Source organism: Mytilus californianus, unplaced genomic scaffold (genome assembly GCF_021869535.1).
Source record: "Mytilus californianus isolate M0D057914Y unplaced genomic scaffold, xbMytCali1.0.p SCAF_6, whole genome shotgun sequence".
NCBI classification, from domain to species: domain Eukaryota; kingdom Metazoa; phylum Mollusca; class Bivalvia; order Mytilida; family Mytilidae; genus Mytilus; species Mytilus californianus.
In genome coordinates this window covers 47055680-47127768 of record NW_026262712.1, presented here as the reverse complement: position 1 = coordinate 47127768, position 72089 = coordinate 47055680, and the positions used below count along the sequence as shown (strand labels likewise).

Genomic DNA, 72089 nt, shown 5'->3' with positions numbered 1-72089 from the left:
CATATGTTTGCATTGACCTTTATCTGGGTAGCTGGATTATGACTTTTATAATAATATGTTATCATAAACACATTATCCGGGTATCTGGATTATGATTTATATGAACATATGTTGGCATTGACCTTTTTCTGTGTAGCTGGATTATGATTTTTATAATCATTTGTTCTCATAAACCCATTATCTTAGTAGCTGGATTATGACTTTCATAAGAATATGTAATCATATACACATTATCCGGGAAGTTGGATTATGATTTCTATGATCATTTGTTGGCATTGGCCTTTATCCAGGTAACTGGATTATGATTTATGTGATCATGTTTTTTATAATCAATTGTTATCATAAACCCTTATCTTTATCTGGGTAGCAGGATTATGACTTTTAAAATACTATGTTATCATATAAACAGTATCCGGGTAGCTGGATTATGATTTATATGATCATATGTTGACATTGACCTTTATCTGGGTAGCTGGATTATGATTTTTTAATCATTTGTTTTCATAAACCCATTATCCGGGTAGCTGGATTATGATTTCTATGATCATATGTTGGCATTGACCTTTATCTGGGTAGCCTGATTATGACTTTTATAATAATATAATATAATATGCACATTATCCAGGTAGCTGGATTATCATTATATGATAATTTGTTGGCATTGACCTTTATCCAGGTAGCTGGATTATGATTTATGTGATCATATGTTGGCATTGACCTTTATCTGGGTACCTGGATTATGTTTTTTATAATTAATTGTTATCATAAACCCATTATCTTGGTAGCTGGATTATGATTTTTATAATCATTTGTTCTCATAAACCAATTATCTGGGTAGCTGGATTATGACTTTTATAATAATATGTTATCATATACACATTATCCGGGTAGCTGGATTATGATTTATATGATCATATGTTGGCTTTGACCTTTATCTGGGTAGCTGGATTATGACCTTTATAATCATTTGTTATCATATACACATTATCCGAGTAGATGGATTATGATTTCTATGATCATATGTAGGCATTGACCTTTATCCGGGTAGCTTAATAATGATTTCTATGACCATATGTTGGCATTGACCTTTATCTGGGTAGCTGGATTATGACTTTTATAATCATTTGTAATCATATACACATTATCCGGGTAGCTGGATTATGATTTTTTTTATCATATGTTGCCATTGACCTTTAACTGGGTAGCTAGATTATGATTTATATGACCATATGTTGGCATTGAATTTGATCTGGGTAGCTGGATTATGACTTTTATGATAATATGTTATCATATACACATTAACCGGGTAGCTGGATTATGATTTATATGTTCATATGTTGGCATTGACCTTTAACTGGTTAGGTGAATTATGATTTTAATAATCATTTGTTCTCATAAACCCATTATCTTGGTAGCTGCATTATGATTTCTATGATCATTTGTTGGCATTGACCATTATTTGGGTAGCTGGATTATGACTTTTATAAGAATATGTTATCATATACACATTATCCGGGTAGCTGGATTATTACTTCTATGATCATTTGTTGGCATTGACCTTTATCCAGATAGCTTGATTATGATTTATGTGATCATATGTTGCCATTGACCTATATCTGGGTACCTGGATTATGATTTTTATAATAATATGTTATCATATACACATTATCCGGGTAGCTGGATTATGATTTCTATGATCATATGTTGGCATTGACCTTTAACTGGGTAGCTGGATTATAAATTTAATAATCATTTGTAATCATATACACATTATCCGGGTAGCTGGTCTATGATTTCTTTGTTCATATGTTGGCATTAACCTTTAACTGGGTAGCTGGATTATGAATTTTATAATCATTTGTAATCATATACACATTATCCGGGTAGCTGGATTATGATTTCTATGATCATATGTTCAGTTGGCATTGACTTTTATTCGGATAGCTGAATTATGACTTCAATAATCATTTGTTATCATATACACATTATCCGGCTAGCTGGATTATGAATTCTATAATTATTTGTTATCATAAACCCATTATCTGGGTAGCTGGATTATGATTTATATGATAATATGTTGGCATTGACCTTTATCCGGGTAGCTTGATTATGATTTTTATGACCATAACTTTGCATTGACCTTTATCTGGGTAGCTGGATTATGACTTTTATAATAATATGTTATCATATACACATTATTCGGGTAGCTGGATTATGATTATATGATCATATATTGACATTGACCTTTAACTGTGTAGCTGGATTATGATTTTTAAAATCATTGTTTTCATAAACCCATTATCTAGGTAGCTGAATTATGATTTCTATAATCATATGCTGGCATTGACCTTTATCTGGGTAGCTGGATTATGAATTTTATAATAATATGTTATCATATACACATTATCCGGGTAGCTGGATTATGATTTCTATGATCATATGTTGGCATTGACCTTTATCTAGGTAGCTGGATTATGATTTTTTAATCATTTGTTTTCATAAACCCATTATCCGGGTAGCTGCATTATGATTTCTACGATCATATGATGGCATTGACCTTTATCTGGGTAGCTGGATTTTGATTTTTATAATCATTGTTTTCATAAACCTTTTTTCCGGGTAGCTGGATTATGATTTATATGATCATTTGTTGGCATTGACCATTATCTGGGTAGCTGGATTATGAATTTTATGATAATATGTTATCATATACACATTAACCGGGTAGCTGGATTATGATTTATATGTTCATATGTTGGCATTGACCTTTAACTGGTTAGGTGAATTATGATTTTAATAATCATTTGTTCTCATAAACCCATTATCTGGGTAGCTGCATTATGATTTCTATGATCATTTGTTGGCATTGACCATTATCTGGGTAGCTGGATTATGAATTTTATAAGAATATGTTATCATATACACATTATCCGGGTAGCTGGATTATTACTTCTATGATCATTTGTTGGCATTGACCTTTATCTGGGAAGCTGGATTATGACTTTTATAATTATTTGTTATCATAAACCCATTATCTGGGTAGCTGGATTATGATTTATATGATAATATGTTGGCATTGACCTTTATCCGGGTAGCTTGATTATGATTTCTATGACCATATGTTTGCATTGACCTTTATCTGGGTAGCTGGATTATGACTTTTATAATAATATGTTATCATAAACACATTATCCGGGTAGCTGAATTATGATTTATATGATCTTTTGTTGGCATTGACCTTTGACTGGGTAGCTGAGTTATGACTTTTATAATCATTTGTTATCATATACATATTATCCGGGTAGCTGGATAATGATTTCAGTGATCATATATTGGCATTGACCTTTAACTTGGTTGCTGGATTATGACTTTTATAATCATTTGTAATCATATACACATTATTCGGGTAGCTTGATAATGATTTATATGATCATATATTGACATTGACCTTTAACTTGGTTGCTGGATTATGACTTTTATAATCATTTGTAATCATATACACATTATTCGGGTAGCTGGATTATGATTTATAAGATCATATATTGACATTGACCTTTAACTGGGTAGCTGGATTATGATTTTTAAAATCATTGTTTTCATAAACCCATTATCTAGGTAGCTGGATTATAATTTCTATAATCATATGCTGGCATTGAACTTTTTCTGTGTAGCTGGATTATGATTTTTATAATCATTTGTTCTCATAAACCCGTTATCTTAGTAGCTGCATTATGACTTTCATAAGAATATGTAATCATATACACATTATCCGGGTAGTTGGATTATGATTTCTATGATCATTTGTTGGCATTGGCCTTTATCCAGGTAACTGGATTATGATTTATGTGATCATATGTTGGCATTGACCTTTATCTGGATACCTTGATTATGATTTTTATAATTATTTGTTATCATAAACCGATTATCTGGGTAACTGGATTATGATTTATATGATGATATGTTGGCATTGACCTTTATTCGGGTAGCTGGATTACTATATCCATTACCATAAGTTTGCATTGACCTTTATTTGGGTAGCAGGATTATGACTTTTAAAATACTATGTTATCATATAAACAGTGTCCGGGTAGCTGGATTCTGATTTATATGATCATATGTTGACATTGACCTTTATCTGGGTAGCTGGACTATGATTTCTATGATCATATGTTGGCATTGACCTTTATCTGGGTAGCCTGATTATGACTTTTATAATAATATGTTATGATATGCACATTATCCAGGTAGCTGGATTATCATTATATGATAATTTGTTGGCATTGACCTTTATCCAGGTAGCTGGATTATGATTTATGTGATTATATGTTGGCATTGACCTTCATATGGGTACATGGATTATGTTTTTTTATAATTAATTGTTATCATAAACCCATTATCTTGGTAGCTGGATTATGACTTTTATAATAATATGTTATCATATATACATTATCCGGGTAGCTGGATTATGATTTATATGATCATATGTTGGCTTTGACCTTTATCTTGGTAGCTAGATTATGACCTTTATAATCATTTGTTATCATATACACATTATCCGGGTAGATGGATTATGATTTCTATGATCATATGTTGGCATTGACCTTTATCCGGGGAGCTTAATAATGATTTATATGACCATATGTTGGCATTGACCTTCATCTGGGTAGCTGGATTATGACTTTTATAATAATATGTTATCATATACACATTTTCCGGGTAGCTGGATTATGATTTCTATGATCATATGTTGGCATTCACCTTTAACTGGGTAGCTGGAATATGAATTTTATAATCATCTGTAATCATATACACATTATCCGGGTAGCTGGATTATGATTTCTATGATCATATGTTGGCTTTGACCTTTATCTGGGTAGCTGGATTATGACCTTTATAATCATTTGTTATCATATACACATTATCCGGGTAGCTGGATTATGATTTATATGGTCATATGTTGGCATTGACCTTTATCTGGGTAGCTGGATTATGACTTTAATAATCATTTGTTATCATATACCCATTATCCAGGTAGCTGGATTATGATTTATATGATCATATGTTGACATTGACCTTCATCCGTGTAGCTTGATTATGATTTCTATGATCATTTGTTGGCATTGACCTTTAACTGGGTAGCTGGATTATGACTTTTATAATAATTTGTTATCATATCACATTATCCGGAAAGCTGGATTATGGTTTATATGATCATATGTTGGCATTAACCTTTATCCGGGTAGCTGGATTATGACTTTTATAATAATATGTTATCATATACACATTATCCGGTTAGCTGGATTATGATTTATATGATCATTTGTTGGCATTGACCTTTAACATGGTAGCTGGATTATGACTTTTATAATCATTTATTATCATATACACATTATCCGGGTAGCTGGACTATGATTTCTATGATTAATGTTGGCATTGACCTTAAACTAGGTATCTGGATTATGACTTTTATAATCATTTGTTATCATATACACATTATCCGGGGCGCCTCGTTGGCCGAGTTGTCTAAGTAGTTACTACTGTAATCACTAGCCAGTCAACACTGAGGTTGTTTGTTCGAATCCCGCTCGTGCAGGTGCACTCGACTCCAATCTTAATTGACTAGGATTGTCAGTTTTCCTATCGAAGGTTGGTGGTTTTCTCCAGGCACTCCGGCTTCTTCCACCAACATGGCAAAAACCAAAAGACGACGAAAACACAAACTACAGTGTACACAACACAAAATAGAAAAAAAAGACGGAGCAACACGAACTTGAAGTGAACTCATGCGCCGGAAACAGAGGGTGATCTCAGGTACTCCGAAATTAAATGGTAAGCAGAAGAATGTGGCACCCGTCGTGTTGCTCGTGCAAGTACAAATTCGGTGATTAATCTCATTCGGGGATGTCGACAATTAGAACATATTTTCCATAAATGAAAATGTGTTAGATTTACCCGAGACGGGCTGACAGACGGGAAGTGAGCGTAATAGCCCTAATTGCCCTTTTGGACAGATAAGCTTAAACAATTCGGAAGGGTAGCATGGAACCCTTAGGCTTGGCATGCGACGACAGAAAAATCTAAATACAACAGCCACATTACGATATTATATATATAATGGTACACAAAAGTTAGGTCCATTTGTTTGTAGAAATATGTATTCCACTGCGGTCAACGCGCTTTTACACCCAATCAAATTTTCAAAAAAATCATTTAATTCATATAATCACTTTTGTATGTTACAACCATGAAATTACAAGTTATATCATTTTTGGTGGATTATTTTCACATGCATTGTTGTAACGTTGCATAAAAGGGAATTAAGTCATTTCAAACTCGATTGATTTACCGTAGTTTACAACACTGGAGTGAAATATTGAATGATCTTCTAAGAATTCAACTGAACGAGTGAAAATCTTAAAGTTAATTCAATCGTGGTGCATTTCTGTGTATCGATGTTTCTGACTTACTATGCTAAAAATTCAAACGATTCCGTAGAAGTATGAAACCTCAAAGAGGTAAGATCATTTCCCTTGCACTTGTTTCACTCACAGAGTCATAATCTAAAAGTTGTCAAAAACTACTGGAAATTGAATATTCAAAAGTCTATATTATAAATGTAAGATACTATTTCACAGAGTTAAATGTTTCCATATAATAAAAATGCAAATTTTACGTTTTTTTATGTTTTGGTCAAATTGTCAAAAGGACGTCGCTTACCAAAATTAATTAAGTTGTATCCGAAAGACAATACATAGCATTATTTCCAACAGAAAGTTGGTTTCGGTTAGCGATGTCTTTCTTGTACATTTTGGGGCGGGGTCCCCTGGGGTAGATAATTACTCAATTTATTTCTAATTTGCCAAAATCTGTCAAAATTGCGGTTTTTGACTATCTTCGGTCAGAGTGCTTCAGTTAATGATACGTTATAATATATTCGCCGTAGTGTGATTATCTATCTTATATTACGTTTTGAACATTTAAAGTTATATAGTTCTATATATTAGATAATTTCTACTCATTCTGTCATCTGTAATCATAATGTATTAGTGATGCTCCTGTAAAGCACTTACTACGCCTGAGTTTATCTAATAAAGTGAAATATAGACATTTTTATACATTGTGACTTGGATGGAGAGTTGTCTCACTGGCACTCATACCACATCTTCTTATTTATATACTGACTGTAACTTGTGAGGCTTATCTGATGTCGGTTGTTTATAATTTGGTGATCTGTTTAGAAATTAGTCACAAAATTGGTAAAAACTTAAAGTACACATATTGAACTGTGATACTATGAATTTAAGTCCGTGGAGATTGATTGAAAGACTTTTTGAAAATGGCCCTGGTGCAATCTGTTTGAAATATACAGGTCATGTCTGAAATAAATTTAGGCGAAATTTGCCCAACCCGGCTCTTTAGTTATCTTATAGATTATAAAAGGTCATAACTTTTGTTACTACAAAAGTAAAATGTGTCAAATTCAAACTCGTCTGGTGTAAAGTAGATCCTAAAGTTTTTTTTATAATGGAACCATATACTCGAGTGAATAAACGAAAACCTAAAATATTGTCATTTTCAAAAACTATGTTGGGACATATAGCTCTGTCACCACTGATGATAGAGTAGAACTAATTCGCCGTTCCAGAATCTAATGCATTCTGGGAAATATTTTTGCAAAAGTGTACACCAAAACGTCGTGATTAGTTAAAAACGTCCTACAACGACGTGACGTTATTTTAATTTTTGGGTACGAACAATGAGATTACCCATAGTCCTTTAGTTTCTGAAACGGCCAATTGAAAATTGAATATTCAGCTATCTAAAGCAAATGATTAGAACTCGACCTGAAAAACGGACAAAAAAATCTAGCAAAGAATTCCTCTCAATCCGGTGCAAGGGGCTGTCTTGAGCTTGCATTGAGGTGAGATTTTTTCTGTGTTTTGAAGGACTCTCTGCCTTTGAATAGAAGAACAACGATAAAATATGTGAAATCGGTGCAATTTCTTAACTTTAAATTTCTAAAGAATTTGCCTAAAACTTCGGACACCTTGATAACAGCTTCATTTTGAAATCATAGATTCGAAATGAAAATTATCCCATGCCATCCTACTATCATTAATCTTCAATGGCAGTTCAATTTTAAGTATACAACAAACACCTAAAAATAATGAAAAGACCACTTATAAATTTCGTGCGTCTGTGTCGCTTTTCTGGATTTACCTTCATCCGAAAATTTAAAACCTAAACAGGGATGTATAAACAGAGACATATATACACGTATATATGTCTATGGTATAAACACGCAGAAACGTTCAGAGCTTTATCATCGGGTACAAAAAGGGACATAGAAGGAATAGCCAACTTCATTAAAGGTCTATTTTCCCTAAGGGATCGAGTGAAACTTTTGTTTCTTACTAATATTCAAAAAAAAATTTTAATAAACAGGGAATTTTAAAAGTAGTCATCGTCTGTCCAGATTATATGAATTACAGATTCAAAATCTAGTCCTATTATAGTACGGACTGTTAATAAGGTGTGTGTATTGACCTTGACTTTCAATGAGGGTCTTGCACGGTCGGCAAGTATTACGTACATGGTGGTGTCTTCCGCCGTCGTTGATTGTAAAATAGCAAACACAATAGGTCTAGATTTTTAATCAAGTCAACAAATTTCGATGCAGAAATGCAATTTGGTAATACGAACTTTCACGAGATTGCTCAGAAATTGGAATTGTAAAATTTATTTATAAAGGAAACTACCGGAATTTCTTTATTTTATGTTGTAGCAGGGACAGGCGTATAGTGGTCCCATTTTTTTATTCGGAAAACTAAGCATTATATAAGCGTTATATCATCCGATATTCTATCATTTAGATTACCTTCTATTTACATAATGATGTTTTTACCTATATATACAATCCATACAAAATGTGTACTTTTTTCACAACCAGTAACTTGAAAATAAGCTCAGTGGCAATCATTTTTATTATGTTTTCGAACATATCACAATATATACTATATTTTGGCAAAGTATGACAAAGATCTTTCATTTTTTTTTTTGTACTACCATATACATTTTGTGCTACAACAACTATATTTGTTTGATCAATGATTTATAGTATTATATAGAGTATAATAATTACTATATAAATCCTTGTTTTTTAAAGTTATTTCTTCCTTCATTCATCCATCAGATTAACGAGGCCACCCATTTAGAGGAGGGGTCCTAGTTATCACATAATCACCATTTGTTTGCCAATATGATCACATAATCATTAAATATTTGCTTTGGTAATTGATTTTCTTTAGTAATCAAACAATCATAAACTAAAAGTTTGGTAATCATTTAATAACAATTACAAAAAAAAGCTTCAACAGTTGATAATAAAATCTGAGTCTTTTCTGGCATGTCTTGCTCGTTTACTTCTTCTATGAAATTTTTGAGGAAGCTCTTTTTCTTCCTCATCCATCTCCTCGGTGAAACAATATCGTTTGCACCTTTCGCTGGTGGAAAATTGTTGTGTACAATTACGATACAGAATAATTGTATCTGATCTTCCTCCGCAACATTTTCGAGCTCTATTGTTCCTAATGGAGCAACCATTTGATTCTCTGGGGTGGGGCAGGGATATGCACCCCAAGTCAATCATTTTGTTTACCCAGACCAGATAACATGTTTTTTTCATGGCCAATCACAAACACATTTATTTTTTCAACATATATTAAAAACATTTTTTTTTTACATTTTTATATTTTTTTGTTGTTTTAAAATTAATATTAATTTAACTTGAATTTATACGGGTTTACTTTATTTAATACAAGTACATGTGTGGTTCTTAAGTGTTTCTCGTTTCTCGTTTTATATAGATTAGACCTTTGGTTTTCCTGTTTGAATTGTTTTACACTAGTCATTTTTGGGCCCTTTATAGCTTGCTGTTCAGTGTGAGCCAAGGCTCCGTGTTGAAGGCCGTACTTTGACCTATAATGGTTTACTTTTTTCACATTGTGACTTGGATGGAGAGTTGTCTCATTGGCACTCATACCACATCTTCTTATTTCTATATATCAAGCCAAGTCAGTTTATATCTTGTTTCTAGCCTGACTATTCAAAAGGCCAGGGGAGCTTTGGCCATCATTTGTCGTCTTTGATAGATCATGTTGAGGAAGGAAAAATATTCAAGACTCCCTTCCAAAGACATAAAAATTTAAACCCAACCCCTCAACATTTTTCAATACTTTTATTCTTTATAACAAAAATAAGGATATGTGGTATGATTGCCAATGAGACAACTATCCATCAAAGTTCAAATGAAGTGGATGAAAGCAATTATATGTAACCGTACGACCTTCCACAATGAGAAAAACCCATACCGTATAGTCGGCTATAAAAGGCCCCGACATGAAAAATATAACACAATTCAATTAAGAAAAATAACGGCCTAATTTCTAACAAAACAATTTACGAAAAACAAATGTGACAGGCATGAACCAACGACAACCACTGAACTACTGGCTCCTGACTTGGGACAGGCACATAAAGTACGTGGCGGGGTTAAACATGTTTGTGAGCGCTCAACCCTCGTCCTTACCTGGAACAGTTGTGTTACAGCACAACATAAGAACAAACTATAAAAATCAGTATAAAAAGGCTTAACTCCTCAAATCGATACAAAGCAGAAAAACTTCTAACAAAAACACAGATCGGACGTGGCAAGGTATTTATACATCCCTAACAACAAAAAAGACACAAAGTACAGATCTAAGAGAAATCACAGTTACTAACAGCTAGTTCAAATTTTTATTTACTGTCATTGACTGTCCCTCTGGTATCTTTCGTCCCACTTTTTCAAAGCCAATAACAACTAATTAATAAAATCATGTATCTAAGACTAAAATATCAATCAGTACACATCCAACATCCAATGGATGATTGTAGTACCGTTAATTGCATGCCTTTTAAAGCGTTTAAACCCGCTGCATTTTTATGCACCTGTCCTAAGTCAGGAGCCTATTGTTCAGTTGTTGTCGTTTGTTGGTGTGGTTCATAGGTGTTTCTTGTTTCTCGTTTTTTGTATAGATTAGACCGTTGGTTTTCCTGTTTGAATTGTTTTACACTATTATTTTGGGGCCCTTTATAGCTTGCTGTTCGGTGTGAGCTAAGGATCCGTGTTGAAGACATATAATTGTTAACGTTTTATACATTGTGACTTGGATGGAGAGTTGTCTCATTGGCAATCATACCAGATCTTCTTATTTATATAACAATAATTTTCAGTATGGTTTTAATATACTGATAACAAAATCAATATGTATACCAATAAAAACAATATTCAAAGATCTAATTACAGTGCTGAATTGGTGACATTTAGAAAAGGTTTATTTAAAGGATTGATAAGTTTAACCGGATCGTTTCTAAATTACATGGATTGCACACAATTAATACAATATGAATAGGTAATGGAAAAAATCTTCAAGTAAGTGAAGTTGTTTGTGACTTCAGAGAACTTTATTTTTGTATGCCTGTTATGGTCTCATTGAGATTTACCACATCTTCATTCAATTTCAGCGCTTTGTTCAAATCCTTTATTAAAGAAGCTAGTAAATAAACTTCAGATAAAAAGACGAACCAATCATGCTAATTAAAATATATATCTCTGATTTAATTATACTTATATGTACGAGCACTCGAGTTAATATAGATATGAATTTTAGTTAGGTTGATGAACGAACGCGTTCAAACTTAGGATATAAATCTTAACAATTTAGCCCAGCGGAGCGAGGCGAGAAAAAAATGACTTATTCAAGCCAAAATTAATTTTTTTGCTATTTACATTTTTTATTTTTTTTAACTCGGTAATCAATTAATCAAAAATACAGTCCTAGATAATCAAATAATCATGAAATAATTGGTCTAGTAATCAAATAATCACTACAAAAACGATAATCACATAATAAAAAACAACATGAGGAGGCTCATTAACGCATCGCCGGCAACAGAGATGTATAATATAATTTTCTTTGAAGTCGGTCGCGTCTCCACTCCTTTTAAATATACAATTCCTTGATATATATTAACGAATAAATTATGACTATTTAGGAATAGATGAATAAATTAGAAATTGATGATAGGTTAATTTAAACTATAAACATGTGTTTTTGAAAAATCATAGAAATTTTATTTTCATTACCATTTTCATAAAATCAACAGGATGTTAGAACAAAGGTTAAGTTTTTGAATTGTATTTCATTTACATGTCTAGTTCAAGTAGTTTCTTATAACCTTTACCAGAATATAGCGTGAGGGTATACAAATAAGAAGATGTGGTATGATTGCCAATGAGACAACTCTCCACAGGAGACCAAATGACACAGAAATTAACAACTATAGGTCAACGTACGGCCTTCAAGAATGAGCAAAGCCCATACCGCTTAGTCAGCTATAAAAGGTCCCGAAATGACAAATGTAAAACAATTCAAACGAGAAAACTAACGGCCTGGTGTATTTTTTATGCACTACTTAAAATTTTCAGCATGTTTCGAAAGAAAATCATTTACAATATACCAATAAGATTTACACCAAACTGTAACAAAATATTCCTTATTTAAAATGATATCTCATTTTGACATTTTGTTCTTGTCTACTTTTCAACATTTTGAAAATTCGTACTACACTGCCAGATTGAAAGACGCGTTTTGACAGAATAATGAAATGCCAAACTAAAATTTTGGAAAATCGTAGAAAATTCTGAAATTATACCAGATTCATGATCTAGAATAAGTTATCCGCTTCTTAATGATATCAACTATTTTATTTTGCCTTTCGTGGTTGTCGAGCCTTTAGAAAAAAATCAAAACACTGCATTTTTTGTAATCCGGGTGAAACTCTCGGAAATTTGACGAACGAGGTCTATCTTAATATGACTTTTTATTGAAAATTTATAGCAAACGTAGGTCGAAAAGTGGGTTCAAAATGGTTTCTAGTGTATGACCTAACAAAAGACAATATAAAAATAAGGAGATGTGGTATGATTGCCAATGAGACAACTTTTCACCAAAGTTCAAATGCAGTGGATGTAAGCAATTAAAGGCAACCGTACGGCCTTCAACAATGAGAAAAAAACCCATACCGTAAGGTCGGCTATAAAAGGCCCCGACATCAAAAATATGAAACATTTAAATTGAGAATTTTGGTAGCAAGACGATAACCTTTCTCTGGCTTTCCATGGACAATTGCCATTATATTTCTTGGGTCACCCTTTCCACGACCAACAACTGGTATATAAATAACAACATAATATACAATGTCTACTTCTTCTATAATTCTGTTAGACCGACTTAACATGCGATTGGCGTGTTTTACCATTGATTGAGACGCGCTTGAACGTTCATTTTCAATTACCGTTTCCGTATCACACAGAAAGCAAATTACTTTTTACGGAAACTCTTCTGTTATGAACTATTTTCCACATCAAGCAGGTACAGTTTTTTTCACAAGAAGACCACGAAGTTGCATTCAGTGCAGTTGCTTGACATAAAACACACATATCAGTTTTAGGTTCAGTAGGTCGGGGCTCAGAAATGTCCATTTGTTCACATCAGTTGTATATGTGTTTTCGTCATCAGTATTTATATTGAGCTCCAGGTTTGCTTAATCTGAAAAATGCTCTTCGCTGTCAATTTTAGCTATAAGTCCTTCGGGGAGTGAGGATGATGTTAGCCCAACTTTTACATCTACCCCAAACATAGCTTTGTATGGACCTCTGTTTATGCCTGAATTGTGACTTCTGTTCTTCTCAAATTGTACAAATTTGACACCAACAGGCCAGTCTTTAAATTGTTGTCTCGCATCCATGTGATAACCACATCCTTGACATCAGCATTAGCTCGTTCAACGCTGCCTTAAATCTGGGGGTGTCAAGGTTTACCATGAACAATTTTACATCATCCGGTCATAGATTTTTAAGCTCACTAATGATGTCTGCAGTGAATCCGGCACCATTATCACTTGAAAAATTTTGGAGCACCAAAAAGAAGGAAAATGTCAAGTATTTGTATTGCTATTTCATATGCACGCTTTAATGAATTTATGTAAGTCGGCGTAAAATTACAAATTTTGTTAAATGATCCTGGTATACCATTAAAAACTTATAGTCATTATATTTGTATGATTGCATGTCTATCAAATAAAACTGCCCTCGGGAATTGAAATATTTAAAATTGAGAATGGAAATGGGGAATGTGTCAAAGAGACAACAACCCGACCATAGAGCAGACAACAGCCGAAGGCCACCAATGGGTCTTCAATGCAGCGAGAAACTCCCGCACCCGGAGGCGTCCTTCAGCTGGCCCCTAAACAAATAAGTTTACTAGTTCAGTGATAATGGACGTCATACTAAACTCCAAATTATACACAGGAAACTAAGATTAAAATTGATACAAGACTAATAAAGGACAGAGGCTCCTGACTTGGGACAGGCGCAAAAATGCGGCGGGGTTAAACATGTTTTTTGAGATCTCAACCATTCCCCTATACCTCTAGCCAATGTAGAAAAACAAACGCACAACAGTACGCACAGTAAAACTCAGTATATAAGAGAAGTCCGAGTCCGATGTCAGAATAGGAAACAAAAGAAAATAAACAAAATGACAATAATACATAAATAACAACAGACTACTAGCAGTTACTGACATGCCAGCTCCAGACCTCAATTAAACTGATTGAAAGATTATGTCTTCATTATATGAATATCCGGCACAATCCCTCCTGTTAGGGGTTTAGTATTATACCGTAATAAAATATATGAGAAGAACATAACCCGTGTCATGCCAACAACTGGTTTTAGAATAAATGTGTTAATTCCGATGCAAAGACCCTATAAGTGAATCAATATTAAAGCCAAAATATGCAATCTTTAATGACCTGGCAACAGTATCGTAACTATATCCCTTCTTAATAAGTCTGTTTAAAGGTTTTGTTAGCTTTTGAGGTGAGTACTGACATGTTTGTGCTTTGTAAAGAATATTACCATAAAAGATTGGATGTGAAATACCCGAACGTATAAGATGTCTGCATGTTGAGTTATATTTACGAATGATGTCCTTATACCAATGATAAAATTTAGTAAATGTTTTGACTAGTTTATGATATCGAAAACCCTGGTGTAATAATTTTTAAGTAATGCATAAATTTCTCTCGCTAAAATCTAATACGTTGTTACATACACGAGCGAATCGTACAAGTTGAGATATATAAACACCATAAGATGGTGACAAGGGAACGTCACCATCTAAAAATGGATAATTAACGATAGGAAATGAAAAATCATCTCTTTTATCATAATTTTTTGTATTAAGCTTCCCGTTAATGATTTAGATATCAAGATCGAGGAAAGGACAGTGGTCATTGTTAGTATTAGCTTTATTTAAAGTAAGTTCAACAGGATAAATTTCTTTAGTATACATACTGAAGTCGTCATTATTGAGAGCCAATATATGATCCAAATATCTAAAAGTGTTGTTAAATTTTTGTATAAGATGTTGTTTCGATGGGTCTTTGCTGATTTTAGTCATAAATTGTAACTCATAACAATACAAAATTAGGTCCGCAATAAGTGGTGCACAGTTAGTCCCCATTGGAATTCCGATAACTTGACGATATACGGAATCTCCAAAGCGAACAAAAATGTTATCAAGTAAAAATTCAAGGGCAGATATAGTTTTAAAGCATGTCCAATTGACATAGTTCTTTTGTTTGTTACTACTAAAAAAATTACCTAAAAGAGTTTGAACATATGTATTCGCATTCCGACTTTTTAAATGCCCATTTAATTAGGTGTGTGAATTTTTTCTTAATAAGAATATGAGGCAAAGTGGTATATAGGGTAGAAAAATCAAAACTTTGAACAGATTCAAAATCACCAATATATGCATGCAATTTATCAAGTACTTCCAACGAGTTTTTGACACTCCAAAAGTAATTAATTCCACTATTTTCAAAGGCCTTATTTGAACAATTTATTATCGGGTTTTTGATTGTACCAATTGTACTAGTAAGTAGAATATACAATTTAGTAGTGGAACAATGACTTGGAGACGAAATAAATCTATATTTGTAAGGTGATTTGTGTAGCTTCGGAAGCCAGTACATATATATAGTTGGGACTTTCATTGTATTTGGTTCTGCTTATTATAGGCTTTACGAAAATGCCTTTACCAACAGTTCTACATTTTTTTAGTTGGCATTCCTTTCAAAGTTTCTTGTAAAGTTCTAAAACTTCGTATGAAACATTTGCATTCTTTCTTTTTGCCTCCTTGACCATTTTGTCCCTACCACCATGACCTATTGATATATGAATTTTTTGCACTATGTTGTACATGTCTTCAAGACATACATATATAATATCTGATGAATACCGTTTTATTACGATTTTTTCACATCTCCACGTTGAAGAACTTCATACCTACATTAAACAAATATTTACATTTAATTTTATTTGGATTTAAAGAAAGTGTAGAAATTTATTCAAAGTTTAATCATTTTGTGATAGAATACATGTATCTGAGAAATGACCAAAGTAAGTGAAGCGTATAAAAAAGGTCAAGGTGGCCTATTTTGCTTGGTTGGTTATATACCTATTCATAGAAATGCAAATCAAAACAAAGAAGTATTTTGTCTGTGGTCTTTTTTTATTATTATTATTATTTTGTGGATAAATGTGCTGTTTTATAGGCTGCAAATTAATAATACAACACTTAATAGCTTTTTATGTATCAATTTTCATGTCACAATAAGATAATTTCGTTCTGATATGCGTGTAATAATTGCCACTGGATCACATAGCCTAAAACAATCAAATACTAATTCTTTGCATAATTATGTGTTTTTTTTCTCCTCTTATGACGGCAATCACTCCAATGTACTGTCTTTATATTTTAGTTATATTTAAATTTTATATAATTCGTTTTCATGATACTTTTCAGTAATTACAGAAACACTATAATAAACATTAACTTAAATCCTGATTTAATCACTGTAACATATATCATGGACCTTTGAGGGTTTAAATTTCATATATTGATAACAATGAGTTTTTATGACAATAGAATAATTATGACATTATAGAACAATATGCAAATAGTGTTTTTACACCTGTGATTCAGTAACCATGACACTATCAAAATGTCATAAATAATCTGTGTTTCCGGAAATTTTTTGAGTCATGTCCGTCATTATAACTTCCGTATGATTGATCACGTGACTTTGTCCCACCCTGAACACACAAACTTTGTATCTTGATTTTCTTGTGTTTTTATAAATTTTCAAGATGAGTCGGACAACAGTGGACCTTTCTCATGAACAAATCGATGAATTAGTGGCAGCTTTTCAAACGGTAAGTTGTATAAAACATTTTATTTATATATAGCCCAAGTTCCCAAACCGGTAAACGAGGAAGCCATTTTCCAATGCGTCACTTGAAAAAGGGGGCTTGTAAAAAGTCGCATTCAAATTCGTGTGGAATCAGTTTCCAAAAAAAAAAATCTATTGCTGTATAAACAATTTCTTGGTTTATTTCTTTTCTAAGAAACAAAATCCTAAGTACACTGGTTGCATGTAGTTTGAGTTAAGTTCTTTAACATTTATAAATATTTTCCTTAAGATCAATATATTAAAATAACACATGGTAAATGAGAAAAACTTATATATGGTGATTTGAAGATACACTAAGTCCGTCTACGAGGGGTGCGCTGTAAAAAAACTCTTCTTCAGGAGAAAATGATGAATTTTATAAACATACATGTACATGTATAGATAACTTTATTTATACCATACAAGATACAGGAATTCTAGTTGTCTGCCATTGCTGGGACCAAAAATAAAATTTAAATTGTTTGATTTTACATACCTACCCATCTAAATTAATAAAAAGCAGCATTCCCGAAAAAATGTAATGACACTAATCGTCTCAAATTGTTTTTAAAAAGATTTTTTCCTGCTCTAACGTTGTTTTCTTGTCTAAAGCCTGTAACTTGTGCTGTAGGCCAAAAAAAAAAAAAAAATATAAAATCCCTACCTACCTACCCAAACCTAGAAGGCATGGGTATGCAACACCAAACAGAATTTCTTAAGGATGGCCTGGTACAAATGTATTCTTTCTCCACATATTTTATTAGCACAAAACAAATGATCACCCACATTTTTAAGGCAGTCAAGTCAAAATAAGAAGATCAGTCAAAGTAAAATCCTGGAACATTGAAGAAGTTTTTACTGTATCATCATGTGTATTGTTCAGAGACGTTGTCCCATAATAGCTGTTGAATGTTCCAAATTTACCAGACCAAACAAAATTTTACAGGACAAAAGATAAGATGTTTTTTTTTTATACAATGAGATTGTATAATAGGTTGTCTCTTCAGTGTTGAGGTACCTATATCATGAATACATGTATACAATTGCCAAAAATGGCCAAAATATACTATAAGCTACAAGTACAGCTGTTCTAAGCCTTATTAAAGGAAGAATTTTACATTAGGAAACTATAAATTTGGGGTTTTCTGAATGTTTCAATGACAAACACTGATTGTTGTTTTTCCCTTTTAACATGTAAATGGCTGAATTGTGTATAATTATGCTATTTCAGTATTGAAGTACATAGACATGATAGATATCTGGTAACCATGGTAATAGTTTCGTCTTACAAAAACCTAATTCATGTACATGTATGTTAGTTATATATCTTCATTTTTCAAGTCATTGACCAGTCATCCTAGTCTTCATCAAAACTTGTTGGCCTGAAATGACTTTTGCACAGTGGAGCATAATTATAGTCCTAAAGACTATATCCACACCCATTCCTCCTAGAATTTACTCATTGTCAAAAGCATTTTTAACTACAAGACCTAAAGTTACAAATCTTTACACAGTTGTTTACTATCAGGGGCAATGTCATTCACAACATTTCACCTTGTCAAAAATGAAACATGTTTAACTGAAAGAAACATGTGCCTTGTAGTTATACAAATTGATTGCCACCCGTGGAATTGATGCCATGTAATTTTACCTGTCATCGAGACCAATACCTGTGAAAATTGGACATTACTTAATGTTGATGAATTGGGTCATACATTTTATACATATTGACATAATTACAGGTGATTAAACAAATATGTAAACATTTATATGGCCTAAGTATGGGTCATTTGATGTCTACCTGTGTAAATCTACCTGGCCTCAGGTAAAAGTCATAAAAGTCATCAGGATAATATTATCACCTCATAAAAAACATCAGATAGCTTCAGTTTAAGAGACAGATTTAGATTCACAATGATTTTAGATCAACCCTTGATATATTGGCCAATTTCACACTTGTGAATATTTATTGTTGTTCAATTTTCTTGTTTAAATATATTTAAAGAACTTTAGAATTAATTTGTGTGAAAAGTTCACAAAAGTCTGTCTAAATGAACCTGTATACAATATTACAGAACATTTACAAGAAAGCAATGTATAGATATACACATGTAGCTGTAATTTATTTTTTAAAATGATTAATGATATATATATGTTCATTGTACATACATGTACATCCACTACTGTAACGAGTTGGACTACAAATTTTGCACACCAAATAAGTCGAAATAACCTGAAATTTTTAATTGAGAAAGCTCATTGTGATTTAAATTGAGCATGGTGTACATTTTTGACAAACATATTTTCATAAGTCTTTTTCTACATTTTTCATAAACATATTTTCATAAGTCTTTTTCTACTTTTTCATCTTAAGACTTTATACTCATATATAGACACAGTCACTGAGACAGTACATTTGTATAAGTGCTATCCCCTTTTAACTATTGTAAAAGTGTTTAGTCTCTTCAAAATACATGATCTGAGATATTGTTTCAACTTGAAACACTTGAACCATCTGTTGTTTATTCTTCCTTTAAAGTTTCCTGTTCTCCTTAGTGATGATTTCCTTCTTTATATCCTATTTTAGTATTAACTTTAAATCATTTTTCCTTGTCATTTCATAAGAGCTTTATTAGTGTAATTGTAGGAGTCATACATGTATCTTTCATATTTGGTTCACATTGTTATTTTTATGTAAAATGTTGTTTTATTTATACCAAAACAAAAGAAACACTTATGTTTAGGATTTACCCACTTGCCCTACTTCTTAAGGGTCTAATTGAAACTTTTAATCGAAGCGAATCATGAAAAAATATTAGGTTTCACTGTATACATGCTCATGTATGTAAATGTACAAAATAATTATTTTACTCATTTTGTTTCTGCAACTCCTCCTAAATCTCTTATTACATTTTTTTTTTAAATTTCTCACAGTCTTACATATACCTACTTTTTTTCATCAAAATCATTTTTTGGGGTAAGCACACCATGGTCTACAAGGGGCAGGGGTATCAATGTGTGAGCTTTGTTTCAAGTATTAGTAGAACTTAACATAACATATAGACACCAGTGACCTGTCTTATAGACACCAGTGACCTGTCTTATGTTGGAAGACTGCATATTGCCCTTTAGGTGTCTTTTGGTTATCTGTCTTGCTGTCCCATTGACAAAATGATTGACATGATTGAAATATATTCCACATCTCCTTTTATTGTTTTTTATTATGTCACTTTTTTGCATTATTACATTTATACTTTATAGCACAACAGTACAGTGTACTCTTACAGAACATCATAACAATCTTGGACAAAACTATGTCGTTTCTGGATTGTACATTGTCTAGCCATGAGCCATTTTATGACTTGAGTACAGTTGTGAAGGTCAACAATAACATTGTAGTCAATTTTAGTTTTTCAATATTTTGAGTGTTAACACATTTAAAGAAAATTTCAGTTGAACTTAATTGTTACTGTTAGCATGGTTAGTGGTGGCTGTTATTAATGAATTTAATAAAGTTTGGCCATATTAAAATTTGACAGTTTATGTCAGCTCTCACCTCTGATAGTTTCCGAGATAGATATAAATTGTTTTATAGGATAATAGACAAGTATATTGTCATTTGTCAAAGTTATAATTCGAATATTTAAAAAAGTATTTTATACAAAATGGTTGATTAGTTACATGGTTTAAAACAGATATATACATGTGATATACCTATATATATATAATATACCCTATGGAAATAGTTGATAACGCCAAAGTTAATTTCCTGTTTAGTATACATTTGTATAATTTAAGCAAATTATTTTTATCTACACCAAATGCCAGTATCAGTTATATTATAGTAAATGCTTAAGGGAGCATTTTACCGACATGACAATTATTCGGTTCAACTTTGCTATCATGAGTGACCCATCCTCTTTTCGGATTGAATTGAACTTTTCACATTGTTACAAACACACAATACATAACATTCTTCCAAGAATTTTTCTCAAAACATGACTTTTGAAATCTTTGCAAGAGGGTTGTCTCTCTTAAACTGGTTTCATGATTTCACTGTTGTTACAGGTACTGTCTAACGAAAGCTTCATATTGCATATATATGTACCTGCAGCCTCGGTTCTGTAATAACTTTCCACTGCTGTAGAAATTCAGATCTATTGTTCTTCTCAAAATTTTAGACAACTATATGACCTCGGTAGTATATTTGTATGTATAATATACAATGTATGTACATTTAAATAAGATAAAGCCATGAGTTAGAAAAATCAGGTGGCAAAAGGTTAAAATTTATTTTGGATGAAAATAACTTCTTTATGGATATTATATTGAATGACGACAAAGTCGACAATCGGTTGATGGGTGACCTAGCCATTTTATTCTTCTTTTATGAAAATGTAATGGGCTGTTTTGAACAACTCCTGCATTTGACAATTCATCAACCATGCCTCTTCTATTTAAATGTATACATTATGTTGTATTTATTTCCCCATTTCAAGTCAAAAGAATTTAAACTGCTATAACAATCTTCCTGGTATTTTAAAATATGTTTATTCAGCTAAATTTAACATCAATTGAATGAATCTTTGTCAAATTTAATTTTGTTTATACCTTGATCGTTGATACATCTCTGTTTATATATAATATATACAAAGTTTTTAGGTGTAGCAAATTGAATAATCAGAAGGTGATTGGGGCTACTAAGGAGAGGGATTGAAATATTCAAGTTGTTTAAAAGGATATTTCTGTTTTGGTCTATTTCCAATGTAACAAACATTAACCTGCAACATTTGAAAGAAAAATTGTCCACGGTCAAGAACCTTGTCAGTGGATATCTTATAATTAGATAATGATTCATGTTGATCTTAATGGGTTGTCTTGTCATGCTTGTGACAGTCTTCATGAAAAACTTTTGAATCCACAGACTCAAAGCTGAATATTATGAAAATTTTAGTTAGATTCTATTGGTGTGTAGAGTGATAATTGAAAGCATGGTCAGCTGGGTCTGTGGTTGAGCGTGAAGAGTGAAGACTGTTTTTGGGGAATTTTGTGTTGACCATTGATAGTTCCTGTTAGATTTTTTGCAATTTTTCTGGACCCTGAGCAGTTTAAAGAGCTTAACATAAATTCTAAAGACACTGGTCTATAGTGCTAAAACTGTCTGTTGACCTCTAGACGTTTTTTTAATGTGCTTTTAAGTGTCTGTCTCATTGAACTATACCATGTACATGTATACTGTACACTAAGTGTCTGCCTCATTGAACTATACCATGTACATGTATACTGTACACTAAGTGTCTGTCTCATTGAACTATACCATGTACATGTATACTGTACACTAAGTGTCTGTCTCATTGAACTATACCATGTACATGTACATGTATACTGTACACTAAGTGTCTGTCTCATTGAACTATACCATGTACATGTATACTGTACACTAAGTGTCTGTCTCATTGAACTATACCATGTACATGTATACTGTACACTAAGTGTCTGTCTCATTGAACTTTACCATGTACATTGTACATGTATACTGTACACTAAGTGTCTGTCTCATTGAACTTTACCATGTACATTGTACATGTATACTGTACACTAAGTGTCTGTCTCATTGAACTTTACCATGTACATTGTACATGTATACTGTACACCCCTTTATATTGGTATCATACAACACCATCACATGATAATATCATGTTTAATATTAAATACCCAACTCCAACTTTGTTACTTGCATATATTGTGGATTTAACCTTCAAACAATACCATACATGACCATATAACACTTCAAATTTTAATTATCAGTCATAATTTTATAAAGCATAAAGAAAGTAAAATTTATGACAATAGAATGGTCTGATACTTTTTAGGTATACATAAACAATTGTGCATATATCTTTTAACATTATAAACAAGTGTCCATTCTTTTAGTAGAATTGATCAATTTAAATAAGGTGTGGTCTTTGAACACCTTTGTAACTAAAACTAACATAGACAAGTATATATTAAAACCGAATCAGTTTTAAAAATCTGTCTATTGAATCCCACATGCAGCATTTTTTACATGGTTTTGTTACCTTCCACGATTTAAACGGTTATCTATGGATGTCGATCGGTGAAGTTTAAAGCTTACCACATATGTTACCCAATCAAGTGTTGAATGTTTACATATTTAACCATTTCTTTGTGGACTATTTACTCGGTAGATTGAAAGAGAATTGATTGATCACACTCATTATTTAGCATGTCTAGGTTGAAAATAGTATTTTTCAATTGAATGGTTGTAATATATTACTATTAATTGGGAAGCGATTGAAAGTTTACTTGGCCAAAACAAAAAGTAAAGAGCACTTAGTTGCCTAGTCCTAGTAGGAAAAAAGGTGGAGGTTTAAGATCTAAACAACTAGTTTAATACCACCATGTTCATGTGACAGCCCTAAGTCAGGAACTGAATGTTTGTTGGACCAACAGATGAATGGACAGACACCATTGATCTGTTGGTTCAACAAATATTTTGTGACACTTTTCTCAGGTACTATTGAACAGAATAACTTCATATTGGTTAGCAGCTTGACAGTGATCAGTTGTATGGTGTAAGAGCTTTTCAAATCTGTCAGACACCAACTTTTTAGCCTAAATTTTTATGCCCCCTCCTTAGGTGGCGGGGTATTAAGTGTTACCCTTGACCGTTCGTCCCATTTCATTGCAAAGCTAATTCTTGTCCTTAGACATATTCTTCCTTTTATGCCCCCGCCTTGGCGACAGGGCATTAAGTGTTACCCTTGACCTTCCGTCCATCCATCCCATTTTCATTGCAAAGCAGTCGTGACCTCAGACACATTCTTCTTTTATTTCATCATGTACATTTGTTTTAAATTATTCTAAATAAATACCTTTTCATACAAATTTTATTAAAAAATCAAACAACAATTGAAAAAACATCCTGCTTTTTAACGTCCTTATGAAATATTTCCTCTATTTTACATCAAAGCACAATTGTCAATTGTCTTAAGATCATGAGAATTAAGTGTATAGTCTTAATGTTCTCGGAACAGGATATTTAAAAACAATTACATGCGTTTTCACAAAAGTACAAAAATCCTACACATATATATATATATATACAAGAAAAAGAGTAATTATGAAGAGTTATATAACTAAGAGGCATTCCTTCCTTCAAAACTATTTGAAAAAATAATTTAAATGTGAAGTTGATTTATGTACAAGGCTTTACAATACAATGAGAGTGTTGTATTTACTTTTGGTTACATGTACTTGTAGTTTAAGGGTGAAATGCATGTATTCATGTTGGGATATATTTGTAAGTTTGAATTTGTAGATACTTTGTCCTTCTTAATGGCTTATTATATATACGAAAACATTTTGGAGGCATCTCCTTATATTGTCACCACAAAGTCCATAGGTTCTTAATTTGTTTATATATATATAAATCTCATAGTGTTAAACATCTTTTTTAAGGAGTTAAATGATGTATTATGAATGATGCTTGACACAATTTTGATATTTTGAAAGTTCAAATTGCTCATGAAGCAACTTTTACCAGATCTTCTTGATAATGAGATACAATTGGAAAAGATAACTTTTTTTGAAAGAATACATGATAAGTGTGTGAACTGCAGTTTTGAGCCTCCTCATTTTAAATAGGCCTTAGTGGCCAGTAGTCTCAACAGTTCATCTACTGTATCACTAGCCTGTTAACACTGAGGTTGTGAGTTTGAACCCCACACATAGCAGGTGCTTTCAACTCAAATCTTAATTGACTAGGATTATCAGTTTTCCTGTATAGGTCAGTGGTTCTCTCTGGGCATTCTGGCTTCCCCCACCAGTATAAACTGACCGCCATTATATAGCCAGTTGTGTCATTTACATTTGTTGTAACACCAACAATTAATCAATCCTCAATTAAGATTCACTAATTTGTTGTGTGGCACACAGCATCTTTACAAATTGTAAGATTAAATGGCAACTTCTTAAGAAATGAATAATTACTTCAGTCTTAAGTATTCATGATAAGACGTTTTCATGTCGTTAAATGGGAAAAGAAAACATGTCAGGTCTGATGATTCAACATGTTAGAGTTGACAATGGAAGGGAAATTTCATTTGACTGCTAAAAATTCAAATTAAGCTTTTAATAGCATTAGGATTTTACTGAAAATAAATGATTTTAAAAGATTAGTTAAAAGTAGACAGTTACAAATTTGAGGATAAGTCCTTGTTATCTTATTATATAGTCATTATTATTGATATTATATTGTTACAATGACATTAAGCTTAATCCAGTTTGTATGATACACGTACATGCATATACTGTAAATAATGAAACTAATGTGTGCATTTATTACTGTGATAGTTTAACATTGGACCGAAATGAGAGAATTATCATTGCAATTTCAGAAAATGCTGCTATCAAAATTTAAATTGCCGGTTCTTATTTTTGCAAAACGTATATATTTGGTCTGAATTTTTTTCATTATAAAACATCACCATAATTTCTGAATATACAGTATGTTGTTTACATTTTGTACATCACAATACATGATAGCTTTTTTTAGGCTTTAGATTGTATATCTCATGCTAACCATTTTTCTCTTTTAAAATTTCTGATCATGTCTTCATAAAGAAGATTTACAGATATAATTTTTTGATGAATTTACGGTATATTATCTGGCTTTGGCTAACTATGAAAATCAGATTTTATAATAAAATAAAAATGATAAAAATGTCTGGTAGGACCCAGGTAAGCATTTTAGTATTAGGATATCCTTATGCTAATGTTCAAAGGAAAACACTTGTTCAGGCACTCTGAATTTCAAAAATAAAATCACAAAGAGTGTACTAGAAGAACTCTGAATTTTATAAAAATTGCACCTCATGACATGGAAATTTAAAAATGGTAATGATAAATCTTTCAAACTCTAGTCTATAGAAGAGTTTGATTTATCAGTCAAATGTAAATAAACTAAAGTGAGAAATATTTCTATGCCTTACAGTAGCTGCATGATCAATTTTTGTCAAGGTCATTTATTAACTACAATTTCAATATAATTTTGTAGTTTTATTTAGTTGTACATGTATGTATTCTTTTGATTTTATAGTACTGTAAAACGATGAGGGACCAATTTGATAATTTGTGTTTATCAGAATAGGCCAATTTTTTTTTTTTTTTTTTTTGCTACTAGATCTGCTTGCTCTGTACTTAGTTCTGCAGGTTTTCGATGATCTAAGAACAAACAGAGAAATAAGGATTCTTAATTGAATATTTGAACTTGAGATAAATAAGTATTTCCTAAATTTGTATTTTATATGTATCTCCTAAATTTGTATTTGGTTCAAAATAATAACATTCTGTTTATATATCATTATGTATTTATTGAAAAGGAATGATTATGTTGTTAAATGGGGTTAAATTGATTAGTGTGTATATTTGGCTTTCTTCCTGTCTGCCTGGTAATCTTTTTTGAAAAGTTGACTCAAAACATTTAGAAAAACAAACATGACCTTAATATCCGTTATTTGCAATAAAACCCAAGTTATTTGCAATGACTACTATTGTTGAAAACTGCATTTCCAGAAATATTTATCAGGAAGGTTTTGTGATAATTATCTAATAGTTTCAGATTAGTAACTTTCCTTGTAAATAAAACTACCTTCCTGGTAATTTTGTGAAATTTAAAAAAAAATAAATTTATACATGCATCATGATAATAGTAGGCAGTTTCAAACGGTTTTGTATTTACATTTGAGTTTCCTGTAGATTTACACCATAAGTAATTTAACAAGTACATGTAAATTATAAATCAGATGTTTATATTAAACGTCCCTTTGACTTTATAAGGAGTTTTTACTGGTTAATGAAATGAATTGAAAGTAATGCCTTGTGACAATTACAAAAGGTGATAATTCGTACATAGAAAGAACAAAACTATTACCTAATTTTAATGATTAATGTTAGATTATTTTGATATAATCACATGATTGTATGATTTAATCACTATGAATGACAGTTAACGAAGTATTTATGACTGTGTATTACCGATTGTCATTAAATTGTGAGATTTATCTAGTGTGAAATCACCCACCTTGTAAGTTAACAACAAACACTGGCTGATTTTTACCTTATTTGGTAATGAATACCTGTATTTTGGGTGTAGGAGTGTGTTGGGACCTTATAAGCTACCTAAATACACCAGTAGACAGAAGATAAAAATCAACTGGGTAGTAATCCACAAATCATAGAACTAGGTCATCAGTGCTATTGATTTTTAGTCCAATGGAATCCAAGGGCTGTAACTAATTAATGCTTTTAATTTTTTTTAAACTGCAGATTTAACTGGATTGTGAAGTTTATGCCTGTTTGAAGTCAAAATATATTTAAGGGTTTCAGTTTTCAAATATCAGAGAGTGATTTAATAGTAATAAATAAACACTTGAAAAATGATTGTACTTTAAAAAAAATAAATACTTTATTGGAAATGGGGTTGCAATGGGATTGACTTACATGTACAAGAAAATTCTTCGACTTACAGTTACTCAATTGATATATCAAATACCATGGAAAATATTGTTTTAACAATTATCTACTGGAATCATCAAAGAATTCAATTCGCATTGGGACTCTGACTGTCTTTATCTTTTTTTATGTTGAAGGTCATGTTGTGAATAAAAGATGTAGAACACCAAAAATTACACTGTTTCATGACTTTGTTTTTGTCGAGCCTTCGACTTTAGTCGAAAAAGCGAGACATAGCGATCCTACATTCCGTCGGCGTCGTCGTCGTTGTCGTCGGCGGCGTCCACAAATATTCACTCTGTGGTTAAAGTTTTTGAAATTTTAATAACTTTCTTAAACTATCCTGGATTTCTACCAAACTTGGACAGAAGCTTGTTTATGATCATAAGATAGTATCCAGAAGTAAATTTTGTAAAAATAAAATTCAATTTTTTCCGTATTTTACTTCTAAATGGACTTAGTTTTTCTGCCGGGAAATATTACATTCACTCTGTGGTTAAAGTTTTTAAAATTTTAATAACTTTCTTAAACTATCCTGGGTTTCTACCAAACTTGGACAGAAGCTTGTTTATGATCATAAGATAGTATCCAGAAGTAAATTTTGTAAAAAAAAAAATTTATTTTTTTCCTTATTTTACTTTTAAATGGACTTAGATTTTCTGCCAGGAAACAACACATTCACTATGTGGTTAAAGTTTTTAAAATTTTAATAACTTTCTTATACTATTTTGGATTTGTACCAAACTTGGACAGAAGCTTGTTTATGATCAAAAGCTAGTATCTAGAAGGAAATTTTGTAAAAAAATAAATCCATTTTCTCAGTATTTTACTTTTAAATGGACTTAGATTTTCTGCCAGGAACAACACATTCACTCTGTGGTTAAAGTTTTTAAAATTTTAATAACTTTCTTATACTATTTTGGATTTGTACCAAACTTGGACAGAAGCTTGTTTATGATCAAATGCTAGTATCTAGAAGGAAATTTTGTTTTCTTCCAGTTAACATTACATTCAGTCTGCAGTTAAAGTTTTTAAACATTTATTAGATTCATAAACTATCCTGGATTTTTACCAAACTTGGACAGAAGCTTCTTACAATCAAAAGATAGTATCAAGAGGAATATTTTTATTGATTTACTTCCTCATTTTTGTTGAGCCTGCGATTAACAGAAAAAGTAGGCGAGACACTGGGTTTCGCGGAACCCTTACGAATTTTTTTTCTTAAATTTCAAATTTGAGGAAAATTTGTTATGGAAAACTACACCACAGAAGTTTTAGTAAATGGACTTCTGATCGTATTTATCCTTTCCCATTTTTATAACAAAAAAAAGATGATTTAAGTTAACCTCATTTTATTTTTAACTCACCTTTCCAAAGGAAATGTGAGCTTTTGCCATCACTTGGTGTCCGTCGTCGTCCGTCCGGTGTAAACTATTTCAAACATCTCCTCCTCTGAAACTACTGAACCAAATCCAACCAAACTTAAGCTGAATGATCCTTAGGGTATCCAGAATAAAGTTTGTGTTTTATTTTCTGTTTCTTCAAAAAACATGGCCACCATGGCTAAAAATAGAACATAGGAGTAAAATTAAGTTTTTTGGCTTATATCTCAAAACTAAAGCATTAAGAGCAAATCTGACATGGGATATAAATGTTCATTATGTCAAGTTCTATCAGCCCTGAAATTTTCAGATTAATCTAACAACCCATTGTTGGGTTGCTGCCACTAAATTTGTAATTTTAAGGAAATTTTGCAGTTTTTATACGACCGCAAAAAAAAATTTGTGGTCGTATATTGGTATAATGTTGGAGTCGTCGTCGTCCATAGACACATTAGTTTTTGCACTCTAACTTTAGTTGGATCTCAATGAAATTTTACCATAAGGTTCAATACCACAAAAGGAAGGTGGGGATTGATTTTGGGGGTTATGGTACCCACAGTTAAGGAATTGGGAACCAAAAAGGGGCCAAAAATAAGCATTTTTGTAACTTCCAGACATAACTTGTGTGTAAGTGTATGGATCTCTCTGACATTGTACCACAAGGTTCCATATCACAAAGGGAATGCTGGGATTGATTTTGGGGGTAATTGCCTCCAAATTTTAGGAATTAGGGGCCAAAAAGGGGCAAAAAACAAGCATTTTTCTAGTTTCATGACAATAACTTGTGTGTAAGTGTATGGATCTTTATGAAATTGTACTTCAAGGTTCCATATCACAAAGGGAAAGCTGGAATTGAGTTTGGGGGTAATTGCCCAAAAAGTTTAGTAATAAGGGGCCAAAAAGAGGCCAAAAATAAGCATTTTTCTAGTTTCCAGACAATAACTTGTGTTCAAATGTATGGATCTCTCTGAAATTGTACTGCAAGGTACCATACCACAAAGGGAAGGCTGGGATTGATTTTGGGGGTAATTCCCTCAAAATTTTAGTAATTAGGGGCCATAAAAGGGCAAAAAATCAAGCATTTTTCTAGATTCAGGACAATAACTTGTGTGTAAGTGTATGGATCTTTATGAAATTGTACTACAAGGTTCCATATCACAAAGGGAAAGCTGGGTTTGAGTTTGGGGGTAATTGCCCTAAACATTTAGGAATTTGGGGCCAAAAAACAAGCCTTTTTCTAGTTTCCTGACAATAACTTGTGTTCAAGTGTATGGATCCACCGAAATTGTACTGCAAGGTACCATACCACAAAGGGAAAGCTGGGATTGAGTTTGGGGGTGATGAATCATAAGGGGGTTCAAAAAATTGGGGGGGGGGGATTTTTTTTTCCTTTTTTTTCTTTAAAATTTTACATTTAAATTGGTTATTTCTGATTTATATATAAAAGGAAATAATAATGATATGGTTTGAATAGGTAAATTAAAAAATTTTAAGTTCTTAGACCACTTTCATTCTGTGTGAGAAACCTATGCTGTGTCAAATATTTGATTACAATCCAAATTCAGTGCTGTATCAAGCTTGAATGTTGTGTCCATACTTGCCCCGACTGTTCAGGGTTCAACCTCTGTGGTCGTATCAAGCTGCGCCCCAGCGGAGCATTTTATTGGTTATTATCTTGAATATTATTAAAGATGAAGATAAACTGTTAACAGTAAAAATGTTCAGCAAAGTAAGATCTACAAATAAGTTTATATGACCAAAATTATCAATTGACCCCTTAATGAGTTATTGCCCTCTAAGGACAATTTTACACAATTTGTTTATCATGTTTTCTAACTTTAAAAAAATCTTCTCCTCTGAAACTATTAAACCAAACTTAATCTGAATTATTCTTAGGTTATCTAGAATAAAGTTTGTGTTTTATTTTCTGATGCCTCAGAAAACATGGCCGTGCTAAAAATAGAACATAGGGTAAAAAGCAGTTTTTGACTCATATCTCAAAAACTAAAGCATTTAGAGCAAATCAGACAAGAAGTTAAAGTATTCATTAGGTCAAGGTCTACCTGCCCTGAAATTATCAGCCAAATCGGGTATCTGATTTTTAGTTTATTACCCCTGAATTGATGATTTTAAGGAAATTTTGCAGTTTTCGTTATTATCTTGAATATAATTATAGATAAAGATAAACTGTAAACAACAAAAATGTTCAGCAAAGTAAGATCTACAAATAAGTTTCTTATGACAAAAATTGTCAATTGACCCCGTAAGGAGTTATTGTCCTTTAAAGACAATTTTTCACAATTTGTTCATCTACATGTAGTTTGCTTACTTTAAAAAATATTCTCCTTTGAAACTGCTGAATCAATTTCAGCCAAACTTGGGCTAAATGAGTTTCAGAGTACCTAGTATAAATTTTGTATTTTATTTCCTTGTGGGTTAAGAAACATAGCCACTATGGCTAAAATGGAACATAGGGGTAAAATGCATTTTTTTGCTTTTGAAGAAAATATGACAGATGCAAAGAACATTTAAATGGCATTTTTAGGCCACTCATTAATATATATTGAAAAGCAAAAATAATCATTGATGAAAGATTTAAGCAAAAAATTGATGAAAGATTTAAGCAAAAAATTACAGGTGAGCGATTCAGGCTCTTCAGAGAGCCTCTTGTTTATATAAATGCTAATCTTCAACAATGACATAATTCCTATGCATGTTACACTGTTACAAGTAATTGCATTTTAAACATTTAATTAGTCTGTCAGATTTTAAGAGTAACAATGCAGGTCATGTCAGATTGGATCTTCAGACTTTGGTGTCTGTACTTGTACATGTAATATACAATTGTATTCCCCTTTATGTAAACGGTCCTTTAGGAATTTTGATATTTTACCCCCGCTTCTGAAAACTGTCTCTCCCTGGTCAAATATATCATTTATCAATTTATAAGGGATGACCGTTTCAGACTGACAAAGTCATAGAGAATTTTATCTATCCTAAAAGTTTTTATTATGTTTACATTTGACCCCAATGTCAATATTTATTGCATACATATATTTGGGGAAGATAAAACTATCTGCTCAAATAAATCCACAAGTCTATTTAATAAACTAAACATTTTGATGGTCTGATTTAAAGGGAGGGTTTGTGATAGGGAAATATTTACCTATGAAAAAAATGCAAATATACAGGTTTTAGAAAGAATGCTGACCTCATCATTTTATCAGAATATTTATTTCAATTCTGGATTTAAATTTTCTTTAAAAGTTGAAAAACTTATTTAAAGTTTTGAATGAACATGCAATGTATGCATGGTATGTAGAAGTATAACATATACTTGATATAAACAAAGATAAATATGTGTTTGCTTATGTTTCATTATATTGGAGACATAGTAGAAACAATTTTTGTGAATTTATTTTATGGGTAATAGAAATCTTTTAAGGACACAAAATTATTGAAATGTCTTACAAAGACATTATTTCAACTCTTATATATCAGTCAAGGATATAACTCTATAGGGTTATTAGAGAAAAATAACATACATTTGTTATTGTGAACTAAAAAATGAAAGAACTGTGATAACATATTTATATTACATGTTTCAAAGGGACAATATACATCATTAGTTTTGTTAAAATGTATACAAGTTCTATTGATATTACTATTGTCTTTATGTATATTTAACTATAGAAAGATATAACAGTTCATAGTTTGCCAATCATGCATAGTACACCTATGTTATTACAGAAAAAATATGCCTATAATAACTTAAAAGGGTGTTATTACAGCTTCTCTACATCACTCCTAAGCATTTGCTAAGACATTCATCATGCTTAATTACAATGAATTTTAATTTATTGTAAGAAATAATGATCAGAGCAATGTAATGAGGTTCTGTGGCAAGCTTCCCAGTAATTCCCAAGTGTCTCATATAGATTGAAAATAAGACTTTAGTCTTTATCAAACTCTAGATTATGATCTCACCAGTTAAACAAATCCAGAGAAAACCAGCTCTATATATATATATCTCTCTTCTCTGTACCAGGATGTAATTTAAAGTTTATATGGATAACCTAGTTTCCTACCTTATTATCTTTGTGACCAACTTATTATAAATACATATTCATATTGACAGTACTTTTATACAAGGTTTTATTTGATAAGATGACTGAAGATAAATTGAAATGAAAATATCTTGTAAATTTATTCAATAACATACATGTACATGCACAAAAAAATCCATCATTGCCCCACAAAAGTATGTGCAGTTGCATATATATGCAAACAGGAACTATTGGAATTTATGATATTTTGCAGCAACAAAGATGCAGAGCCAGTTAAAAGGCTGAAAATTAGTTTGAAACTTCAACCACCCCTTTCTCCTTATAAATTATCTAAATGAAGTTATTATCTGTCATGTTGTTTAAATTGTCCTTAGAGTCAATCTTTTTGAATAACATACCAGGACATGTATGTTTTTGTTTAAAAAACCAACATTGTTATTAAACCAGTTACATAATTGGAACAATAAAATCTTCATTGTGGTTTACCATAAGACACTGAAAGTATGATAATTACAAGATGTCAGACATTTGCATTGTCCTAGCCTAATAGATTAAGAATTGCTTTGTCAACAGTGCAGGTGTCGTAGGTTTGATCCTCAGTGGATTAAGTAAAATGATCTTGATCTTGGTATTGGTATAGATCTGCTTTCAATGTACTTTTGCTTGAAAGTTTCAGCTAACAAGTCTTTGGTCCAATCCTAGATAATGTTAATTACTGGTTTCAAAAAATCAAGTTGACAAAGAATTCCAAAGAAACACTTTTTATTTATACACCACAATTCAAATGAAAGCCCTGCATGATCATGATGAATAAACATAATAACATAAATTATTTTGTGTTTTGCAGATGGACAATGACCAGAGTGGTTACATCGAAGCATCAGAATTACAGTCTGCCTTAGAACTGGTTGGAATGAAACTGCCTGGGTATGAAGTACGAGACCTTATCAATCAGTACGACTCAAAAATTAAAGATGGCAAACTTGATATTGATGAATTCCAGAACGTAAGTATCAGGAATAACAAATGTCCTTAATTCCCAACGAGGCCCCTCATGGGGGTGTCCAAGTAATCACATAATCACAAATATTTTGCCAATATAATCACATAATCATTAATTATTTTTTTAAACAAGATTATCAAATAATCAAAAATACAGATCTAGATTATCAAATAATCAAATGGTCATGAAATATTTTATTCAGGTCTGGTAATCAAATAATCACTATAAAAACGGCCAAGTAATCACATAATCAAAAACCCCATGAGGAGGCTCATTTACTGGTGTGTCCATGATGTTTGTCCTGAACATCCATGTAATATTTGCGACTGCATATTAAACAAACAATAATAAATCAACCTGCATAATGTAAACTGCCAATTAATGAAAATACTTTGCCTAGATAGTAACCCAATGGTACATGTGGTACCGGTAGTTGTATGCCTCACATGTTGAACAAAAATAATAAAACTGAGATTAACGTTCATAACAGCAAATACAAAAACAAAAATGAGTGAAATCTTTTGTTGCATTAGATCAATTGACAAATGTAGTTCCTATATATATATAATTTCCATATCAGAACTACTAGACTCTTGCTACGAAAACACTGATCCAGTGTGAAATCTTGAAATAGCCTACAAAGCTTAAGGATTTTGCAAATTGATTTTGGCAATTGCTGCTTTTATAGCATAAAGTATCCTTGCAACCATGGCAACACACCACTTTAAAATACAAATTAACAATCATCTTCTGGAACAAAACTTTATTGAACCTTTCTAACCGTGAAAATTTGTATTACACAATAGTTCTTCTGGTGTCAGACATTGAGTTTGAGACATTTCCCTGCTTCAACATAATGAAAACAGGCTGATTTACTTATTTGACTAGCCCAGTTTGAACATTTGGTGCAAGCAAGCCTGATAAATGATCCTTACTAGATCATAGTGATGAATTATAAAAGGCTATGAAAATTGTTTTGAATACTGTAAATTCAGAAATTATTGCAAGGTTTTTTTAATTGTGAATAATGCAACTGGGTGAGTATTGCAATATTAAGAACTTGCATTCTGATATCTAATACATATATCTGTATGCATATGCTCCCGGAATCGCAATAATTAAATTCACATTTATGTCCATTCTTCTAAAATTACTATAATGAATGTTTGCAATAATTTCTGAATTTACAGTACTATTTTTATACGACCGCAAAAAAATTTTTGTGGTCGTATATTGGTATGACGTTGGCGTCGTCGTCGTCGTCGTCGTCGTCGTCGTCGTCCGGCGTCGTCGTCGTCGTCCTGCGTCGTCGTCCGAATACACATTGGTTTTCGCACTCTAACTTTAGTTTAAGTGAATGGATCTTTTTGAAATTTTACCATAAGGTTAAATACCACAAAAGGAAGGTTGGGATTGATTTTGGGGGTTATGTTACCAACAGTTAAGGGATTAGGGGCCAAAAAGGGGCCAAAAATAAGCATTTTCTAGTTTCCAGACAATAACTGTGGAACAGTGTATGGATCTCTCTGAAATTATACTACAAGTTTCCATACCACAAAGGGATGGTTAGGATTTGCTTTGGGGGGTTATGGCTCAAACCGTTTAGGAATTAGGGGCAAAAAAGGGGGAAAAACAAGGTTGTCCTGGTTAATGAACAAATACTTTAGTACAAAACATAATTTAAAGCAGTGTAAGGGAGATAAATCAAATACATCATTGAAATTATCTCCCTTACACTGCTTTTAAATTATGTATAAAGTAATGGTTAATGAACAATAAAGATAATTTAAAACAGTGTAAGGGAGGTAATCCAAATACAACGTTTTGGTTACTTCCCTTACACTGCTTTTAAATTATGTTTAAAGAAATGCATATTTATAAAGGAAGACCAGTAAAAATATCTGCAAATGTTGCATCATTTTATTTTACAAAAAAATCCATATGAAAGATTTGACACTATATTTTTAATTCTATTATAAAATAGATTAAGATAGCACTATGGTAAAATTAAATGGGTAATTATGGTTGCCAACTCCATTGGAAATTTGAATTGAGATTATGACCATATCTTGAGGGAAAGAATTTTTTTGGGGAAAAAAGGGGGGGGGATAAAAAGAAATTGTGGGGGGTCAATTTTTTCTCATTTCGGATTTCAGAAATTAAAAAGAATTATTCTTCAAATATTATTTTTTTTTCAAATTTCAAATATTGAAAAATTTCAAGAAGTAATCTTTTATTGCACAGTATGGCGCATTAGATTTGTAAAATCTTTGATCACATTTATTTATTAGTTATGCCGAATCTAACAGTGTATTTAGATTTTTAATTTTGGGTCCAGTTTTCAAAATAGTCTACATTAAAGTCCAAAGTCCAAAAAATCCTTTGTTTGATTTTAGCAAAAATTGAATATATGAGGTTCATTTATATGCTGAATCTAAACATGTATTAAGATTTTTGATTTTTGGCCCAGTTTTCAAGTTGGTCCAAATTGGGGTCCAAAATTAAACTTTGTTTGATTTCAACAAAAATTGAATATATGGGGTTCTTTGATATGCTGAATCTAACCATGTATTTAGATTTTTTATTTGTGGACCCCGTTATCAAATTGGTTCATATTGAGGTCAAAAGGGTCCAAAATTAAACTTTGTTTGATTTCATCTAAAATTGAATTATTGGGGCTCTTTGATATTCCAAATCTAACCGTGTATTTAGATTTTTAATTTTGGGTCCTGTTTTTTAAATTGGTCTACATTCAGGTCCAAAGGGTCCAAAATTAAACTTAGTTTGATTTTAACAAAAATTGAATTCTTGGAGTTCTTTGATATGCTGAATCTAAACATGTGTTTAGATTTTTGATTATGGGCCCAGTTTTCAAGTTGGTCCAAGATAGGGTCCAGTATTTAAACTTTGTTTGATTTCAACAAAAATTGAATATATGGGGTTCTTTGATATGCTGAATCTAAACATGTATTTAGATTTTTGATTATGGGCCCAGTTTTCAAGTTGGGGTCCAAAATTAAACTTTTTTTGATTTCAACAAGAATTGAATATATGGGGTTCTTTGATATGCTGAATCTAACCATGAATTTAGATTTTTTATTTGTGGGCCCCGCTATCAAATTGGTTCATATTGAGGTCAAAAGGGTCCAAATTAAACTTTGTTTGATTTCATCAAAAATTGAATTATTGGGGTTCTTTGATATTCCAAATCTAACCGTGTATTTAGATTTTTAATTTTAAGTCCCGTTTTTTAAATTGGTCTACATTAAGGTCCAATGGGTCCAAAATTAAACTTAGTTTGATTTTAGCAAAAATTGATTTCTTGGGGTTCTTTGATATGCTGAATCTAAACATGTGTTTAGATTTTTGATTATGGGCCCAGTTTTCAAGTTTGTCCAAGTTGGGGTCCAAAATTAAACTTTTTTTGATTTTAACAAAAATTGAATATATGGGGTTCTTTGATATGCTGAATCTAACCATGTATTTTGATTTTGGACATTGGACCATAATAGGTAAATTACAAAAATTCAAGTTCTTAGCCCACATTCTTTCTGTGTCAGAAACCTATGCTGTGTCAAATATTTAATAACAATCCAAATTCAGAGCTGTATCAAGCTTGAATGTTGTGTCCATACTTGCCCCAACTGTTCAGGGTTCGACCTCTGCGGTCGTATCAAGCTGCGCCCCAGCGAAGCATTTTATTCTTGTGTGTAGGGGTCAGTAAAATGAGTGTGTACATTGGCCAACAATATGACAGCAAAGGGAAATAACTCCTAATTCAAATAAAATTGAAGTCCATAGAAGTCTTAGTATACTAGGGATTCAATTATTTAGTTTTAAAAAAGTACACAATATATTCATGTATTTATGCAGCACAGTTCATCATGTTCATTGTACCTTTTCAGTTATATGCCAAGTTACGAAGAGAAAAAGATTTTGGAATTAAATACAAGAAACAAGTAGTTACAAGAAAAGACATTGAAACACATGGTGGGACTTCCCATGCTTCTGTGGAAGGCACAACACATACTGTGAAGAAAGCAGAAACAACAGCTTTTGCAGAATGGATTAATAGGTAACCAGTTTAAATTTATGGATATATGCATTGTAATTATATAGAGGTATAGCTGAGGAATTTTGTAAAAAATTGTGAAATATCGGAATATTTTTATCAGGGGACAAATAATGGTTGTCAACTTGTCCAAAGGTGTTAATTTTAACTATTATGGCAAGTAATACCTGCAGGTTACAACCTATGTGGCCAGTGGAAAATAATTTTGAACTAAATTGAAGTTAAGCATGTTAAGGTATAAGCAGTAGATGCATGAAACAACATTCCATGAAATTAATTTTTTACTAGATATAGATTTATAAGAGTTGAGAGCATAATTTACATCCCCCAAATTACACACACACACAAATAAATAGGGCAATTTATATAAACCTAAAAGATCTTGTATGGTTGCCATTGATACAACTCTCCACCGAAGTCAAAATTATGTAGAAATTCACAACTATAGGTCACTGTACAGCCTTCAGCAATGAGCAAAAATCATATGGCATAACAAGATATAGAAGGCCCCTAAATGACAAAAGTAAAACAATTTAAACAAGAAAACAAAGGCTTGATTTATGTACAAAACTGTAAACAAAAAACAAATATGATATACAGCAACAAACATCAATCACTGAATTACAGGTTCCTGATCTGGGACAGGCACATACAGAATGTGGCGGGATTCAACCTGTTTGCAGGCGCTCATCTTTTCCCTAACCAAGCACAGTGGTGTTTCAAAATGAAATGCAAAACTGTGTTGATTTGTGCAGTAAATCTAAAATATGGAGTGTTTTCTATTCTATTCAATTATAAAAAGGATATCCATGAATGAATATTTTCCATTATGAAAAGTGTTGTAGAGTATTAAATTGAAGAATGTTATATTTGCTCCTCTTGTATTAAAGGTTAAAATGGTGAGACTTAGATACAAATACTACTGACTGAAATATGAGTTAGTGTTTGTATTTATATCCTGTTGATCATGTTTATCTTGTCATATTAAGCCAAGCAGGAAGACAACATTATTATTGAATTAAACGAGGTTCTTCCATGAATTTGTCAACTTTTATTGCATATCAGAAAGTCATTTTAATTATGTAATGATTACATACCATAAACAATCGTACTCTTTCATTTTAACATGAGGGACAGATTTTTTTCTCTGTTCTTTGTACTATATAAATATTGAAAGTATATTTGATTTTTTCGACAATTTATACATTTTCCCTTTGGTCCTACTGCCATATATTTTTAAGATCCTCTCAATTATGTTGGACAATTACGTCACATATCAGTGCAGCAACCTCACATTTTTCATGTCCATCAGCATCAATAAATCAATAAAATGCAACAACAACAACAACAAATTCTTTATTAGAGTGTCCCCTCTTTGATACATTTGTTATAAAACGTGATATAATAATAATAGATCTATTTATAAAAGAGCCACTCTAAAAAGAGTTATGAGAGACTGTAAAACACACATTAAAAATACATTTATATTATATAACATATATCAATATATCTTAGCATAAAACACCATTTCCTTTTGTAATCATAATCAGAAGATAGAAAAATAAAAACAAAACAACATATACAGTTATTACGAGTATAAAACACACTTTCTCTTAAAAAGTGCTTCATGGCAGATTTTGACTGTGAAATAGCAAACTCTGTTGTCATGAAACATAAATAAAAACTTTTCCTTATTACTCAAATTATTAAAACTACTGCATGTGACTTAGTTTGTACAACAGAACAACTATTACAATGTTTTGTACAAAAACAAAAATATGATTTTTATATATATGTTAGAATGTATATATGTGTAATGTGTCCACATATCTGTTCGAATGAAACTTTTTTCTCCAAACAAAAACAAGCTTTAAACACAATATTTTATATGGTAATTATAATATATGTGCATATGAACTTTACTAAATTATATAAAAATGTACACAATGTGAACTTAGCCACACACAAAAAAATAATTAAAAACTGCCCAAAAACTGGATGAAAAAATCAATTTCTATGTACACTTTGAATAAATGTTATAAGATTTTTTAATTTTGAAATTGTACATTGTAAAGTTATATATAATTTGCATTTCTGAAAAATTTGTAAGTCATATAAATGCATGGAAGCATTTCTTGCTTAAAATGTGCCATGTCACACTTGCTTTCTTATCACTGGAACTTAAAAGTAATACATTAAAAGGATAAGGAATTAACATAAAATATCTGACAGTATAATATACTGCAAAAACACCAGAATCCTGCAAAAAAAATATACAAAAATAATAAACAATAATAAACAACATTTTTCCAATGCCTGAGTTTGTGCATCCACAAGACATGTATATGGTGAGGTTTTACATTAATTAATGTTCATTGTACTTATTTAACTGTGACATATTTTCCTTTTACTAACTTATATTGATGGCATCACATATTTCAAACCCGTAACCTGTTTTCATGTTAGTTTCATCACAACTTGGTTACTGTTTTAGTCAATGATAAAACTGGTTGTGCAAAACACCTGTAAGATTGAAAGTAACTGATTTTAAACTGATTTCTATTATATTTCAGAAATTTGAAAGAGGATCCTGACTGTAAAAATCTCTTACCAATAGACCCAGAGACAGATGATTTATATAAATGTGTCAGAAATGGTATTTTAATATGGTATGATATCTTTTTGATTAATATATGATCAGACACAAATGGTCGACTATTGTAGAATGCTTGCCCTGAGTGCAGGATGTCATGTGTTCATTCCCTGGGTTGGTCAAACCAAAAACTTTTAAATTGATATTTGCCACCTCTATGCCAGTCGTGCAGCATTTAGGATTTGGAGTAATGGTTGGTCATCTACATGTAAAAGACATTATAACGTGTACTGGTTGTACAAAATATGTTCTTGCATACTGTGACATTGTGAGCTATTGCCTTAAAAATATGACTTTGTGGGTAAGGCCTTTATAAAGCAGTGTTTATCCATATAGCATAAACATTTTATCTTGAATATCAATGTAATATTTGCTGCACCTATCAATCAATCAATCAAGGCATTGATTTCTGTAATCAAAAAAGTAAAATAACAAAAACACAGAACTTCAATGGAAATTTAAAATGCAAAGTCCCTTATCAAATGGCAAAACATATTTACGATCTGAGCATTCACACAAAACATTGCCTTGAACTCATAATGTAAGTGTATTCTATCATAATACTTTATTTCATAAAGAACTCGAAGATTCTGCAAAAAGTTGTAACAGGACTTTGTGAAAACAAGATATTTTCCAGATTGTGACTTGAAAAAATCCTACAGACCATAGAATTTTATACCACAGATAGATACAGTTACAAAAACTGTAATGATAAAATTGCATCACATTTTATTTACATTCTCAGAGTATCTATTTGTGTAAAATGCCTGCATCAAGTTTCTTTAAGTACTTTATAGCTTTTGAAAAGCATTTATTTTGCTGAGCAGGGGTTCAAATTAACATTTGGTACTGGAAGGTCCAGGACCTTTGACACTCCAAACTGAAAGGTCCACAACCTAAATTCCAGGTCCTACTTTTACTTGAAATATTTCCTAACATAGTAAGATACAAGTAACAAAATTAATGTGCTGTTGGTGTTAGGTCAACTTGTTTCATTGTCAAAGTCACTGTTGTATAAAATATTTAATAACAATTGTAATTGTCTTGTATATTATAATTCAGATAATCTATTTTTTTTTGTTATTGAGGAGGGTGTCACCATGGGTGGGTGTGTTGTCTCAACTGTTGGTAATTTATTACTACTTATACCATTTTATAAAACAGTTCAAATTCAAAGCTGTTTAAGCAGAGATGTATATACATGTGTATATATGTCTATGGTTTAAGTGTATCATATCTAGTTGCACTATTATAATGCATTAGTTCCTCTGTGAAAATAAGATAAGAAACTTCCAGATTTGTACTGGTCCTTTAAAATTGAGAAGACATTACCTCTTGGAATTGTAGTAATACGTTTACACTATACAAAAATCTACATGTAATATCAATATTTATTAATGATAAAGAAAATTACTGTCACATTTTATGGATTTTGAGATGAAAATTTATGAACTAAAAGTAATTTTGAGTTTCTGTAAAAAAATATTTCCTACTTTTTCTTTCTTTTCAATATATCTTTTGGTTTTCAATTCTAGTGTTTATATTTTATCATCATAGATGTATTTTGTCAACTGCCTGGAATTATTATTTTTTCATTGTATTTGATCGGCAAACCCGGAATTACCCTTATCCGCTCCGGAATTGGATCCGTTTTTTGATATTTTCTTCATTTCCGGTTTATGGCATCCAATGTTGATTTCCCCTGGTTTTTCAATGTTGTTTTGTCAGTCAGATACGATTTTACTCGGATTACATTACTAGTTGGCAATTTTCGGTATAAAGCTAGCGGTTGAACAAAATGAACATCGCTGTCATGAATAATAATGATGAAAATAAATTTTGAGATTGTTTGGAAATTTTTGTTTAAACAGGTCGGCAAAGTTTATTTGTATTTTCTTTCAAACCAAAGGTCCGTCGGGCGTAGCTTGTAACCAAAACGAGAGTCCGACTGCAAAAATGGAAGGTCGCGGACCTCGGACCACCGCTAATTTGAACCCCTGCTGAGTTGAGGGAGTATAATTTTTTCATCTCATCTGTTAAAGTTTGCACAAGGAAATTAGACAATAAGCATGGTTAAGAAGTTATACAATTATGATATTGTTGAAAACTAAATAAAATATTTGTCTTTACAGTAAATTGATCAACTGCTCAGTCCCAGACACCATAGACGAAAGAACAATCAACAAAGATGAAAAAATAAGTGTATACAAAATGCACGAGAACCATGTGTTAGCTTTAAACTCTGCTAGTTCTATAGGATGTAATATTGTCAATATTGGTGCCCAAGATTTGATGGATGGCAAACAACATTTGGTTCTTGGTCTCTTGTGGCAAGTCATCAAGGTAAAGTATTTTTGGACCTTACATGGTTTGAATTACAAATTATTGATTTCAAAATTTGCTAATTTTCTCTGTTTAGATTGTATAGATATAAAGCATTAAAAATGATATGAATAAAAGGAGTTGTGAGGTATATTTAAGTGAGATAGCAACCCAACTACACAAGTTATGATGTTGATCAGTAAAAATTTATAACCGACAATTGATTACAATTGGTTTAGCCAAACCAACTGCCTATCGATTATGTGATCAGGTTTGTTCTTAAAGTGCAAACAGGCACATGAATAACATCCTGAAAATGCTGAAGAAAAAAAATGGTTATCTATTGGTAGTTTGATTACCATAACTGACTGATTTTCAAATAGAACTGATCATCAGAACATCACTAATCACAAGTTAACAAAAAAGGTTTTAAAATATGATGGGATCACCATGTGATCTCCGACTATGTCTTTTTCAATGCTCTTCAACTTTTTACTATATTTGGCATTTTTAACTTCTTTGATTCGAGCGTCACTGATGAGTCATGTGTAGACGAAATGTGCATCTGGCGTACAAAATTTCAATCCTGGTATCTATGATAAATTTATTTACAAGGAGTAATATATCATTTATCATCTTGTCATACAAAAAGTTTACCAGAAAAAAATGAAAGCAATTGTGCTGTATGAAACACACTTTAAATTTTCTAAAACAATGATTATGATTACAGAAATTGTTCCGTTATTTATCAGGGTACATAACAAAATACATGAGGAATAATATAAATATATGTATTTGAAAAAAAAAACAATTTCATCTCATTTTAGTAAAGTAACATCAGAGTTGATTTTGTTAAGAATAGATTTTGTACATCTGCAGCCGGTTGTACAAACGTGGCATTAGCCTAATGGGTCATTAAGTCTTCATTAAGCCTTTATGATGCATTAGGCTAATGAAGACTTAATGGCTCATTAGACTAATGACATGTTCATACAACTGGCTGCTGTTACTGTATGCACAGAGTTATAATATGTTACTGACTTCTGTTGGGAATTTAATTTAAGTATATACTTGATTAAGGAAAAAAACCTTAAGACAATCGTCTCTTGTACTGAGACTGAGAGCATAAGATTAATTTGTCTTTGTACAAACACTCCTATCTTGAATAGATTGTAAAAACAACCAAAAATTGAGTTTTTGATTTTGCAAAACCAATTCCGTTGCAACTTTCCCAATAAGAAAAACATCCCAATATTGTTTGAATTTTCACTACTTTATTAAAGACTTTTATTGTCATTTCTTTGTTTAAATAGATTGGTTTGTTGAGTGATATTAACTTGATGAACCATCCAGGACTTGTGTTGCTGTTGGAAGAAGGCGAAGAACAGGCTGATCTTCTCAAATTGTCCCCAGAACAAATCCTCATCCGATGGGTCAACTATCATCTCAGAAATGCTGGCATTAGCAGACAGATTCAAAACTTTGGTGGAGATATCAAGGTATGTTATGTTTAGATTTTGACCAGATTATCATGTTGATGAAAAATTGTGCTCAAGGGAAATGTCACGGAGATGGCACAGCAGCAATATTTTTGAATTTAAAAAAAGAGGTCAAATTTTGGCATCATTTATATTTAGATTTTGAACTTAAATAGCCATTTGATCATATGAATAAAAAAGATATTTAGTAGTCACATCAACAATATATCAAATTAAAAATAGGATCTCCAGTTTTTTCATCACTAGTAGTTAAGATTTTGAAATGAAATGGCAGTTTGTTCATATTAAATTTCCGTAAATGGTCTAAACAAGAGATATGCAGCACTCTTGTTAACTTTCAGGTATGTCTTCTGTCTGAAATTTATAACTGTCTCTCCTTATGTACTTGGGGTCTGTACCTACATTTTGAGGGTTACTGTTACATGTATTTACCGAAGCTGAACTGTATATACTGAAATAATTCATTAGGTCTTGATTGACTGCAGACAGAATTTGTGAACAGTACTGAATTGACTTTGAATTTTTGAAATAGTATGAAAAATACCAAATGTACAAAATACACACAGTTTTTAACAATAGTCATTTGTCCATACAGTATGTGAAGCTACAAATGACCCTGGGTCTGTAAGAGATGAATAAATTAAACTGAAACTAAACAAAATGTAAACACAGTAGACACACACTAAAATTATTTTTTTAGATCATAATTGAATCACCCATAAATGTATTATTATTTTTTCTCAGGATTCAGAGGCATACAGTCATTTGTTGAACCAGATTTCACCAAAAGACAGTGGAGTAACCTTAGCTCCAATGAATGTAAGTATAGTTGATTTCAAACTTTGTTTGTAACACATTATTTATATTTGTTGTTAAATGTGTAGGCAAACATTTGAGAAAGTCATATTTACTTCGTGCTTATTTGGATCACAGTAGCAAAAATATTTAGTGTTTAATGTAATTCAAGTTTTCAATTAAATGCTCTTTTTCCACTAGGGCTTTATATGTTATATATTGTAATATTAGAAAACAGACAAAAAAAGCTAGAATTATAAAAATCTGATTGAGATATAGATCATGTGTCCATGCTTCATTACAATTATCTGACATCAGGCCCAAGAACACAGTTATTTCTTTTAGATTAATAAATTCAAATTGAAAAAAATCGCACCTGCTATCTCTCAAAAAGATTTTTATAGTGAATTATATACTAAGTTGAGACAATGTTAAAAAGTATTAATTTTTGTCTCAAATAAATCATTGATCTTCTCTTATATGAATTTACAAACAAAGTTAAAAAATTGCAAACTTTTAAGATAAATTACTTTAAAAAAGCTAGAAAGAGCTAAACACGAAAAGAGTGTCTGAAAAAAATAAGTTGGTTTACTAAATATAAAATGTTTTCAATTGATATGTGATTAGACTCCTTATGAGTGGTCTTAATTTATTCTCATGACTTATTGTACATGTAAACAGGAAAATGATGATACCATGAGAGCTGAGGCCATGCTGTGCGAGGCTGACAAGATTGGATGTCGTAGTTTTGTTGGACCTAAAGATGTTGTTACTGGCAATGTTAAATTGAATCTGGCTTTTGTTGCTAACTTGTTCAACACATATCCTGCTCTAGTGCCTCCAGAAGATATTGAATTTGTTGAAATTGAAGAAACAAGAGAAGAGAAAAGTAAGTGTAGTTTAATAATTCTTCATGTGTTTTTAGGTTTGGTTTTTATGAATAAGGAGTGGCATCAGTAAGATAGAAGTAGTTTGATCTATTTGTACAATCAAGATGGGTTTTTGTGTCAAGTTAGTTTATACTTTTATAGATTGAAAACTCTCTAAATATAAAAACCAGAAAAAATGTGAAATGAGCATGAAATATAATTACTTTTATTTGAAAAAAATTAGTTTGGTGTATCAAGTAACTGTGATGCATTTCCCATGCAACTGCAATGAACCAAATTTTACCGAGAAAAATGGTGAAAACATTAAGGGGACCACACTGCTTCCATTAATAGGTACTGTATGTTTTGATGAATTTTTATATAAATGGAAAAATGTAGCTATAAATAGCAATAAAAACACTAATATTAAATCAAATATACTTACTTTCAGCATACAGAAACTGGATGAACAGTATGGGTGTGAATCCATTCGTATCATACCTGTACAATGACCTTAAAGATGGCCATGTCATTTTCCAACTTTATGACCATATCAAACCAGGATGTGTTGACTGGAACAAAGTTGTCAAGAAATTCAACAAGATGAGAGTTAATTTTGAAAAATTAGGTATGGCTGTTAAAAAAATTAAGTTGTGTAATGAAAAAAAAGCATCATCTATTTGATTAAAGAAATTTTCAGTTGCATTTAAAAGGTTGGTGCTTTTTCTGAAAGTTATATATATAAGAATAATGGAAAAGACTGAATAAGGTGTTCTACTTCATGACAGTAGTTCTTTAAACTCGCTCGACAAAATTCTAGGTAAAGGAACATCCATTTTTGTTGCTGCTCTTCATTTGAAAGTCACAGTGTGGCCTTCAACACAAAGCTAAAGGATCACACCTCACTGCAAGTTTAAAAAGTCCCCTACAATCCTCGGAGCAGAATACCTTGCTAGATATAAATGCAAGAAGAACACGGATGTAGGGAAATATCAACAAATAAAAGATAAAAGAATGCAAATATATCTTACAAATTCTGTCATTATGTCGTTCTTTAACAGAGTGTGCTTGGAAGCTTTCAATATATATATGTTAGAGTTGTCTCCCATAGTAGGAGGTTTCTCAATATTGCTATGACAAGGAAGTATTTGAAATGTAATCTTAACATTTGAGTGGAGAAAAAAATGTTGATATGTAGTTATGATAATAATAAAAAAAAATGTTTTCAAAGATGGATGAATAAAAATCATAGAAGAAAAAATATTTTCACAATTGCCTTTTTACAGCTGTATTAATATACAGTGAGATAATGTGTGTGTTCAAACTGAAAATATAATCCCAAGTTTTATTCCTGTCATTTGATGAAAGGAATTTAGATTTTATTGTTTTTATTTCAGAGAATTGCAACTATGCAGTAGAGTTAGGGAAACAATGCAAGTTTTCATTGGTTGGAATTGGTGGTCAAGACATTCTTGAGGGAAATGAAACACTAACATTAGGTAAGATCTTAGCATTATGTTTATGTACCAAGGGGGACAGGAAATATCTTAACTATCTGAATTAAAAAAAAAAGATGTTTTTCAGGAAGTTATGTATGGCCTAATTTATAACAAAACAATTTACGAAAAACAAATATAACAGACAAGAACCAAAGACAACCATGAACTACAGGCTCCTGACTTAGGACAGGCACATAAAGAATGTGGTGGTGTTAAACATATTTGTGAGGACTCCCCCACCCCTTCCCCCTAATCTGGGACAGTGGTTTAACAGCACAACATAAGAACAAACTGTAAAAATCAGTTGCAATTGGCTTAGCACACAGGATCGGTACAAGGCACAAAAACAAATAACATAAAAAACAATAGACACAAAGCAAAGTAAAAAGAGTACCAGCAATTACTAAAAGCTAGTTCAAAGCCAATTACAATTAACAAATAAATCATGTTCTCCCAGACTAAAGTATCAATCGGTGTGCATCCAATGGATTTAGTGTAAAGATATGAGTCAACTTTATCAGCTTTCTTAACTCTAGTTTTAAGACCAAACTCAGATCTCTTAATAACTATTAACATCAAGATTTTGTAGCAAAATTTTTTTTTTTTCATTTTTTTGGTTGATAAAAACCAAATACATTGTCTATGTAGTAAAATGGTATCTGAATGTTACTGAAGTCCATACTTTGTTTTCTGTTTAGCTTTGGTATGGCAGTTAATGAGAGGATATACATTATCACTGTTAACCAAGATATCTGGAAGTGATTCACCAATCAATGACAAGGCTATTACAGAATGGGCCAATGGAAAGGTTAGTAAGTCTATGGAAAATTCATTTTCTGTTTCTCTGATGCAGGAAAAAACACAAATCACTGACTTTGTATTTATTGGCATTAAAAAGAGAAGTCAGTTTATCTAAAGGAAACAATTAACTTATTCAGAATACTTGAGGACTATGAAGGATGTATTTGGCCAATGAGACAGCTACCCATCAACACAAGAACTAAATGACATCTAGAGGTCAACTTACTATCCTCAGGCCAGAAAAAATATGTATATCTTTTACAGACACTGTTGATTGATTGATTGATTGGTGTTTAACGCCACTTTCAACACTATTGTCCTATTTCATGGCGGTCAGTTTTTATTGGTGGAGGAAGCTGGAGAGAACCAACAAACTTGGGTAGGAAAACTGACAATCCTAGTCAATTAAGACTGGAGTTGAGCAGACACTATTAAATATGGCAACAGCAAAAAGTAAAGGAAAATAGATTGATATTAGAATGACGAAAAGCAATCAGAGATATAGCAAAAAACAACCTTTGATGAAGTTCCTTATATGGGACAGGTACATGAACATGTGGCTAGATATGAATAGAAAATGATAGGGATCAAGATTTTTTTGTGTGGTCATTGTTGGAAAGTTTAAAAGAAATATTTTAGAATAGAAAGAATAAAATTAAATAGAGTTTATAATGATTGAAATAAAATACATCTCTAAAATAATTTGATCAAAAGGGAACCAACTTTGTACTGAAAAGTAGTAGAGTTAATAGATAAATATGAAATACATATTTGCACATGCCTCATCTTTCAAAACCATACATTTTATACTGTATTTTTTTCCTTTGTTTTGTCTGTACTTATTTTCTTGAATTAGGTATTGCTAATTCATTCCTGTGTATTTAATATCAACTCACAAACAATTGTCTTTTTGTATTAAGTGGAGACTAGATCTAATTTAACACAGAAGAAAGTCATACAGATTAATGTTGGAAATGAGTAAAGTTTAGTCCATTCCTTTGGTAGTATTTCAAAATAAAATAAAAGTGATTAACCAATCATCAAAATGGACGTTGTATTGTTGGATTAGGTTGTAAATTACACAATAAAGGTGTCACAAGTTTGACTTGGGTCATTCTTTTGTTACATTTTGTCTTTTCATCCTCAATACTTTTTATGCCCTGCCTAAGATAATTGAGGAGCTTTATGTCTCTATTTCCTGTATCATACATTATATATGATAAATTTGTATTAATGTTTACTATATTGATATTGCCTGATTTCAGTTGAAGGAAGGTGGAAAGAAAACATCATTACGCTCATTCCAAGATTCATCTCTCAATGACAGCAGAGCCATATTAGATTTAATTGACTGCATCAAAAGAAATATGGTCAACTTTGATTTAGTTAAAGATTGTTCTAATGAAGAGGTAGGTTAAACATACAGCTAAATCTTAATGTATCAAATTTGATTCAGATTTAGTTGAGTTGAAATTTTTGTGTAAAGTTGCATATAAGTACTTGCTGTTTCTGGAGTTGTTGGCCACAATGTCAACAAGTGTTAAAATCACACTGGTGAGACATATCTGTATAGTAACAGTTTATATTCCTATTGAATTGAAATTGTTGCAGTCTGAATTGCACTTGTCTTGAAATAAAACAGTTTATATTTCCTATTTGATTGAAATAAGTTTTAATAGTCTGAATTTACACTACAAATGTTAAGAAAAACACTAAATTTGTTTTCCTTATCTCAAATAAAAAAGTTGCAATCACTGACAACTGTGTTCCTACTTACCCAATAGCTCAATAGGTAAAAGTAAGGCTGGTGAAATATTTAACAATTATGATATGTGTACATATACAAAATGTGAATAATTTAAAAAGGTAGCAAGGGGAGATAATTCAAAGAAATTCATGGATGTTCACACAAAAACAAAATATTGCATAAAAATACTACTATACCAACAAACAAATGCATAGCTATCGGTAATAATTCAAAAAATTTATTTGAGAATTGAATGATATTTTTGGTACTTTTATTGGGGTGTAAAAGCGTTGACCAAAGCACATTTTTGTATGAAGTAGCTAAGTGCTTCATACTAAAAACGTAGACATGTTCAACCCTTTTAGGCCCAAAAAAATTACAAAAAGAAGCATTCTATTCTTATAATTACATTATAATACTACAACCATGAAATTACAAGTTTAATCAAGTCGTTCATTTGTTTTTTATTTATTGATTTAATGTTGTCAGTAATAGCCTCTGACAGCCAATCAAAATTACAGAATCTTATTAAACTTGTAATGTATTTCTATTATCATAAAATTAGATTTTTGAAAAATCATATATCCTATTGCATTTAAACAATATTTTTACTTTGCAGGAACGACTGTCAAATGCTAAATATGCCATTTCTATGGCAAGGAAAATTGGTGCAAAAGTGTATGCACTTCCTGAGGACATTGTTGAAGTTAAACCAAAAATGGTGATGACAATTTTTGCATGTCTGATGTTAAAGGACTTGCAGGTGAACAAGCAGCAAGAAGATTGAAGACCCTCATCTGATCAAACTTTTATGCTAATTTAATTCATTAATAACACATGATATCAGTATTTTAATCATTTGTCGAGGATGTGAGTGAGGATGAACTGTGGGATGGGATGGTCAAATCAAACTGCTTAGCTTCTGCTAAATTTATTCACATGAACTTTTGACAGACAGGGATAGCATTTATCTTATGTTTAAAGAAGGGAAGTAACAAAATCAAGCTTTATTATGAATATACCGATTCTGCTTAAAATTTAGAATTATAAAAAATTAATTTAAAACTGGTTAAGTTTATTTAGATAATGATACTTTTGATACATGTAAACTAACATTTGACTGTAAATTTTTAAAACAAATATTTAAAAAAGTTTCCATTTATACCTGATTTTATAGCTGTGTCTAACTGTGCACTTTTTATTGTATATACAGTGGAGCTTATTGATATAACTGTACTGATAAACATGGGTAAAAATCATGGGAAACTATAATTGGGTTTTTCTTAGAATATTAATACAATTTTCAAAAAAAAAGAAGTTTTAATTCTTTAAAGGAAAATGTATTGTTCGTTTGAATATATTTTAACGAGAAATGTTCTTGTGTCATTAAGCTAGATCTCTTTCAAAAATGAAATCTTTTTGTATCATCATGCTAGAATTTATCATAGAATGAAGCTAGAAAATTTTGCCATATTAGACTAGAATCAAGGACTATATTGATAGTGAATTTAAATATGATATTCAGTATAGCTTGCAGGATTAGATTTTAGTGAAAAATTAGTATTGTTTACCTGATATGACATTGGGTTTAACATTGGTTCTTATATAGAATGGGAGGAGAGGATTACATTTAGAGTTATCTCCCCTTAATCATGTCTTGTCAGGTCAACAATAACAAATTTTAATGTATAGTTTTCCAAATGTGATAATTGAACAATCATGACTAGATTTTTACATTAGTGTATTCAAGTGGAATGTGAAAAAAAGAAATAAGAAATTTCCTTACTTTTGTATATGTGGCCATGCTACGGTAACTTTCAATTATTTTAAAACAGAACATTCTTAATTGAAACATTTAACTTTTACATATAAGATTATACACATTCCTGAACAACCTGCCACATCAGCATGATAATTATATGTACAATTTGTATCAAATTGATACATGTATGAGTTAGCTAATGGTATAAGGTTTGGACCTATTTCTACATTCATGACATTGCTTGGGAATGGACCTTGTTAATAATTTTCAAGTTGCTCATTTTTACCAGAAGAAAAGTATGGTTTGATTGGTACCTATCATTTTGTATCACTTAAAAGGAAAAGAGATAGTTTGCTTGCAGAGCATGTTTTAGTAAGATGTGACTAGCCTGTCCAATAAATCTTGTACATTTTGACCCCGACAATTTTGAAATCAAGGTTAACCAAAAACCAATGCATTCCTAACATAAGTTTTGGAATATTGTTTTATTTTAAGTTTTTAACTATGTATGATAAAGGGACCATTTATATACATGTATTAGTTAAATGTATGCATAACCAAGTGATATTTAAAAAATGATCAAATAGGTATGTTGATGGCTGCTTCATTGTAACATACATGGTATCTACGAAAGAATTGTTCTTAAAAGGAAAAGGAAATTTCAAATCCTTAAAACATTATTTTACCTGGAAGGAGAAAGTTTTGCAATCTCTTTGTTCCTGAGCAGGTTCTCATGTGTGTTTGAATGAAATGGCTTTTTCAATGTCTTCCAAGTGCTATGTTTAAATCACTTGTTAAGCTGGACCAATTGAATTTTAAAGGGACCATATATGCATGTTTTCAGTTTTATAGCCAAAATATGAAAGCAATTTACAGGAAATGTTATGTCTCATCTTAAGCTGTGTGAAAGTTATAAAAGTCATCTGTGATAGCTACAAGTTTGTTTTATAGGTCATTCCAATCACATTCAATATAATCTGATTTTGGCATGGCTCTATAATGTCTCTGAAAATATCTAAATTTATCACATTTTACCATAAGCTGTTTATGCTTTGTAAATATAACCAACAAAAATGTAAATGCAATATAATTTAAGTTTTTTCTGTACAATTATATTCCATAGAAATGGCAATAATTTTTTGTTTTGTTGAAACAGAAATTATTATTTGGATGCCTATGCAGGTCATTATTTAAAAGCTTGTGCAGAATGTTTAGATGCCTGGTAGAAAAATATACAACAATTTTTTAGAGTAATTTTTGTTTAACAGCTAATAAAATTAATCAAAATTTCAGTATGTTTGTTTTGAAGAAAGTAGTCATTTTGTAATATATATTAAAAGTTTGTTTATCTATCCTACACAAGTCCCCATTTTTCAAGAAATCTAACATAAGAGATCTCACAATAAAACACCAATCTTGGGCTGGTCACTCTTTGATGTTAAGGCCCAATAATTGGCTGGTAGATATAAGAAGTGGTGTTTATAATGCTGGAAGCAAGAAGTAATTTTCACAGAGTCTGTTTCAAATTCTTTCACCCTTACAAGTTTGTCCCGGTTTGCAAAATCCATAGAATCAACCCTATGGTGTAATTGTTCACAAGCATTCTGTTGAAAAGAACTACTTGGTTGCGGTAACTTTGTTTTTAAGTACAACTTCTATTACGATGTATATAACTTGGAGAAAATGTATATGTGTGATATGTAATAAGTTATATCTGGTACAGCAATAATAAATATAGTTACTGCTTTTTTTTACTTAATCTTGTCTTACTGAGAATGATATTTTATAATTTTAATGTAGTATGAAATAATATTACTAAAATTAATATGTAAAATGAAGAGATATGCAGAGTTTATTTACTTTGTTTACTTTCTCCAATAATAAAAAAAAAAAATTTAAAAAGATACCGTGAAATATTTAAAAGGTCACAATTAATTGTGATAGTAAATCTATTTATAGGCTTTTGTTGGTATTATGGTGTATCTTTTTTTAATAATTTATATAAAACTGTGGATTATTTGTTAAAGGTACACATTTTTGTGGGTTAGGGAGAACCAGGAATTTAAGTGTTCAACAAAATAAAAATTTCTTATAGGAAATAGATTTTTTATAAAACCATGAATGAAAAAAAACAAGGAAATGAACTTTCCCCCAATCCACGAAAATTATTACCGGTACCCCAAAAAACTAATGAATCCACAGTAACAAGATTCTTTATATAAAAGCAAGAAAACATGGAGCATTTTTGGAGCTAGATTTTTACAATATCAGATTATAATAATTATTTTTATCATTTTTATATTAAGTTTACCATTGTTTCTATCATGTCTATTTTTATTTATTCCATATATTTTTTTTTGGAATGCTAATTTGTTGATCCTATTGACTGTTATTTGCACAGCATTTTATGCATATTCTATATTATATATATTTTTGGCTAATTTTTGAGGATTTGTATATATGTTTATGGTGAGAGCTTGATGCTTAATAACTTAATTCCAACAAATTCTGCTAAAACCTGGTATAAATATATTTGTATGAATGATAGATTTCTTAAATAAACATATCAATACTATTGTTTATATTATTATACACCATGCCACAAAGAGGCAGAGGGTATTGTAAATTCAGAAATAATTGCAATTTCAGGAAAATCTGCATACAGATAAATATATCAGATTTGAGAATACGAGTTCTTATTGCGATTTTCACCAAGGCATTATTTGCATTAATAAAAACCTTGCAATAATTTCTGAATTTACAGTATATATTGCCAGTCAGTAATTGTTTGGGATGCTAACTCAAATACCGTATATAGGACAACAACCTTACCTGAATATATTGTCAAATATAATAAGTAAAAAAATCCACATTGATTTTGATGTCTCCTTATGTAATAGTAAAAGTTTAATGATTAATTTAGTATTGACATTAAAAGACCTTCGAACAAAAAGGGATGTTGAAATCCCCGAGCCCGAAGATATTATATAAAAAACTATGCCTGTAAACTTCAATGAAACAAAATCATATTAAATAGCCTAAATAGCATCCAGTTATGTAGGCTTGAGAGGCTCGATCAAAACGTGTATAGATGAGATATTTTTGCAAGGTTGATCATCATTCTTAAATTGAAATACAATGTATTATATGAAAACAAATACTTTTTTTTAGTCGTCCATCGTTCTCTTTTCACGTCTAAATGAAGCATAAACACCTTGAAAAAAACTTTTACTTCGCCTAGTTTTATAATCGCCTGACATAATCATAAGTGATCAGTTATGTAGTAAATTGCAAAAATTGGCAAACAAAAAACAAAAACATAAAACATTTTGCACTATTATTGAGTGATTTAAATGGAAATTCTACATTATAGCATTTTACAAGCTCTTGTCTTCGTGTACTATGTACATGGAATAATTTATGAAGTTGATTGGTTGTTGTTTGTTTTATGTCCAGTGGCAAATATTTCATGCATGTTCATGACGCGAACACATAAATTTTATAGTCTAAGTAAAGATCTTGCAATAGGAGGTCGACAGTGAGGTTGGACGTGAAACTTGGAATATCACTGGAAAATGAGGATATAATGAATAAGGACAGAAATTAGCCTTGCAACAGCTGGCCACATCCGAACTCCTCAATAATTGGTTCAAAAGTTTTTATTTGCAGAGAGCGTTGATCAATGAAATCTACTCTGAAGTCGGCCATCGTTATTTACGTGTAGTTTCAAATAGCATTTAAGGCATCTAATTTAGGTTAGACACTTTTAGCTGGCTTTAGTAACTGTGAAACTGTATTTTTTATTGTATTTGAGTTTTTGGTATGATATTCTATACTACCGTTCGCCTCATTGGTCTGGTGGGAGTGTGATCCTTTTGAGAGCAGGAGGTCGTTGGTTCGAATCCACACTGGGTCAAACAAAGAAGTTAAAATTGGTATTTGTTATTTCAACGCTAAACACGTGGCATTTAAGAGTAAGAGCACAGACTGGTCGGCTTGGAGATAGAAATGTGTCCGGGTAGGGTGACTTTTCTTCGTGTTAACTGTTAGCTTGTGAACTTGCACACTAAAAGTCTGGCTCAGCATGTCATCTTATACAACGCAGGATTAATATTCATATAAACATTTACGAGGCCCCTCCAGGGGGTGTCCAAGTTATCACATAATCACAAATTTTTTGCCCATATAATCACATAATCATTAATTATTTTTTTAAACAAGATAATCAAAAAATCAAAAATACAGTCCTAGATTATCAAATAATCAAATAATCATGAAATATTTGGTCTGGTAATCAAATAATCACTATAAAAACGGCCAAATAATCACATAATCAAAAACCCCATGAGGAGGCTCATTTACATGTTTTCGTCCTGAATATGCATTTAATTTGCCGCTGGACGTCATCTATTATCATTTATTTTACCGTTACTAAACAGTGAAATGTTTTTCTTCTACTACTTTATATTACACCTTTAATTTCCACCGATCGAAATTAAAAAAGGGCAGGGGATATTTTTCAACAAAACACTTCTGCCTGTTGGGATATGTACGGTGATTATTATTAAATTAACTCCGAATTTTCTAGTCATGGGGCGGTTTTGAGCTTATTATTCTGTAAAGGCATCTTTCTATTACAAAAGACTGTATATTGACTCTTAAGGTTTTGATTTGTCTGTGTCGTTGGGTTGCTGTCGCATTAATGTATACCTTTATCTCGTTTTATACAGAACCAAAGGATTGACTTGGGTATAGAAATATTCACCCGTGCTACAGGGGTGCGTATGTTTGGCTGTTCGAATGTATAAATACGCTGCTTTGTCCGGACGAAATAGAAATGTCGTATATCTATTGCCTGGTGTAGTGGGAGTTTCATGCTATCTATACGTTAAAGAACCATTTGAATAACTGAAGGGGAAATAGATCGTACAAGCAAGGATTACTATACAAATCCTTGGTACAAGTTATATGATTGAAATCTCTAAACAACAACTATTTATAAATCAAGTACCACAAACGTGGAATTTATTCCCTATTTATTAATATTAAAAAATCATTTATTAATATTAAAAAATGATTATTTAATATTACAAAATCATTTTTTAATATTAATAAATCGAATTTTTAATATTAAAAAATACTGTCATTTTTTAATATTAATAAATGAATATTTAATATTAAAAAATCATTTATTAATATTAAAAAATCATTTTTTAATATTAAAATTCAGTTTGATTTTTTAATATTAATAAATGAATTTGTAATATTAAATAATACGCTGATTTTTTAATATTAAAAAATCATTAATTAATATTAAAAAATCATTAATTAATATTAAAAAATCAACATCAATGTAACGTTAGCGTTTAACATAAGGCAAATCAATCATTATCTGTCAAACGCTTTAATGATGATTATTGGACAAGTCGGTCCGGAGAAATTTTGGACCGACTTTGTTAAGTTAACTCGTACCATCTTATATCGACCCTGACAAGTATTTAAGGAAAGTTTGAACTATATATTTAATGATTATAAACCATTAAATAGTAAAATTTTAACTAAATTTTCTTTTAATAGTTGCTGAATTTGCCAAAATAATTTCAAATCCTACGGAGTTTAAGCTATGAAGACAGATTAAAAATACTTAAACTACATTCTCTTACTCACAGAAGGCGAAGAGGTGATATGATACAAGCTTTAAAAATTTTAAAAGGAAACGAAGATATATCTTATGAACGATTTTTTACTGTCATCAGTACAAAGTTAAGTTATCGTGAGAACACAAATAGTTTTTATTGTGTGAAATATTGCACCAAATCATGCAGGATTGATGATTGTATCAGTTTTGAAAGTCTACCAAAATATGGTGGGCTAAAAAGGATAGGATCCTTCCATATGAGCCCCACAACGATCTTACGATCTTACAGGTTAGCGTATTAAGGACAAAACAAATTAGCATTGACCGATACTTGGCAAACATATAGACTAAGCAACTGTTTCGTAAGGCAAGCCGTTGTGGAATTCATTGTACCATTAATTGTTAATTTTTCACTCTTCTGGCGACAGCCACGTGGTTAAATATTCTGCATTGCTCCTATCAAACCTTGAAAAGATCTATTCATATAAGTATTTAAGTTCAGGTAAAAATCTAAACATAGTGTCACATTCATGATATTCATATTTACAACTGACTAAATTCTCTATTTATTTATTTACTTGGGCCGACTTAGGCGATGTATAGGTATCTCTTTATTAGTCAAATAAGACACGGAATTTCAATCCTTCCATTTTTTACATTCAAATATTTGTAATACGATTTCCCTAACCTGGAGTCTGGACTAAGCAAACACACAAACTATTAGTCTCATGCATACAGTTACCTTGTTATTTCTATCCAAATAATTGACGTGTCTAGGTTATACTAGTAGTACAGTGACATGATATTTCTTCATTGCAATATAAAGAATAAAGAGATGCTATGTGGTAATCTATGATCTATTATAATCTAATTGTTGAATGTCCTATAGTTACAGCAGGTGCTTATTGAATGCACTATAGTCAAATTAGGTATTTTTAGTATTTGCTTAATTTCCCATTCCCAATATATTTTTTTTCTCATCTTTTCTTGCTGGGAAAACTAAGAGATTCTACATTTGGGCAATGGTACTAAAAGATCGTAATTTGGCTTCTAAATTTGCATATAGCATTTAAAACCCTAGAATCGTATGTGTGTGTCAGCAAAGGTTAATGGGGCGCCGGAATCTTTTAAATGTTGCTACAATAATTCGATCAATGTGAAACCAAGTGGATATTGTAATAGTTTGAGATACACACCGTTATCATCTTTATAACTTACAGTCATACAAATAAAACTGATAAAAAAGAGTTTTATATGGTTTGTTTATATTATGGTGTAACACCACTGTTCAAGGTTATATATATATATGTGTGTGTGTGTGTGTGTGTGTGTGTGTCTGTGTCAGCCGGCCAACTCGGGAGCCTGAAGTGCAATATCTAGGCATTACAATGTCTTCAGATCTCAAATAAACAAACATATACAACAATCAGCAGCAAAAGCAAATTAATCTTTATCATTCGTCAGACGAAATCTAAAAATTAGTTCAAAATTAGTAGAGGAAAGAGCAACCAATAGTTCGACCAAAACTTGAATACTGCTGTACAGTTTCGGATCCACACACTTCAGAACATATATACAGACTTGAAGAAGTGCATAAAAGAGCTACACGATATACATGCAACAGATTTTACAACACCAGCAGTGTATCTGAAATACTTCAAAACCTAAACTGGCAAACCCTACAAGAGCGAAGGCTAAAAACCAGACTTCAAATGTTCCACAAAGTAATAAATAATGACACTGCAATAATATCTCAGGATGTTCTCATAAGAAAACCCAGTCCAAAACAAGATCTACCCATCAACAAACATATAGACAACTCCAATGCAACAAAGACAGTTTAAAATTCTCATTCTTCAGCCACACAATCGAAGATTGGAATAAACTACCACCTGAAATTTCAAACAAAACTTCTATAGACAATTCAAGGATGCACTTACCCATGTTTACTCATTAAAACATTTTCTCACTTAAACTAAATGTGCTGAAAATATTGTTTATATCTTAATAAAAAAAAAATATATATAAAAATGTAAAAATTAAAAAGTTCAATAAAAAATGTAAAAAGTTTAATGAATAAAAGAACAATTGAAAGTAACTTTAAAAAGCAACCGGAAAGTAATCTTCAAAATGTTGATGGTTTTCTGTACCTAAAGAAGAAGAGAAAGAGTTGTCGTTGGTTCATGTCTGTCTATTTTTTTTTTAAATATGTCAACAATTTTCTCAGTCACGATTATGCATATGTTTCATAGTTTTCCCACTTAATATACTCTCTGAAAAATGATTAAAATAATACATTTTGTTATTCAAAATAGATGCCAATTTAAGTTATAAAATATAGTTTTATTCCGTAAAACTACTAGTATATATTCATATACATGCACATGAACATTTTTTAACAAAAAGAATTAACCATAATTTTTAATGACATTTTTTTTGTAAATGTCATTTTCATATTTACTCTACGTAGGGCTTCACATCATTTGATTTCGAGGTGAACCAATTTCGATAATGCTCTAGACACATGTCGCCAGTGTGTCTGAAATCAAAGGAAGCTCCATGCTACAGGTGTGAAAACCTTCTTTTTTAAAACATGAATGGAATAAACAAAAAATCAGTGGCATTTTGGTTGGGGGTACCTGCCATAATACCCAAAAAATATAAATATACAATATTTGTGCTTATGAAATTCATTGTTCGCAATGTCTTCATCTGCACTTAACCAGCTCCGTAATCTCGCAAGAGAAGTCCGTTCAACTCTACAAGAAGATGAAGAAGACCAGTTTGCACCAGCAGCTTCAAATCTTGTTCAGACAACAGCCAGGTTATTCAGAAGGAGAACTAATGGTGAGTTCAAATTTTATATCTTATATTTTTAGTTTCTTAACATGCCCCTTTATTTTGTTCCCATTTATTTCAATTTCAAAAACATCCGATGAAATCAGCTTTTAAAATTTTCCTTTAGTTTAACTGTTGAATTCCTTTCTTTAAGTATAGATAGGTAGGCATATAGAAGATAAGATAAGTAACCTTATAACAATATTTAATAATATGAGTTGTAGGTTATGGAAATAATGTAAATTAAATATTTCGATTAAAAATAATAAATAGACTTATTGATGTATATATCCGAAGGTAAACTAAAAAGGTATCAGCGTGTTAGGTCCCGCTTCATATAAGTACGCATATTCTCATTCTGGGATAAATATACTCAAAACCAGATGTCATGTAGTACATTGTTAAGGAGATAGATGTGCTTTTGTTTACGGACCAACTGCTGCTTCTGCTGATCCGGCCAACTAAGACTTTGTTTCCTGTTTATACCAGGTTTTTTTCAGATGAAAAATCAGGCTTTATGCCAGTATAAACATGCAAACAAAGGACAAAGATCATAAGCCATTTTTTTAATCCTCTTCTAAATCACTTTACACCTAATTACTTTTTATCACCTGTCAATAGCTGTCATAAAACCATTAAGCATAATCACCAATTAGCCAAGAATTCAAAATTTTTAAAATTATTACAATATAATTATTATTAGTTTCACAGTTTGATCATTTTTAAGTATAAATAACAAGAACAAAACTCAAGAAATTTATTTTGGCTACAATATATAGACAATTTTGAGAGATAAACACTTCCAGAGACAAAACTAATAGAGACACACTTTATAACCATATATAATTACACGAGGTACGAAACGTCTCAGTTACAAATCAACCTAGTTACGAATCGACCAGGTACGAAACGACTTGCATTCGCAGATATACTAGTCAACAAAAGAAACGATACACAAGTTTGAACTGAAATTTATCATAAAATATAATAAATAGGAAAAACTGTTGAATTATCCAATGAAATCATTCATTTACAAAGCAATTTTATACAATACAATGCAATACAATGTATTACAATACAATATAATACAATAATAGAACATATTAGATTTCAATTATAAATTTATTTAAAAACCACTAAAGGAATTTAAAGGAATTGACTAATTGGAAAGTAACAAAATACTGAGTTATTGAACACAGGGGTTAAAATAATTTTGCGGAAAATGATGATAAATGTGGCACTTAATTTCGAAAATGAGAATTAAGCATTCAAATATCTGCAAAGGCATTCCAAATTTAAAGCAGACCATGTTTAAGTTTAAAAGTTCAAAGTTCTAACATCGATTTTTGAATTTTGGGGTGAAAATGCGATTTTTGAAATAACGAAAATATGGGCAAAAGAACTTATTTATCACTGAAATTTTCAAACTTTCGTATTTAAACTTTAAACAGAATAATTGCTAAAACAAAATGGTTATATGGTACCGAAACATTAGTCATAAGTTCACAATTCTGTAAGAAACTGCACATTTTCATTGTCAGGGGCTAACCATTTTAAACGTATCAAACCTTTTGTCTGGCAAATTTCCTATGTATTTAAACAAAGGATTTTACATTAGGATCTTCCTTATTAATTCAATGGAAATAAAATTATAAAAAACGTATCTATTCATTTTGGGGCCTGTGATAGTAAGAGATAAATTTGTCCTAGTAAAATATGTCCAGGAGGATACATATTACTAGTATATTTAGTCCATGGATACAAAATTTTACTAGTATATTTAGTCCCATGTTCATGATGTTGGTAATTCATGTCCCCAGACAAATTCTCCTAAGAATTCTGTCCATGTCATTCATATTTCTAGGTAAAAACGTCCATGCCCATTTTATTTTTAAAGGAAAAATCCAATGAATCAAATCATTTAAATAATGGAAATTGAAATGGTATGTTTTATTATTGTGTATTTATTTATATATGTCTCCAAAAAAAATCATAGGAAATCGTGTGCCTGTCCTTTATTTCAAAAGGAAAATTTTAATGAAAAAAATTATTTACATGTACATGTAAGCAATAGAAATTCATTTCTAATACGACCGCAAAAAATTATGCGGTCGTATATTGGTATCACGGCGTCGTCGGCGTAAGCTTCGACCGAAGACATTTAGTTTCCGGACAATAAATTTTGTATAAGTAAATATAAATCTCTGTAATTTAGTGAATTGCTCAAAAGCCACAAAAAAAAGGGGGGGGGGGGGGGGGGGGGGGGGGGGGGGGGGGGGGGTACAAAAATAAATTTTGTTTGTTTGAAGTATTCTAAGATTAAATCAAACTGAATAGAAATTCTACATAAATCGTTGTATACAATCCCATTTGATGTTTTTCCTTTGACCAAATCGACAGTGAACAAAACTAACCTTTTCTATCAGAAGACATACGTGTACCCACATATCGCACAGCCGTACATTAATAGACTACTAACAAATGTATTCTCCTCATCCTTAACATAGTTTTGCATATAGTATAGTTTTGTAAAATGTTATTTATCTATGTTTTATGTATCCATATTTCAATTCGGAATACACACAATATTCACAATAATTTTTTTTCATAGCAGACTAGCTCCATTTCTGTAAGTGTAACAAAGAACTAAACATTTTCGGTACTCGGTTTCATACATGGAAAGCATAATAATCATCATGACATAAATAAACAAAAGATTGTTATATGTTGAAACTCTAATAGTTATTGAAATTGAGGGGGAGGGGGATTGAAATTTTGAGTCTTTAGAAAGGGGTCTTGAATAAATTTTTCCTTCTTTCAGGTGGGGACTAGAATAAAGAAGAGGCATTACACAAGAGTGCACAGACTCAATTTTTTTCCTTGTTCTTTTTAGCCACTGATTTTATGTTGATAATTCTAAATATAAAGCTTTACCTCAAGTATCATATAATCTGAGAATGACCCACGAAAATGAGTACAAGATCTAATGAACAAAACTGAAAATACATGTACACCTTACAATCATTCCTAAACATGCTTTAAAAAAAGTTGGCCGATTGCAAATTATACTATCCAAGAAACAAACTAAACCAGGAAAACTTAACATTAATAAATGAACCATGAAAATGAGGCCACAGTTTGATGAACCCTGCCAGCTAGACATGGACACCTTACAATCATTAAATTTAATTGTCCTATTGCATACAGTAATCTTTAAAACAAACTTGATAAGGACAATTTAAGATTGACCAATGAACCATGAAAATGAGGTCAGTCAGATGAAAAATTTCCATACAGACATATACACCTTACAATCATTCAATTCACCAAATATACTGTAAATTCAGAAATTATTGTGTGCATTTATCATTGCGATTTTTGTAAAATGGACAAATATACAAGATTAATTATTGCGACCTCAAGAAAATCTGCATACAGTTATATGTATAAGATATAAGAATGCGAGTTCTTATTATTGCAATACTCACTCAGTCGCTGATATGTGGACTTTACAATGAATTAGTGAACAAGCTTGACAAGTGAAAACTGTCTTAGGGGTATGAGGACCTTGTGAGGTAGGCACATACAAAGTATGAAGGATCCCCGTCCCTAAATTGTAGTTCTACCTAAAGGCCAGATGACACCCGCAAGGCAACACTTATTTCATGAAAGAATTATCCATGGTAGACTTGACCACTAAAATTTAACTTTGATCAATGAAATGAGGCTTCTTTTCATCAATCTCCACAAATGTATAATTTAAGGAAATCAATCAATCAAGCATGTAGGATATTTGTGTACGATATTTTGCTCAGCATAAACTCACTTTCAATAAATCAAATATTCCATTTTGCATGAAGATTTCCAGTTTTACACAAAAAATGAAAGTCATAGGGGTTGATTTTTCTTTTATTCTTAATTTTCCTTTTTTTGATGATGCTGTTCCTTTGGCACTGTCTTGTCTGCTTATGGTGTTTCTATATATAGCTATGCCAGTGTCTTGAGCGTTATCTACATTGTAAATGATTTATTAAGGGGTTTTATTTATACCACAAATTATTTGAAAACTTTACCTTTATAGCAGACTATACATACAGAATGTGTTTTTCTCATTGTTAAAGGCCTTACAGTTGCCAACAACTGCTTAAATCCACTTCACTTGAGCTTTGATAAATAGTTGTTTTATTGGCAATCATACCACATTCCCTCATTTTTATATACAGCAAATTGATAAAATTGATCAATGTTGAAGCAACTTATCATAGTAGACACTTTTTTCATATAAAAAATCTTTTATTTTCAGATCACAAATAATATTCAACCAATTTTACACAAATTGTAACACTTGATAACACACCACTTGTGAATGTCAATACCTTACTGTACATGAACAACAGAATTGAAGGCTAACAATAACAAATATATTATAAACTGATTTACTTTTTAAAAGAAAAAAGTTCCTTTGGTGAACCATTGTCATATGCATTGTTCTACAAAATGTACAATGTTTTTTTATGAATATGAACATCATAAGACAGTAAACTTAAAAACATGAAAACATCATTTTCAAAATCCTACATTAAGGTAGCACTACAGTCTAACAATGATTTTTTGAAGATATTTTTTTTATCACATAATTTTGAAGTAAGTATTATTCTGCACAGTTTGAAAAAATCCCAAAGTCATTTTCATATCACAACAGGGAGTAAATTGATAATGAACTTATGTAAATAAAAGCACATGTAATTAATCTAAATATATAGGCAATTGGGAGGGTCTAATATGTCAATCATCTGTTGATACCAGTGTCCAGCTGTTAATCCCTGACCACAAGATAAATATCTCATTGCATTGCAACAAAACTAATTTATAAAACATGGAAGTTTAGAACAGAGAAAAAGAAAAAGATATGAATAGGAAAAAATTTAAAGGGAAAAAATCTACCAAAATGAAAAAAAAAAACTATGGAAAAGAGTGTGAAAGTATCTTTGAAAGCCTCTGACTGCCTGTATAAATTTCTCGTCTTTGGTCTTCTACATTTAAAAATTTTTTTTAGGCATTATAACTAATTTTAAGTTTATGTGAAATTTTTTAATTCCATGAAACTCATAAATCATGTTGGACAGTCTATTTTCAAGAAGGGGATGGTCTTGATCTTTTTATGGACATGTCTTTTAATGCACAATTTTTAATATTTTAGCTAATTTCAGTCATCATGGTCATATTATATTTCTTTTTAAAATTCAAATGAAAATTATTCTTTATAGTGAGAATAATGATGTTAAATATTAATTATGATGCAGCTGGCCAATCCTGTTATTCTCTTATCTTAGACTGTCTGGACAGAGGCGGAGCTTTGTCTTTATTTAATTACTACATCACAGATGTTGGTCAAATCTGTGACGTCAAACTCCCGCCAAATGTCAAGTTAGTGTTATACAGTGCACACAAAATGCAAATTTTACAGCATTAGAGCATCAAAGACACAATGTGTGTGGTTCTATTGATAAAGTAATGGTGTCAGAACACTCCTGGGGTGTTCCCAGTGGAATTTTTGTATTTATGTGGCATTTATAGGGGTTCTTAAGAGGAAATTCAGTTTTAAGGTCATTTCTCAGAACAATTTTTCTTGAGAATTGTAAGGAAAAAATGAAAATAGAAACTTTATGGGTACCCCCTTTGGCTTGACTTTGATATATGTGATTGAAGGGAGTATTTTCTACAATACCGTGTCCCAGTTTTTGGATAATTTGTTTCTAAATGAATTTATAGGTCTCCAAAGATGAAAGGTGAAATGAGGTTTGGCATCCAGCAGTAAAAATAATATATCTTATTACTGGAGGCATATATCAAAAATCTGAGACACGGTTTTGTAGATTGTGAATGGTTGATTAAAGGGATGAAAACAAATTTTTACTACCATTTGACCTGAATGTGCCATTTTCATCCAAGTTGGAAGACCACTTTTTTGGCAATTAATGAGCTATATTTTGAGATTAATCATATACCAAAAATAAATTTATCTACAGATTAAGAAAGAGTTATATTTCAGCTTTAAAATGAGTTAAAGATTTTAAAAATCCATTGAGTAGTTTTGGAGAAATTAATCTTTAAAAACTGTTGGTTGGAGTCAGAAAATTCTGACTGTAGTGAATGATTGTGTATCAAAAGCTTATGTATAAAATTCTCAAGGTACACAATTTTGAACTGAAAATGATTTACTTCAAGTGCACAGCTAAATGTGATTTAAATCCAAGATTAAACTCGGAAAAATCTCACCTAGCTCATACGGCTAGCCAAAGGTATTTGCAATGTATATATATATATATAAATGTATATACAATGTATGTTTAACATCTATTCATTTTAATATAGAAATGATGATCTGGTTTTAAGTTATACCAAATATGTGTTTGTAAGATTTTTATCTGCACACTGAAGTTCCTTTATTTTGGATGTGCACTTTTGCAATGCTTTTCAATAATCTAAAGTAATGTTGCAAAAATTCCTGAGAAAATTACACAATTAATTTCAGTTATTTATATTAATAGCATTACGAAGTATATATATATATATGTACAGCATCAGATACTCATGATTATCATTTGTACATAAATTATGTAAGAAAAAAAAAAGAAAAACAATTTTACTATCATAACTTGTACACTAATTATATTAGATGCATGACTAGAGACTTAATTTTTCATGTGGAGATGCAGAAACAGACATATATTTTAATATTGGCAGACAGTTCTAACATCTACACTTAAATACCAACAATTGCAACATCAACATCAAAATATCAACTACAAAAATCCTGATTATTGCTAGTATTCATGTGTAGGGTGAATATCCAAATGATGTCAATAAACTTAAACACTTTACAAACTTCTCTTTACGCAGAACACATCTCTCAAGCTCAGAATCTAAATTTGTCTTTTGCTCTGCTGTTAGTTGCACCTGTTGTTGGTTAGAGTTCCCTAAAATCTCAACTTCTAAATCGCCTAGAGAAATACCAAATTGAGCTAATCCATTTTCTAGTCTCTCTTCTAAACTGAAACTTCTCTCAAATACTTCAGATGGTGCTGTATGTAAGGACCCCATATTGTTCAACATACCGCTAACCCAAAGCTATCGTGGTGTTTTCTGATGAGCTGTCCTTAAAGACTAAAAGGATGGGCATTCCATCCTCTCTGGAACTTGTCAAGTTCGTCCTTTAAGATAGGGATATAAACATATTGTAGTGCCCATATCTGTATGTTGTTACTTGGATCCAGCTGTACATCTAAGGAATCTTCCATGTCATAAAACTCTTTTCTAAAAACCGAAGTCACCTCCTTATGCATATCTCGCCAAACTCTTTCAATCCTTTGATTATGGACTGAACGACCAGTAATATGGCTACTTCTTCCTCTTATTAGGTTCATAAATAGAGCTACCTTTGTGTTCTCTGTGCCATGGTCAGACCGTACTCTTGATGGAACACCAAGTGTAGTACAAGCTTTAACAAACAAGAACCGATGATGCTGTGTTATTTGTACCACAGTGGAGAAAGGTAATATACCTGCTGTATCCATCAATACATCCATGGGTCACAAATCCCCATCTGTAAACAATAAAGTAAGAGAAAATAAGACAATCTTCATGTATGTTCATGATGTATTATATATGATTTAACTAACAAAAACATTTCTTTCTGCATAAAGCGTATGATTATCTGCATGTAATTGAATGTACATCATACATTTGCACATGAGTGCACACACTGAAATGTTAGTGGGTATTATCACAATTTCAATAAAAAAAAACCACATGTATGTTTAATATAGTACAATGTATTTGTATATAAATGATTGAGGCCATTATTTTTTGTCCTTTATTGTATACTATGTGGTTTGAGCTTTTTCTTATCATTTCATCTAAGAGTAAGACACAGTTAAAGACTGTTAACTGTATTTGATTCGGACAACTTATGCAAATCAAATTGTCTTTTTAAGTAGTAGAAAACAAATATGTGACCCATGGGACAAAGATGATGCCCCGCTTGCATATATCATGTATATCTAAAGTTATAAACGGACATAATTTTAGAACAGTGAAAGAGACACTATCAAATTGTGCACTTGATCTGAGATTTGTTGTAATAAGTATTGTGTGTAAGTTTCATAACATTAAATTTGGATCAAGCAAACTAAGTTCAGGAACAGAAACAAAAATTTCTACAATTTTTCAATTTGTTAAGGGGCATAACTCTAGAACAGTAAAAGTGAAGTCACTAAAATTCAAACTAGATCTGTGCTTGTTGGTATAAATAAGCATTGGGTATAAGTTTCATAACATTTGGTTGATGCAAACTAAAGTCAGAGAATGGAAACTATGGAAACCAATTTTGGAACATATGTAAGGATAAGTGTAAAACTTCAGGCCCCTTTCTGCTACTGTGGGTGCATAACTAATAATCTAATAACAAACAAAGGAACATCCAGAAAATGAAACAGTTCCCCATGGCCATCAAAAATAGCCCTTAAAACCAAAAGTGTTTATGTGATTGTATACCTATTGAGTTTCATATGACCATCCATATGCCAGAGGGTATTTGGTGTAGCTACACTATAAACTCTTCTATGCACTGCAGCTGACCATCTTTCGCTAGTTCCATCAGGATCAACTCTTCTTAAACTAGCCCTAACTCGCTGCCGTTGTATAACTTGGCCATCTGCTCTGAGGTAACCTTGTATCATCTGCAATTTACATTTGTATTTCGATAATTTATCATATTATATTAAAATTTAGGAAAATTACAACTTGATCATGAAGAATTTTAATCCTGATCTAGCATAGTAAGTTAAAGTAATAGACACAGACTAGAATAAGAATGACAGAATACCTGCTACCACATATACATGTAAATGCAAAAATAATTATATAAATCAGCATTAATATTTAGGTCAAATGCTCTAATATCAATTCAGATGATCAATAACTATATGTGCAGCAACTTTACTAGCTGACCATTTTGAATTATCCTTTTTCATGTTTTGCTATTCTAGTTTTCAAGATACATGTACATTTGTAGTTCACCAAAAATCAAAAGGAAATAAGTTCAATGCAAAGGAAAACAAATCAAGGGCAAAAACTGAGAATATTGATCTCATTGATTGTATATAATATATATATATATATAGTTTGTGAGATATATTACAGTAACATGCATACACCTGCAAGTACATGTACAAATGAAGCAACTAATCGTACACAATTTTGATATGCATGTAAAGTCATGTATACATATTCAGTTTGTTACAGATGTTGCACTGAATGTAAACTTTATTCTAGTAGATATGTTAAATAATAACAGGGTACACACAGTTATCTATAGTATACTATATAATTATAGCCTTTGTGTGTAGACTATACAAGAATATATTGACATGAAAGAAGTATATTGACTTCTTTGGCTCGATAAATCCTGTAATGACCTCATACAAAGGCTATTATTTTTTTCTGTCCACATTTGTATTAAAATAGTCACAGGCTCAGCATTAAATTTTCTTTTTTTATTTATCTAATTTTGTTGAAATTTTATAGATATCATATTGTCACTTTGGAGAATCTGTTTTCCATGGACAGTCCATGCTCCTTGAGTTTTGAGTAAATTACTTTCCTACAGCACCCAAAATTGTCTGCCATTTGTGCTCCTGTAAAATTGGACTGGTACATGAACTCCAACTCTTCTCTGGAAATACTAATTTTAGGGCGTCCTGGATTACCTTGAATGAAAATAATTTTATACATGTTTAAGTTATCAAATTAAAGTGTCAGAAAATTGTACATATTATAGAGGCCACTGCATCTAGTGTGTAACGCGAGGGTACCCAAATTGCACCTATTTTGACAGTGTTTTTAACCTACGTTTATTTATGCTTCAAACCAAAGTTTTCATTCTGTGTTTATTTTGTAGATGTATCATTATTTACTATATTGTTTCACCAATTTAATTTTGAATCCATATGGAATCATAGAAAAATTGGTCTGAACTGACCTCCAAACCATCAACGATTCTGTATTAATGATGAGTACCCAAATTGCATCCATGCTTAAATTCGCATCGTCAAAAGTAGAATAACAGAGCTTTTGTTTAATTTCTTCAAATATTTTGAACAATTGGGTATTAATCCATGCTTACTCTTCATTTATAAAAGTGGATACTTGTAACATATTGTATTTGCTAATTCTAAAAAGATGACGTTTTGATGACATTGCAAGGCGACGTTTCCGAACATTTTGCTTTTTCAGTAAACACTTCATCTGTTGATAAATACTGTGAATGTTTTGTGTATATCTAAATATTTTTACCTATGTTCATGATGTTGAAAGACATGCATAGTATCAAATCATAAAAATACAAATTGTTTAGTCTCTAGGAAACCGTAAGATTTCCGCTGCTATTTTGCTAAATAGGTGCAATTTGGGTACCGTGACGTTAGGTAAAAGTAATATCTTTGTTTAGCTTGCTTGCTAGCTGAACCGTGAAGTCATTATTAGGTTAGGTAAACTACCCTCCTTTAAGAGTAGACTAGTCTGTCAGGTGTCCAATCAAAGGAGGGTAGCATACATGTACCTTATCTAACAATGACTTCACGGTTCACATGTACACAATTTTGATATACATGTATACATATTCAGTTTGTTACAGATGTTGCACTGTATGTAAACTTTAGCAATGAGTCATTGACCAATTTTGTTCATTATTCTGATTGATTTTTGTCCCAAAAAAGGTAAATTTAGAACAATATAACTATACAGGTAAATGAATTTGAGGAACATCTTCTAAGATCTACAGACACAAATTTCTAAACTGCCAAGCCATAACAAGAATAATGCCAGAAAATAGGTGCCTACTCGTATCTTTTATTGTCCTGGTGTGATTTTTTTTAATCAGATAGACATGTATATTATGGACTTCAACTCACTTTTTTAAGTTTGAGAACAACTTTCAGAGTGAGGGACTATCCCCCAGACAAGGGGTCATTTTACTGTGATATAAAAGAAATAAATAGGGAATGTCAGCTAGAACATGCCTAGTCCAAATAATTATGACGTCTTGGAAGGCTATTTTAAATTTTTGCTTTGACGACTTCCTGTGACAATGTAAGGCTCCTGTGACAATGTAAGGCGTCAAAGAAAAAAATATAATAGC

The 72089-nt window shown here is 31.3% G+C and overlaps 1 protein-coding gene and 1 long non-coding RNA gene across 2 annotated transcripts; one reads left to right on the top strand and one right to left on the bottom strand.

The window, feature by feature from the left end:
• Positions 1–17229: 17229 nt before the first annotated feature.
• LOC127705546 (plastin-3-like) lies at positions 17230–54988 on the top strand. Its single transcript, XM_052209872.1, has 13 exons — positions 17230–17389; positions 34239–34397; positions 38300–38469; positions 41040–41135; positions 43252–43462; positions 44755–44940; positions 45685–45759; positions 46417–46624; positions 47056–47232; positions 48002–48103; positions 48802–48911; positions 50170–50313; positions 51271–54988. The coding sequence occupies exons 1-13, from the start codon at positions 17324–17326 to the stop codon at positions 51436–51438; spliced, it is 1872 nt and encodes a 623-aa protein (XP_052065832.1). The 5' UTR covers positions 17230–17323; the 3' UTR covers positions 51439–54988.
• A 12529-nt stretch (positions 54989–67517) lies between these two features.
• On the bottom strand, positions 67518–69627 carry LOC127705553 (uncharacterized). Its single transcript, XR_007983904.1, has 2 exons — positions 69446–69627; positions 67518–68495 (listed from the first exon to the last, which is right to left on the bottom strand). It is a non-coding gene; the product is annotated as an uncharacterized LOC127705553 (long non-coding RNA).
• Between the last annotated feature and the right edge of the window lie 2462 nt (positions 69628–72089).

Bases quoted from the DNA above. Each gene is read 5' to 3' on its own strand.
- LOC127705546 (XM_052209872.1), top strand. From the start codon at position 17,324: ATGAGTCGGACAACAGTGGACCTTTCTCATGAACAAATCGATGAATTA. The intron at 34,398-38,299 runs GTAAGTATCAGG...GTACCTTTTCAG, and splicing joins ATATTGATGAATTCCAGAAC to TTATATGCCAAGTTACGAAG. The intron at 46,625-47,055 runs GTAAGTGTAGTT...ACTTACTTTCAG, and splicing joins AGAAACAAGAGAAGAGAAAA to CATACAGAAACTGGATGAAC.